Source organism: Protopterus annectens, chromosome 8.part0 (assembly GCF_019279795.1).
Source record: "Protopterus annectens isolate FY-2018-M chromosome 8.part0, PAN1.0, whole genome shotgun sequence".
Lineage (NCBI taxonomy): Eukaryota > Metazoa > Chordata > Ceratodontiformes > Protopteridae > Protopterus > Protopterus annectens.
Window position 1 is genome coordinate 47,049,879 of NC_056741.1, and position 72,089 is coordinate 47,121,967.

Here is a 72,089-nt window from a genome sequence, read left to right on the forward strand (position 1 = left end):
ATACTTGTGTGTTACATTGTAACCAGTGTACGTATGGCTACTGCTTCCTATACATCCTTGTTCTCATTATACTTGTGTGTTACATTGTAACCAGTGTACATATGGCTACTGCTTCCTATACATCCTTGTTCTCATTATACTAGTGTGTTACATTGTAACCAGTGTACGTATGGCTACTGCTTCCCATATATTCTTGTTCTCATTATACTTGTTTGTTACATTGTAACCAGTGTACATATGGCTATGCATTCCTATACATCCTTGTTCTCATTATACCTGTATGTTGCATTATAACCAGGGTACTTATGTGTTACATTGTAACCAGTGTACGTATGGCTACTGCTTCCTATACATCCTTGTTCTCATTGTACTTGTGTGTTACATTGTAACCAGTGTACGTATGGCTACTGCTTCCTATACATCCTTATTCTAGTCATACTCATGTGTTACATTGTCAGCAGTGTATGTATGGTTACTGCTTCCAATACATTCTTCTTCTCATTATACTAGTGTGTTACATTGTAACCAGTGTACATATGGCTATGCATTCCTATACATTCTTGTTCTCATTATACCTGTATGTTACATTATAACCAGTGTATCTGTGTGTTACACTGTAACCAGTGAACATATGGTTACTGCTTCCTATATATCCTTCTTTTTGTTGTACTTATGTGTTACACTGTAACCAGTGTATGTATGGTTACTGGTTCCCATACATCCTTGTTCTTGTTATACTTGTGTGTTACATTGTAACCAGTGTACATATGGCTCCTGCTTCCTTTACATCCTTGTTCTCATTATAGTTGTGTGTTACAATCTAACCAGTGTACGTATAGCTACTGCTTCGTATACATCCATGTCCTCATCATACTTGTGTGTTACATTATAACTGATGTATGTATGATTCTTGTTCTCATTACACTAGTGTGTTACATTGTAACCAGTGTACGTGTGACTACTGCTTCCTATACATCCTTGTTCTTGTTATTCTTGTGTGTTACATATTATCAGTGTATGTATGGCTACTGCTTCATATACATCCTTGTTCTCGTTATAGTTCTGTGTTACATTCTAACTAGTGTACATACGGTAACTGTGTCCCATACATCCTTGTTGTTTTTATACTTGTGTGTTACATTGTAACCGGTGTACGTATGACTACTGCTTCCTATACATCCTTGTTCTAGTCATACTCATGTGTTACATTGTCAATAGTGTATGTATGGCTACTGCTTCCCATACATTCTAGTTCTCATTATACTTGCATGTTACATTGTAACCAGTGTACATATGGCTACTGCTTCCTATACTTCCTTGCTCTCATTACACTTGTGTGTCACATTGTAACCAGTGTATCTATGGCTGCTGCTTGCTATACATCCTTTTTTTTACACTTGTGTGTTACATTCTAGCCAATGTACACATGGCTACTGCTTCCTATACATCTTTGCTCTCATTATACTTTTGTTTTACATTGTAGCCAGTGTACATATGGCTACTGGGTCCTATGCATCCTTGTTCTCATTATACTCACATGTTACAATCTAACTAGTGTACATATGGCTACTGCTTCCCATATATCCTTGTTCCCATTAAACCTGTGTGCTACATTGTAATCAGTGTAAGTATGGCTACTGCTTCCTATACATCCTTGTTCACATTATACTTGTGTGTACATTGTAACCATTTTACATATGGTTACTGCTTCCATTATATCCTTGTTCCAGTTATACTTGGGTATTACATTGTAAACAGTGTATGTATGGCTACTGGGTCCTATGCATCCTTGTTTTTATTATACTTGTGTGTTACATTGCAACCAGTGTACATATGGCTAGTACTTACCATACATCCTTGCTTAAGTTATCCTTGTGTGTTACATTGTAACCAGTGTACGTATGGGTTCTACTTCCCATACATCCTTGTTCTCATTATACTAGTGTGTTACATTGTAACCAGTGTACGTATGGCTACTGCTTCTCATACATACTTGTTCTTGTTCTACTTGTGTGTTAAATTGTAACCAGTGAACGTTTACTACTGCTTCCTATATAGCCTTCTTTTCGTTGTACTTGTGTGTTACATTGTAACCAGTGTACGTATGGCTACTGCTTCCCATACATACTTGTTCTTGGTATACTTGTGTTTTACATTGTAACCAGTGTATGTATGGCTTCTCCTTCCTAGACATCCTTGCTCTCATTACACTTGTGTGTCACATTGTAACCAGTGTATATATGGCTACTGCTTCCCATGCATTCTTTTTCTCATTATACTTGTGTGTTACATTGTAACCAGTGTACGTATGTGTTTCACTGTAACCAGTGTACGTATAGTTACTGCTTCCTATACATCCTTGATCTCAATATACTTGTGTGTCACATTGTAGCCAGTGTACGTATGGCTACTGCTTCCCATGCATTCTTTTTCTCATTATACTTGTGTGTTACATTGTAACCAGTGTACGTCTGTGTTTTACTTTAACCAGTGTATGTATAGTTACTGCTTCCTATACATCCTTGATCTCAATATACTTGTGGGTCACACTGTAACCAGTGTACGTATGGCTGCTGCTTCCTATACATCCATGTTTTTTTTTATACTTGTGCGTTATATTCTAGCCAGAGTACGTATGGCTACTGCTTCCTATACATCCTTGTTTTCATTATACTTGTGTGTTACATTGTAAACAGTGTACATATGGCTACTGCTTCCCATACATTCTTATTCTCATTATACTTTAATATTACATTGTAACCAGTGTACGTACGTGTTTCACTGTAACCAGTGTAGATATGGTTACTGATTCCTATTCATCCTTGCTCTCATTACACTTGTGAGTCAAACTGTAACCAGTGTTGCTTCCTGTACACCCTTTTTTTTATATTTGGGTTTTGCATTCTAACCAGTGCACATAGGGTTACTGCTTCTTATACATCCTTGTTCTCATTATACTTGTGTGTTACATTGAAACCAGTGTATGTATGGCTGCTGCTTCCTATACACCCTTTTTTTATACTTGGGTTTTACATTCTAACCAGTGTACATAGGGTTACTGCTTCATATACAGCCTTGCTCTCATTATACTTGTGTGTTACATTGAAACCAGTGTATGTATGGCTGTTGCTTCCCATATACCCTTTTTTTATACTTGGGTTTTACATTCTGACCAGTGCATATAGGGTTACTGCTTCTTATACATCCTTGTTCTCATTATACTTGTGTGTTACATTGTAACCAGTGTACGTATGGCTGTTGCTTCCTATACACCCTTTTTTATACTTGGGTTTTACATTCTGACCAGTGCACATAGGGTTACTGCTTCTTATACAGCCTTGTTCTCATTATTCTTGTGTGTTGCATTGTAACCAGTGTACGCATGGCTACTGTTTCCTATACATCCTTGTTCACCTTATACTTCTGTGCACATTGTAACCAGTTTATGTATTGCTACTGCTTCCCATATATTCTTTTCCTCAAGATTATACTTGTGTGCTACATTGTAATCAGTGTACATATGGCTACTGCTTCCTATACATCCTTGTTCACATTATACTTGTGTGAACATTGTAACCAGTGTATATATCATTACTGCTTCCATTATATCCTTGTTCCAGTTATACTTGTGTGTTACTTTGTAACCAGTGTACGTATGGCTACTGCTTCCCATACATACTCATTCTCATTATACTTTTGTGTTACATTGTAGCCAGCGTACATATGGCTTCTGCTTCCTATACATCCTTGTTGTCAGTATACTTGTGTGTTACATTGTAACCATTGTACATATGGCTACTGCCTCCTATACATCCTTGTTCTCATTATAGTTGTGTGTTACATTCTAACAAGTGTACGTATGGTTACTGTTCCCCATACATCCTTGTTGTCATTATACTTGTGTGTTACATTGTAACCAGTATACATATGGCTACTGCTTCCTATACATCCTTGTTCTCATTATATTTGTATATTAAATTGTAACCAGTGTACGATTGTGTTACACTGTAACCAGTGTACATATGGCTACTGCTTCCTATACATCCTTGTTCACATTATACTTGTGTGTACATTGTAACCAGTTTACGTATGGCTACTGCTTCACATATATCCATGTTCTCATTATAGTTTTTTGTTACACTGTAATCAGTGTTCGTATGGCTACTGCTTCCTATATATCCTTGTTCATATTATACTTGTGTGTACATTGTAACCAGTTTACATACGGTTACTACTTCCATTATATCCTTGTCCCAGTTATAGTTGTGTGTTACTTTGTAACCAGTCTACGTATGGCTACTGCTTCCCATACATACTTGTTTTCATTATACTTTTTTGTTACACTGTAGCCAGTGTACGTATCGCTACTGCATCTTATGCATCCTTGTTCTCATTATACTTGCGTGTTACATTGTAAGCAGTGTACGTATGGCTACTAATTCTCATACATCCTTGCTTAAGTTATCAATGTGTGTTACATTGTAACCAGCGTATGTATGGCTCCTGATTCCTAGACATCCTTGTTCTCATTATACTTGTGTGTTAGATTGTAACCAGTGTACATATGGCTACTGCTTCCTATATATCCTTGTTCTCGCTATACTTGTATGTTACATTGCAACCAGTGTACGTATGGCTACTGCTTCCTATGCATCATTGGTCTGATTATATTTGGGTGTTACATTGTAACTAGTTTATGTATGACTACTACTTACTATACATCCTTGTTTTCATTATACTTGCATGTTACATTGTAGCCATTGTACGTATGGCTACTGCTTCCTATACATCCTTGTTCTCGTTATATTTGGGTGTTACATTGTAACAAGTTTATGTATGGCTACTGCTTTCAATACGTCCTTGTTCTCGTTATACTTATGTGTTACATTGTAGCCAGTGTACATATGGCTACTGCTTCCTATACATCTTTGTTCTCGTTATATTTGGGTGTTACATTGTAACCAGTTTACGTATGGCTACTGCTTTCTATACTTCCTTGTTCTCATTATACTCAAGTGTCACACTGTAACCATTGTACGTCTGGCTACTGCTTCCAATACATCCTTGCTCTCAGTATATTTGTGTGTTACATTGTAACAAGTGGAAGTATGACTACTGCTTCCAATACATGCTTGTTCTCGTTAAACTTGTGTGTTACATTATAACGAGTGTACTTATGGCTACTGCTTCCCATACATCCTTCTTCTCATTATACTTGTGTGTTACATTGTAACCAGTGTACATATCTCTAATGCTTCCCATACATTCTTATTCTGATTACACTTGTGTGTTACATTGTAACGAGTGCAGGTATGGCTACTGCTTCCTATACATCCTTGTTCTCATTACACTTTTGTGTTACATTGTTACCAGTGTATATATGGCTACTGCTTCCTATACATCTTTGTTCCATTACACTTGTATGTTACATTGTAATCAGTGTACAAATTGCTACTGCCTGCTATAGGTTCATAGATTAGTACTAGGATTACTGCCCTTGTGAGCCATTTTAAGCCTAGCTAATTATCCCTTGTGAGACTCAAACCCTGCACCTTGTGTTTGTAAGGTAAACACCTTAACCATTAGGCCACCCTCCCAACCCTATACATCCTTGTTCTCATTATACTTGTGTGTTACATTATAACCAGGGTACGTATGGTTACTGCTTTCTATACATCCTTGTTTTTTTTCATACTTGTGTGTTACATTGTAACCAGTGTATGTATGGCTACTGCTTCCTATACGTTCTTGTTCTCATTATACTTGTGTGTTACATTGTAACCAGTGTACATCTAGTTACTGCTTCCTATATATCCTTGTTCTTATTATACTTGTGTGTTACTTTGCATACAGTGTGCATATGGCTACTGCTTCCCATACGTCCTTGTTCCCGTTATACTTGTGTGTTACATTGTAACCAGTGTCCATATGTGTTTCACTGCAACCAGTGTACGTATGGTTGCTGCTTCCTATACATCCTTTCTCTCATTGCACTTGTGTTACATTGTAACCAGTCCACATATGGCTGCTGTTTCCTATGCATTCTTGGTCTTGTTATATATGTGTGTTATATTCTAACCAGTGTATGTATGTTTTTACTGCTGCCTATACATCCTTGCTCTCATTATACTTGTGTGTTGCACTGTAACCAGCATACATATGGATGCTGCTTCCTATACATCCTTGTTCTCATTATACTTGTCTGTTATGTTGTAACCAGTGTACATATGGCTACTGCTTCCCATACATCCTTGTTTTAATTATACTTGTGTGTTACACTGTAACCGGTGTACGTATGGCTACTGCTTCCTATATATCCTTGTTCTCGCTATGCTTGTATTTTACATTGCAACATGTGTACATATTGTTACTGCTTGTCATACATGCTTGTTTTCATTATACTTGTCTGTTACATTGAAACCGGTGTACATATGTCTATGCATTCCTATACATCCTTATTCTCATTATACCTGTATGTTACATTATACCCAGTGTACGTATGTGGTACACTGCAACCAGTGTACGTATGACTACTTCTTCCTACTCATCCTTGTTCTCATTATACTTGTGTGTTGCATTGTAACCAGTGTACCTATAGCTACTGCTTCCTATACATCCATGTCCTCATCATACTTGTGTGTTACATTATAACTGATGTATGTATGATTCTTGTTCTCGTTACACTAGTGTGTTACATTGTAACCAGTGTACGTATAGCTGCTGCTTCCTATACATCCATGTCCTCAGCATACTTGTGTGTTACATTATAACTGATGTATGTATGCTACTGTTTGCCATAGATTCTTGTTCTCGTTACACTAGTGTGTTACATTGTAACCAGTGTACGTGTGACTACTGCTTCCTATACATCCTTGTTCTTGTTATTCTTGTGTGTTACATATTATCAGTGTATGTATGGCTACTGCTTCATATACATCCTTCTTCTCATTATACTTGTGTGTTACATTGTATCAGTGCATGTATGGCTACTACTTCCCATACATCCTTGTTCCTGTTTTACTTGTGTGTTACATTGATACCAGTGTCCGTATGGCTACTGCTACCTATACATCCTTGTTCTTGTTATACTGGTGTGTTACATTGTAACCAGTGTACGTATGGCTATTGCTTCCTATACATCTTTTTTTCGTTATACTTGTGTGTTACATTTTAACAAGTGTACGTATGGCTACTGCTTCCTATACATCCTTATTTTTGTTATACTTGTGTGTTACATTGTAACCAGTTTACGTATGGCTAGTGCTTCATATACATCCTTGTTCTCATTATACTTGTGTGTTACATTGTATCCAGTGTGCGTATAGTTACTCATTCCCATATAGTCTTGTTGTCAGTATACTTTTGGGTTACAATACAACCCAGTGTAGATATGGCTACTGCTTCCCATGCATCCTTGTTTTCATTATATCTGTGTGTTGCATTGTAACCAGTGTGCATATGCTGCTTCTTATACATCCTTGTTCTATTTATAGTTGTGTGTTACATTTCAAGCAGTGTACGTATGGTTACTGCTTCCCATACATCATTGTTCTCATTGTAGTTGTGTGTTACATTGTAACCAGTGTACGTATGGCTACTGCTTCCTATACACCCTTGTCTGGTTATACTCGTGTGTTACATTGTCACCATTGTACGTATGGCTACTGTTTCCTATACATCCTTGTCTTATTATACTTGTGTGTTACATTGTAACAAGAGTATGTATGGCTAATGGTTCCTATACATCCTTGTGCTTATTATACTTGTGTGTTACACTGTAACCAGTGTACATATGGCTACTGCTTCCTATAAATCCTTTTTCCCATTATAGTTGTGTGTTACATTCTAACCAGTGTTTGTATGGTTACTGCTTCCCATACATCCTTGTAGTCATTATATTTAAGTGTTACATTGTAACCGGTATACGTATGGCTACTGCTTCCTATACATCCTTGTTCTGGTTATACTTGAGTGTTACAATGTCACCAGGGTACGTATGACTACTGCTTCCTATATATCCTTGTTCTTGGTATACTTGTGTGTTATATTGTAGCCAGTGTGTACGTATGGCTACTGCTTCCTATACATCCTTGTTCTTGTTATACTTGTGTGTTACATTGTATCAGTGTATCTATGGCTACTGCTTCACATACATCCTTGTTCTTGTTATACTTGTGTGTTACATTGTAACCAGTGTACGTATGGCTACTGCTTCCTATATATCCTTGTTCACATTATACTTGTGTGTACATTGTAACCAGTTTACATATGGTTACTGCTTCCATTATATCCTTGTTCCAGTTATACTTGTGTGTTACTTTGTAACCAGTCTACGTATGGCTACTGCTTCCCATACATACTTGTTCTAATTATACTTTTTTGTTACACTGCAGACAGTCTACGTATGGCTACTGCATCTTATGCATCCTTGTTCTCATTATACTTGTGTGTTATATTGTAACCAGTGTACATATGGCTACTACTTCTCATACATCCTTGCTTAAGTTATCCCTGTGTGTTACATTGTAACCAGCGCACGTATGGCTACTGCTTCCTATACATCCTTGTTCTGGTTATACTTGTTTGTTACACTGTAACCAGTGTACGTATGGCTACTGCTTCCCATACATACTCGTTCTCATTATAATTTTTTGTTACATTGTAACCAGTGTTCGTATGGCTACTGCTTTTTATATATCCTTGTTCTCACTGTACTTGTATGTTACATTGTAACCAGTGTACGTATGGCTACTGTTTCCTATACATCATTGGTCTCATTATATTTGGGTGTTACATTGTAACAAGTTTATGTATGGCTACTGTTTTCTATACATCCTTGTTCTCATTATACTTGCATGTTATATTGTAGCTAGTGTACGTATGGCTACTGCTTCCTTGACATCCTTGTTCTCATTATATTTGGGTGTTACATTGTAACAAGTTTATGTATGGCTACTGCTTTTTATACATCCTTGTTCTCATTATACTTATGTGTTACATTGTAGCCAGTGTACGTATGGCTACTGCTTCCCATACATCCTTGTTCTCGTAATATTTGGGTGTTACATTGTAACCAGTTTACGTATGGCTACTGCTTTCTATACTTCCTTGTTCTCATTATACTTGAGTGTCACACTGTAACCATTGTACGTATGGCTACTGCTTCCAATACATCCTTGCTCTCAGCATACTTGTGTGTTACATTGTAACAAGTGGACGTATGACTACTGCTTCCAATGCATCCTTGTTCTTGTTAAACTTGTGTGTTACATTATAATGAGTGTACATATGGCTACTGCTTCCCATACATCCTTCTTCTCATTATACTTGTGTGTTACATTGTAACCAGTATACGTATCTCTAATGCTTCCCATACATCCTTATTCTGATTACACTTGTGTGTTACATTGTAATCAGTATACAAATTGCTATAGGTTCATAGATTAGTACTAGGATTACTGCCCTTGTGAGCCATTTTAAGCCTAGCTAATTATCCCTTGTGAGACTCAAACCCTGCACCTTGTGTTTGTAAGGCAAACACCTTAACCATTAGGCCACCCTTCCAACCCTATACGTCCTTGTTCTCATTATACTTGTGTTATACATTGTAACCAGTGTACGTATGGTTACTGCTTCCTATACATCCTTGTTTTTTTCATACTTGTGTGTTACATTGTAGCCAGTGTAGATATGGTTACTGCTTCCTATACATCCTTGTTCTTGTATACAGTGTGCGTATGGCTACTGCTTCCCATACATCCTTGTTCCCGTTATACTTGTGTGTAACATTGTAACCAGTGTCCATATGTGTTTCACTGCAACCAGTGTACGTATGGTTGCTGCTTCCTATACATCCTTTCTCTCATTACACTTGTGTTACATTGTAACCAGTCCACATATGGCTGCTGTTTCCTATGCATTCTTGGTCTTGCTATATATGTGTGTTATATTCTAACCAGTGTACGTATGTTTTTACTGCTTCCTATACATCCTTGCTCTCATTATACTTGTGTGTTGCACTGTAACCAGCATACATATGGATGCTGCTTTCTATACATCCTTGTTCTCATTATACTTGTCTGTTACATTGTAACCAGTGTACATATGGCTACTGCTTCCCAGGCATCCTTGTTTTCATTATACTTGTGTGTTACACTGTAACCGGTGTACGTATGGCTACTGCTTCCTATATATCCTTGTTCTCGCTATACTTGTATTTTACATTGTAACGTGTACGTATTGTTACTACTTGTCATACATGCTTGTTTTCATTATACTTGTGTGCTACATTGAAACCGGTGTACATATGTCTATGCATTCCTATACATCCTTGTTCTCATTATACCTGTATGTTACATTATACCCAGTGTACGTATGTGTTACACTGTAACCAGTGTACGTATAACTACTTCTTCCTATTCATCCTTGTTCTCATTATACTTGTGTGTTACATTGTAACCAGTGTACATATGGCTACTGCTTCCTATACATCCTTGTTCTCATTATACTTGTGTGTTGCATTGTAACCAGTGTACCTATAGCTACTGATTCCTATACATCCATGTCCTCAGCATACTTGTGTGTTACATTATAACTGATGTACGTATGCTACTGTTTGCCATAGATTCTTGTTCTCGTTACACTAGGATGTTACATTGTAACCAGTGTACGTGTGACTACTGCTTCCTATACATCCTTGTTCTCGTTATTCTTGTGTGTTACATATTATCAGTGTATGTATGGCTACTGCTTCATATACATCCTTCTTCTCATTATACTTGTGTGTTACATTGTATCAGTGCATGTATGGCTACTACTTCCCATACATCCTTGTTCCAGTTTAACTTGTGTGTTACATTGATACCAATGTCCGTATGGCTACTGCTACCTATACATCCTTGTTCTTGTTATACTGGTGTGTTACATTGTAACCAGTGTACGTATGGCTACTGCTTCCTATACATTATTCTTCTCATTATACTAGTGTGTTACATTGTAACCAGTGTATGTATGACTACTACTTCCTATACATCCTTGCTCTTGTTATACTTGTGTGTTACATTTTAACAAGTGTACGTATGGCTACTGCTTCCTATACATCTTTTTTTCATTATACTTGTGTGTTACATTTTAACAAGTGTACGTATGGCTACTGCTTCCTATACATCCTTATTCTCGTTATACTTCTGTGTTACATTGTAACCAGTGTGTGTATAGTTACTCACTCCCATATAGTATTGTCGTCAGTATACTTTTGGGTTACAATATAACCCAGTGTACATACGGCTACTGCTTCCCATGCATCCTTGTTTTCATTATATCTGTGTGTTGCATTGTAACCCGTGTACATATGCTGCTTCTTATACATCCTTGTTCTATTTATAGTTGTGTGTTACATTGCAAGCAGTGTACGTATGGTTACTGCTTCCCATACATCCTTGTTCTCATTGTACTTGTGTGTTACATTGTAACCAGTGTATGTATGGCTACTGCTTCCTATACACCCTTGTCTGGTAATACTCGTGTGTTACATTGTCACCTTTGTACATATTGCTACTGCTTCCTATACATCCTTTTTCCCATTATAGTTGTGTGTTACATTCTAACCAGTGTTTGTATGGTTACTGCTTCCTATACATCCTTGTTCTTGTTATACTTGTGTGTTACATTGTAACCAGTGTACGTATGGCTACTGCTTCCTATACATCCTTGTTCTAGTTACATTCACAACAAAGTACACGAGTGTCATACTATGCCCCATACATCATCCTTCTGGTTATACTCATGTGTTACATTGTCACCACTATACGTATGGCTACTGCTTCCTATACATCCTTGTCTTATTATACTTGTGTGTTACATTGTAGCAAAAGTAGGTATGGCTAATGGTTCCTATACATCCTTGTGCTCATTATACTTGTGTGTTACATTGTAACCAGTGTACATATGGCTACTGCTTCCTATACATCCTTTTTCTCATTATACTTGTGTGTTACATTGTAACCAGTGTACATATGGCTACTGCTTCCTATACATCCTTGTTGTCATTATACTTGTGTGTTACATTGTAACCAGTGTATGTATGGCTACTGCTTCCTATGCATCCTTGTTCTAGTCATACTCATGTGTTACATTGTCAACAGTGTACGTATGGCTACTGCTTCTTATTCATCCTTGTTCTCATTATACTTGTGTGTTACATTGTAACCAGTGTACATATGGCTACTGCTTCCTATACATCCTTGTTGTCATTATACTTGTGTATTATATTGTAACCAGTGTACGTATGGCTACTGCTTCCTATACATCCTTGTTCTAGTCATACTCATGTGTTACATTGTAACCAGTGTACGTATGGCTACTGCTTTCTATACATCCTTGTTCTAGTCATACTCATGTGTTACATTGTCAACAGTGTACGTATGGCTACTGCTTCCCATACATTCTTCTTCTCATTATACTTGTGTTTTATATTGTAACCAGTGTACATATGGCTACTGCTTCCCATACATTCTTGTTCTCATTATACTTGTGTGTTACATTGTATCCAGTGTACATATGTGTTACACTGTAACCAGTGTATGTATGGTTACTGCTTCCTATACATCCTTGCTCTCATTATACTTGTGTATTAAATTGTAACCATTGTATGCATGTGTTTCACTGTATCCAGTGTAGATATGGTTACTGCTTCCTATTCGTCCTTGGTCTCATTACACTTGTGTGTGACATTGAAACCAGTGTATGTATGGCTGTTGCTTCCTATACATCCTTTTTTTTTATACTTGGGTTTTACATTCTAACCAGTGCATATAGGGTTACTTCTTATAAATCCTTGCTCTCATTATACTTGTGTGTTACATTGTAACCGGTGTACATATGGCTACTGCTTCCTATACATCCTTGCTCCCGTCATACTCATGTGTTAGACTGTCAACAGTGTTTGTATGATGACTGTTTCTCACACATCCTTGCTCTCATTATACTTGTGTGTTACATTGTAACCAGTGTACGTATGGCTACTACTTCCTGTACATCCTTGTTCTCATTATTCTTGTGTGTTACATTGTAACCAGTGTACATATGGCTACTGCTTCCCATACATTCTTGTTCTCATTATACTTGTGTATTACACTGTAACCAGTGTACGTATGTGTTTCACTGTAACCAGTGTAGATATGGTTACTGATTCCTATTCATCCTTGCTCTCATTACACTTTTGAGTCACACTGTAACCAGTGTACGTATGGCTGTTGCTTTTTTATACTTGGGTTTTGCATTCTAGTCAGTGCACATATGGTTACTGCTTCTTATACATCCTTGTTCTCATTACACTTGTGTTTTGCATTGTAACCAGTGTACGTATGGCTACTGTTTATTTACATCCTTGTTCACATTATACTTGTGTGTACATTGTAACCAGTTTACATATGGCTACTGCTTCCTATATATCCTTGTTCTCATTATACCTGTGTGTTACATTGTAATCAGTGTACGTATGGCTACTATTTCCTAAACATCCTTTTTTACATTGTACTTGTGTGTACATTGTAACCAGGGTACTTATGGCTACTGCTTCCCATACATACTTGTTCACATTATACTTGTGTGTTATATTGTAGCCAGCGTACGTATGGCTACTGCTTCCCATACATCCTTGCTTAAGTTATCCTTGTGTGTTAGCTTGTAACCAGTGTACATATGGCTATTGCTTCCTATACATTCTTTTTCTTGTTATACTTGTGTGTTACATTGTAACCAGTGTACATATGGCTATTGCTTCCTATATATGCTTGTTCTCGTCATACTTGTGTGTTGCATTGTAACCAGTGTACATATAGTTATTGTTTCCTTAACATCCTTGTTCTCATTATAGTTGTGTATTACATTGAAGGCAGTGTACGTATGGCTACTGCTTTCTAGATATCTTTGCTCTCGTTATACTTTTTTGTTACATTGTAACCAGTGTTTGTATGGCGACTGTTTCCCAAACATCCTTGCTCTCATTATACTTGTGTGTTTCACTGTAACCTGTGTACGTATGGCTACTGCTTTCTATACATCCTTGTTCTCATTATATTTGTGTGTTAGATTGTAACCAGTGTACTTATGGCTGCTTTTTCCTATACATCCTTGTTCTCATTATACCTGTGTGTTACATTGTAACCAGTGTACATATGGCTGCTACTTCCTGTACATCCTTGTTCTCGTTATACTTGTGTGTTACATTGTAACCAGTGTACGTACGGTTACTGCTTCCCATCCATCCTTGTTATTATTATACTTGTGTGATACACTGTAACCAGTTTTCATATGACTACTGCTTTCTATACATCCTTGTTCTAGTCATACTCATGTGTTACATTGTCAGCAGTGTACGTATGGCTACTTCTTCCCATACATTCTTGTTCCCAATATACTTGTGTTTTACATTGTAACCAGTGTACGTATGGTTACTGATGCCCATACATTCTTGTTCTCATTATACTTGTGTGTTACATTGTAACCAGTGTAGGTATAGTTATTGCTTCCTTAACATCCTTGTTCTTGTTATAGTTGCGTATTACATTGAAGGCAGTGTACGTATGGCTACTGCTTCCTAGACATCCTTGTTCTCGTTATACGTTTGTGTTACATTGTAACCATTGTACATATGGCTACTCCTTCCCATACATTCTTGTTCTCATTATACTTGTGTATTACACTGTAACCATTTTACGTATGTGTTTCACTGTAACCAATGTAGATATGGTTACTGATTCCTATTCATCCTTGCTTCCATAACACTTGTGAGTCACATTGTAACCAGTGTATGTATGGCTGTTTCTTCCTATATACCCTTGTTTTTTTTTATACTTGGGTTTTGCATTCTAACCAGTGCACATGGGGTTACTGCTTCTTATACATCCTTGCTCTCACTATACTTGTGTGTTGCATTGTAACCAGTGTACGCATGGCTACTGTTTCCTTAACATCCCTGTTCATATTATACTTGTGTGTACATTGTAACCAGTTTACGTATGGTTACTGCTTCCTATGCATTCTTGTTCACATTATACTTGCGTGTTACATTGTAACCAGTGTACGTATGGCTACTAGTTTCCATACATCCTAGCTTAAGTTATCCTTGTGTGTTACATTTTAACCAGTGTACATATGGCTTCTACTTCCTATACATTGTTTTTCTTGTCATACTTGTTTGTTACTTTGTAACCAGTGTACACATGGCTACTGCTTCCCTAACATCCTTGTTCTTGTTATACTTGCATATTACATTGTAGGCAGTGTACTTATGGCTACTGCTTCCTATACATCCTTGTTCTGGTTATTCTTGAGTATTACATTGTCACCAGTGCATGTATGGCTATTGCTTCCCATACAGCCTTCCTCTCGTTATACTTGTATGTTACATTTTAACATGTGTACATATTGTTACTGCTTGCCATACATTCTTGTTCTCATTATACTTTTGTATTGTATTGTAACCAGTGTACAAATGCCTGCTGCTTCCCATACATCCTTGTTCTCATTATACTTGTGTGTTACACTGTAACAAGTGTATGTATGGCTACTGCTTTATATATGTCTTTGTTCTCCTTACAATTGTGTATTACATTGTAACCAGTGTATGTATGGCTAGTGGCTATTATACATCCTTGAGCTCATTATACTTGTTTTTTACATTGTAGGCAGTGTACGTATGCCTACTGCTTCCTATACATCCTTGATTTCATTATCCTTGTGTTTTACATTGTAAACTGTGAACATATGGCTACTGCTTCCTTTACATCCTTGTTCTCATTATACTTGTATATTACAATGCAACCAGTGTATATACATGTTACACTGTAACCAGTGTATATATGGTTACTGCTTCCTATTCATCCTTGTTCTCATTACACTTCTGTGTCACATTGTAACCAGGGTACGTATGGCTGCTGCTTCCTATACATCCTTGTTCTTGATATACTTGTGTGTTACATTCTAACCAGTGTACATAGGGTTACTGCTTCCTATACATCCTTGCTCTCATTATATTTCTGTGTTACATTGTAACCAGTGTACGTATGGCTACTGCTTCCATTATATCCTTGTTCTCGTTATACTTGTGTGTTACATTGTAATCAGTATACGTATGGCTACTGCTTCCATACATCCTTGTTTTCATTATACTTGTGTGTTACGTTGTAACCAGTGTACATATAGTTACTGCTTCCTATACATCCTTGTTCTTATTATACTTGTGTGTTACTTTGTATACAGTGTGTGTATGGCTACTGCTTCTTATACATCCTTGCTGTCGTTATACTTGTGTGTTACACTGTAACCAGTGTACGTATGGCTACTGCTTCATATATATCTTTGTTCTCCTTAGAATTGTGTGTTACATTGTAATTAGTGTGCATATGGCTATTGCTTCCTATACATTCTTTTTCTCGTTATACTTGTGTGTTAAATTGTAACCAGTGTACGGATGGCTACTGCTTCCTATACATTCTTGTTATTGTTATACTTGTGTGTTACATTGTAACCAGTATACATAGGGTTACTGCTTCATAATCATCCTTGTTCTAGTTATACTTGCATGTTACATTGCAACCATTGTACATAAGGCTACTGCTTCATATACATCCTTGTTCTCATTAGACTTGTCTGTTACATTGTAACTAGTGTGCATATGCTTACTGCTTCCTATATATCCTTGTCTTATTATACTTGTGTGTAACATTGTAACCAGACCAGGTATGGCTAATGATTGCTATACATCCTTGTGCTCATTATACTTTTGTTTTAAGTTGTAAACTATGGCTACTGCCTCCTATACATCCTTGTTCTCATTATACTTGTGTGTTACATTGTAACCAGTGTACGTATGGCTGTTACTTCCTATACATTCTTGTTCTTGTCTTACTTGTGTGTTACATTGTAACCAGTGTATGTATGGCTACTGCTTCCTATTCATCCTTGTTCTCATTATACTTGTGTGGTACATTGTAACCAGTGCACGTATGGTTACTGCTTCCTATACATTATTGTTCTTGTTATACTTGTGTGTTACATTGCAACCAGTGTATGTATGTCTACTCTTTTCTAGACATCCTTGTTCTCATTAAGCTTGTGTGTTACACTGTAACCAGTATATGTATGTCTACTGCTTCCTATAAATCCTTGTTCTCATTAAACTTGTGTGTTACACTGTAACCAGTGTATGCATGGCTACTGCTTCCTATGCATACTTGTTCTCATTATACTTGTGTTTTACATTGTAACCAGTGTACGTATGTGTTACACTGTATCCAGTGTAGATATATTTACTGCTTCCTATTCATCCTTGATCTCATTACACTTGTGGGTCACATTGTAACCAGTGTACGTATGGCTGCTGCTTCCTATACATCCATGTTTTTTTTTATACTTTTGTTTTACATTCTGACCAGTGTACATATGGCTACTGCTTCCTATACATCCTTGCTCTGATTATACTTGTGTGTTACATTCTAACAAGTGCACATAGGGTTACTGCTTCTTATACATCCTTGCTCTTATTATAATTGTGTATTGCATTGTAACCAGTGTACGTATGGCTACTGTTTCCTTTACATCCTTGTTCACATTATACTTGTGTGTACTTTGTAACCAGTTTACGTATGGCTACTGCTTCCTATATATCCTTGTTCTGATTATACTTGTGTGTTACATTGTAATCAGTGTACGTATGGCTACTGCTTCCTATACATCCTTTGTTCACTTTATACTTGGGTGTGCATTGTAACCAGTGTACATATGGTTACTGCTTCCATTATATCCTTGTTAAAGTTATACGTGTGTTTTATATTGTAACCAGTGTACATATGGCTATTGCTTCCTATATATCCTTGTTCTCATCATATTTGTGTGTTTCATTAACACCATTTTCTTGTTATAGTTGTGCATTGCATTGAAGGCAATCTACGTATGGCTACTGCTTCCTAGACATCCTTGTTCTCATTATACTTTTGTGTTACTTTGTAACCAGTGTTTGTATGGATACTGCTTCCTATACATCCTTGTTCTGGTTATACTTGAGTGTTACATTGTCATCAGTGTATGTATGGCTACTGCTTCCCACACATCCTTGCTCTCATTATACTTGTGTGTTACATTGTAACCAGTGTACGTATGGCTACTACTTCCCGTACATCCTTGCTTAAGGTAGCCTTGTGTGTTACATTGTAACCAGTGTACGTATGGCTACTGCTTCCTATAAATCCTTGTTCTCACTATACTTGTATGTTACATTGTAACATGTGCACCTACTGTTAATGCTTGCTATACATGCTTGTTCTTATTATACTTGTGTGTTACAGTGTAACCAGAGTACATATGGCTATGCATTCCTATACATTCTTGTTGTCATTATACCTGTATGTTGCATTATAACCAGGGTACTTATGTGTTACATTGTAACCAGTGTACGTATGGCTGCTGCTTCCTATACATCCTTGTTCTGGTTATACTCGAGTGTTACAATGTCACCAGGGTACGTATGGCTACTGCTTCCTATATATCCTTGTTCTTGGTATACTTGTGTGTTATATTGTAGCCAGTGTGTACGTATGGCTACTGCTTCCTATACATCCTTGTTCTTGTTATACTTGTGTGTTACATCGTATCACTGTATGCATGGCTACTGCTTCACATACATCCTTGCTCTTGTCATACTCATGTGTTACATTGTCAACAGTGTACGTATGGCTACTGCTTCCAATACATTCTTCTTCTCATTATACTAGTGTGTTACATTGTAACCAGAAACGTATGGCTAGTGCTTCATATACTTCCTTGTTCTCATTATACTTGTGTGTTTTATTGTAACCAGTGTACATATGGCTACTGCTTCCCATACATTCCTGTTCCCATTATACTTGTGTGTTCCATTGTAACCTGTGCACGTATGGCTACTGCTTCCTATACATCTTTATTCTCATTATACGTTTGTGTTACATTGTAACCAGAAACGTATGGCTAGTGCTTCATATACATCCTTGTTCTCATTATACTTGTGTGTTACATTGTAACCAGTGTGCGTATAGTTACTCATTCCCATATATTCTAGTTCTCATTATACTTTTGGGTTACATTATAACCAGCATACATATGGCAACTGCTTCCCAGGCATCCTTGTTCGGACTATATTTGTGTGTTGCATTGTAACCAGTGTATGTATGGCTACTGCTTCTTATACATCCTTGTTCTTTTTATAGTTGTGTGTTACATTGTTACCAGTGTACGTATGGCTACTACTTCCCATACATCCTTGTTCTCATTGTACTTGTGTGTTACATTGTAACCAGTGTATGTATGGCTTCTGCTTCCAATACATTCTTCTTCACATTATACTAGTTTGTTACACTGTAACCAGTGTACATATGGCTATGCATTCCTATACATCCTTGTTCTCATTATACCTGTATGTTACATTATAACCAGTGTATCTATGTGTTACACTGTAACCAATGAACATATGGTTACTGCTTCCTATATATTCTTCTTTCCGTTATACTTGTGTGTTATACTGTAACTAGTGCACGTATGGTTACTGGTTTCCATACATCCTTGTTCTTGTTATACTTGTGTGTTACATTGTAACCAGTGTACGTATGGCTCCTGCTTCCTGTACATCCTTGTTCTCATTATAGTTGTGTGTTACAGTCTAACCAGTGTACGTATGGTTACTGTTTCCCATACATTCTAGTTCTCATTATACTTGTATGTTACATTGTAACCAGTGTACATACAGCTACTGCTTCCTATACTTCCTTGCTCTCATTAGACTTGTGTGTCACATTGTAACCAGTGTATGTATGGCTGCTGCTTGCTATACATCCTTGTTTTTTATACTTGTGCGTTACATTCTAGCCAGTGTACATATGACTACTGCTTCCTATACATCTTTGCTCTCATTATACTTGCGTGTTACAATGTAACCAGTGTAATGTCTGACTACTGCTTCCCATATATACTTGTTCCCATTAAACCTGTGTGCTACATTGTAACCAGTGTATGTATGGCTACTGCTTCCCAAACATTCCTGTTCTCATTATATTTGTGTGTACATTGTAACCATTTTACATAGGGTTATTGCTTTCATTATAGCCTTGTTCCAGTCATACTTGGGTGTTACATTGTAACCAGTGTACATATGACTACTGGGTCCTATGCATCCTTGTTTTCATTATACTTGCGTGTTACATTGTAACCAGTGTACGTATGGCTAGTACGTCCCATACATCCTTGCTTAAGTTATCCTTGTGCGTTACATTGTAATCAGTGTACGTATGGCTTCTGCTTCCTATACATCCTTGTTCTCATTACACCAGTGTGTTACATTGTAACCAGTGTACATATGGCTACTGCTTCCTATACATCCTTGTTCTCATTATACTTATGTGTTACATTGTAACCAGTGTACGTATGGCTACTGCTTCCCATATATACTTGTTCTCGTTATACTTGTGTGTTAAATGGTAACCAGTGAACGTATGTCTACTGATTCCTATATAGCCTTCTTTTCGTTGTACTTGTGTGTTACATTGTAATCAGTATACTTATGGCTATTGCTTCCTCTACATCCTTGTTCTCACTATACTTGTCTGCTACATTCTAACCAGTGTTTGTATGGCTACTCCTTCCTAGACATCCTTGTTCTCATTATACTTGTGTGTTACACTGTAACCAGTGTATGTATGGCTGTTGCTTTCTATACATCCTTGTTCTCATTATACTTGTGTGTCACATTGTAACCAGTGTACGTATGTGTTTCACTGTAACCCATGCACGTATGGTTACTGCTTCCTATACATCCTTGATCTCATTATACTTGTGGGTCACACTGTAACCAGTACGTATGGCTGCTGCTTCCTATACATCCATTTTTTTTTATACTTGCGTGTTAGATTCTAGCCAGAGTACGTATGGCTACTGCTTCCTATACATCCTTGATCTCATTATACTTGTGTTACATTGTAACCAGTGTACGTATGGCTACTGTTTCCTATACATCCTTGTTCACCTTATACTTGTGTGTTACATTCTAACCATTGTACATATGGCTACTGCTTCCCATACATTCTTGTTCTCATTGTACTTTAATATTACATTGTAACCAGTGTACGTATGTGTTTCACTGTAAGCAGTGCAGATATGGTTACTGATTCCTATTCATCCTTGCTCTCATTACACTTGTGAGTCACACTGTAGCCAGTGTATGTATGGCTGTTGCTTCCTATACACCCTTTTTTTTTATACTTGGGTTTGACATTCTAACCAGTGCACATAGGGTTACTGCTTCTTATACATCCTTGTTCTCATTATACTTGTGTGTTACATTGAAACCAGTGTATGTATGGCTGCTGCTTCCTATACATCCTTGTTTTTTTTATACATTTGTGTTACATTCTAACCAGTGCACATAGGGTTACTGCTTTTTATACATCCTTGTTCTCATTATTCTTGTGTGTTGCATTGTAACCAGTGTACGCATGGCTACTGTTTCCTATACATCCTTGTTCACCTTATACTTCTGTGCACATTGTAACCAGTTTATGTATTGCTACTGCTTCCCATATATTCTTTTCCTCATTATACTTGTGTGTTACTTTGTAATCAGTGTACATATGGCTACTGCTTCCTATACATCCTTGTTCACATTATGCTTGTTTGAACATTGTAACCAGTGTACATATCGTTACTGCTTCCATTATATCCTTGTTCCAGCTATACTTGTGTGTTACTTTGTCACCAGTGTACGTATGGCTACTGCTTCCCATACATACTCATTCTCGTTATACTTTTGTGTCACATTGTAGCCAGTGTACGTATGGCTTCTGCTTCCTATACATCCTTGTTGTCAGTGTACTTGCGTGTTACATTGTAACCATTGTGCGTATGGCTACTGCCTCCTATACATCCTTGTTCTCGTTATAGTTGTGTGTTACATTCTAACAAGTGTACGTATCATTACTGTTCCCCATACATCCTTGTTGTCATTATACTTGTGTGTTACACTGTAACCATATGGCATATTGTAAATTGTAAACATATGGCTACTGCTTCCTATACATCCTTGTTCTCATTATATTTGTATATTAAATTGTAACCAGTGTATGTTTGTGTTACACTGCAACCAGTGTACGTATGGCTACTGCTTCACATATATCCATGTCCTCATTATACTTGTGTGTTACACTGTAATCAGTGTACATATGGCTACTACTTCCTATATATCCTTGTTCACATTATACTTGTGTGTACATTGTAACCAGTGTACGTATGGCTACTGCTTCCCATACATACTCATTCTCGTTATACTTTTGTGTTACATTGTAGCCAGTGTTCGTATGGCTTCTGCTTCCTATACATCCTTGTTCTTGTTATACTTGTGTGTTAAATTGTAACCAGTGTACGTATGGCTACTGCTTCCTATACATCCTTTGTTCACTTTATACTTGGGTGTACATTGTAACCAGTGTACATATGGTGACTGCTTCCATTATATCCTTGTTAAAGTTATACGTGTGTTTTATATTGTAACCAGTGTACATATGGCTATTGCTTCCTATATATCCTTGTTCTCATCATATTTGTGTGTTTCATTAACACCCTTTTCTTGTTATAGTTGTGCATTGCATTGAAGGCAATCTACGTATGGCTACTGCTTCCTAGACATCCTTGTTCTCATTATACTTTTGTGTTACTTTATAACCAGTGTTTGTATGGCTACTGCTTCCTATACATCCTTGTTCTGGTTATACTTGAGTGTTATATTGTCATCAGTGTACGTATGGCTACTGCTTGCCACACATCCTTCCTCTCATTATACTTGTGTGTTATGTTGTAACCAGAGTACGTATGGCTACTACTTCCCATACATCCTTGCTTAAGGTATCCTTGTATGTTACATTGTAACCAGTGTACGTATGGCTACTGCTTCCCATACATCCTTGTTCTTGCTATACTTGTATGTTACATTGTAACATGTGCACATACTGTTAATGCTTGCCATACATGCTTGTTCTTATTATACTTGTGTGTTACAGTGTAACCAGTGTACATATGGCTATGCATTCCTATAATTCTTGTTGTCATTATACCTGTATGTTGCATTATAACCAGGGTACTTATGTGTTACATTGTAACCAGTGTACGTATGGTTACTGCTTCCTATACATCCTTGTTCTGGTTATACTCGAGTGTTACCATGTCACCAGGGTACGTATGACTACTGCTTCCTATATATCCTTGTTCTTGGTATACTTGTGTGTTATATTGTAGCCAGTGTGTACGTATGGCTACTGCTTCCTATACATCCTTGTTCTTGTTATACTTGTGTGTTACATCGTATCAGTGTATGTATGGCTACTGCTTCACATACATCCTTGCTCTTGTTATACTTGTGTGTTTTATCGTAACCAGTGTATGTATGGCTACTGCTTCCTATACATCCTTGTTCTAGTCATACTCATGTGTTACATTGTCAACAGTGTACGTATGGTTACTGCTTCCAATACATTCTTGTTCTCATTATACTTGTGTGTTACATTGTAACCAGAAACGTATGGCTAGTGCTTCATATACTTCCTTGTTCTCATTATACTTGTGTGTTTTATTGTAACCAGTGTACATATGGCTACTGCTTCCCATACATTCTTGTTCTCATTATACTTGTGTGTTACATTGTAACCAGTGCACGTATGGCTACTGCTTCCTATACACCCTTATTCTCATTATACTTTTGTGTTACATTGTAACCAGAAAAGTATGGCTAGTGCTTCATATACATCCTTGTTCTCATTATACTTGTGTGTTACATTGTAACCAGTGTGCATATAGTTACTCATTCCCATATATTCTAGTTCTCATTATACTGTAGGGTTACATTATAACCAGCATACATATGGCAACTGCTTCCCAGGCATCCTTGTTCTGACTATATTTGTGTGTTGCATTGTAACCAGTGTACATATGGCTATTGCTTCTTATACATCCTTGTTCTCTTTATAGTTGTGTGTTACATTGTTACCAGTGTACGTATGGCTACTACTTCCCATACATCCTTGTTCTCATTGTACTTGTGTGTTACATTGTAACTAGTGTATGTATGGCTTCTGCTTCCAATACATTCTTCTTCACATTATACTAGTTTGTTACACTGTAACCAGTGTACATATGGCTATGCATTCCTATACATCCTTGTTCTCATTATACCTGTATGTTACATTATAACCAGTGTATCTATGTGTTACACTGTAACCAATGAACATATGGTTACTGCTTCCTATATATTCTTCTTTCCGTTATACTTGTGTGTTATACTGTAACTAGTGCACGTATGGTTACTGGTTTCCATACATCCTTGTTCTTGTTATACTTGTGTGTTACATTGTAACCAGTGTACGTATGGCTCCTGCTTCCTGTACATCCTTGTTCTCATTATAGTTGTGTGTTACAGTCTAACCAGTGTACGTATGGTTACTGCTTCCCATACATTCTAGTTCTCATTATACTTGTATTTTACATTGTAACCAGTGTACATACAGCTACTGCTTCCTATACTTCCTTGCTCTCATTAGACTTGTGTGTCACATTGTAACCAGTGTATGTATGGCTGCTGCTTGCTATACATCCTTGTTTTTTATACTTGTGCGTTACATTCTAGCCAGTGTACATATGGCTACTGCTTCCTATACATCTTTGCTCTCATTATACTTGCGTGTTACAATGTAACCAGTGTACGTACGGCTACTGCTTCCCATATATACTTGTTCCCATTAAACCTGTGTGCTACATTGTAATCAGTGTACGTATGGCTACTGCTTCTTATACATCCTTGTTCACATTATACTTTTGTGTACATTGTAACCATTTTACATATGGTTACTGCTTCAATTATATCCTTGTTCCAGTCATACTTGGGTGTTACATTGTAACCAGTGTACGTATGACTACTGGGTCCTATGCATCCTTGTTTTCATTATACTTGCGTGTTACATTGTAACCAGTGTACGTATGGCTAGTACGTCCCATACATACTTGCTTAAGTTATCCTTGTGTGTTACATTGTAATCAGTGTATGTATGGCTTCTGCTTCCTATACATCCTTGTTCTCATTACACCAGTGTGTTACATTGTAACCAGTGTACATATGGCTACTGCTTCCTATACATCCTTGTTCTCATTATACTTATGTGTTACATTGTAACCAGTGTACGTATGGCTACTGCTTCCCATATATACTTGTTCTCGTTATACTTGTGTGTTAAATGGTAACCAGTGAACGTATGGCTACTGATTCCTATATAGCCTTCTTTTTGTTGTACTTGTGTGTTACATTGTAATCAGTATACTTATGGCTATTGCTTCCACTACATCCTTGTTCTCACTATACTTGTCTGCTACATTCTAACCAGTGTTTGTATGGCTACTCCTTCCTAGACATCCTTGTTCTCATTATACTTGTGTGTTACACTGTAACCAGTGTATGTATGGCTGTTGCTTTCTATACATCCTTGTTCTCATTATACTTGTGTGTCACATTGTAACCAGTGTACGTATGTGTTTCACTGTAACCCGTGCACGTATGGTTACTGCTTCCTATACATCCTTGATCTCATTATACTTGTGGGTCACACTGTAACCAGTATGTATGGCTGCTGCTTCCTATACATCCATTTTTTTTTATACTTGCGTGTTAGATTCTAGCCAGTGTACGTATGGCTACTGCTTCCTATACATCCTTGTTCTCATTATACTTGTGTGTTACATTGTAACCAGTGTACATATGGCTACTGTTTCCTATACATCCTTGTTCTCGTTATACTTGTGTGTTACATTCTAACCATTGTACATATGGCTACTGCTTCCCATACATTCTTGTTCTCATTGTACTTTAATATTACATTGTAACCAGTGTACGTATGTGTTTCACTGTAAGCAGTGCAGATATGGTTACTGATTCCTATTCATCCTTGCTCTCATTACACTTGTGAGTCACACTGTAGCCAGTGTATGTATGGCTGTTGCTTCCTATACACCCTTTTTTTTTATACTTGGGTTTGACATTCTAACTAGTGCACATAGGGTTACTGCTTCTTATACATCCTTGTTCTCATTATACTTGTGTGTTACATTGAAACCAGTGTATTTATGGCTGTTGCTTACTATACACCCTTTTTTATACTTGGGTTTTACATTCTAACCAGTGCACATAGGGTTACTGCTTTTTATACATCCTTGTTCTCATTATTCTTGTGTGTTGCATTGTAACCAGTGTACGCATGGCTACTGTTTCCTATACATCCTTGTTCACCTTATACTTCTGTGCACATTGTAACCAGTTTATGTATAGCTACTGCTTCCCATATATTCTTTTCCTCATTATACTTGTGTGTTACATTGTAATCAGTGTACATATGGCTACTGCTTCCTATACATCCTTGTTCACATTATGCTTGTTAGAACATTGTAACCAGTGTACATATCGTTACTGCTTCCATTATATCTTTGTTCCAGCTATACTTGTGTGTTACTTTGTCACCAGTGTACATATGGCTACTGCTTCCCATACATACTCATTCTCGTTATACTTTTGTGTCACATTGTAGCCAGTGTACGTATGGCTTCTGCTTCCTATACATCCTTGTTGTCAGTGTACTTGCGTGTTACATTGTAACCATTGTGCGTATGGCTACTGCCTCCTATACATCCTTGTTCTCGTTATAGTTGTGTGTTACATTCTAACAAGTGTACGTATCGTTACTGTTCCCCATACATCCTTGTTGTCATTATACTTGTGTGTTACATTGTAACCATATGGCATATTGTAAACATATGGCTACTGCTTCCTATACATCCTTGTTCTCATTATATTTGTATATTAAATTGTAACCAGTGTATGTTTGTGTTACACTGCAACCAGTGTACGAATGGCTACTGCTTCACATATATCCATGTTCTCATTATACTTGTGTGTTACACTGTAATCAGCGTACATATGGCTACTGCTTCCTATATATCCTTGTTCACATTATACTTGTGTGTACATTGTAACCAGTGTACGTATGGCTACTGCTTCCCATACATACTCATTCTCGTTATACTTTTGTGTTACATTGTAGCCAGTGTTCGTATGGCTTCTGCTTCCTATACATCCTTGTTCTTGTTATACTTGTGTGTTAAATTGTAACCAGTGTACATATGGCTACTGCTTCCTATACATACTCGTTCTCATTATACTTGCATGTTACATTGTAACCAGTGTACATATGGCTACTGCTTCCTATACATCTGTGTTCACATTATACTTGTGTGTACATTGTAACCAATTTACATATGGTTACTGCTTCCATTATATGCTTGTTCCAGTTATACTTGTGTGTTACATTGTAACCAGTCTACGTATGGCTACTGCATTTTATGCATCCTTGTTCTCATTATACTTGCATGTTACATTGTAACCAGTGTACGTATGGCTATTACTTCTCATACATCCTTGCTTAAGTTATCCTTGTGTGTTACATTGAAACCAGTGTACGTATGGCTACTGCTTCCTAGACAGCCTTGTTCTCGTTATACTTGTGTGTTAGATTGTAACCAGTGTACGTATGGCTACTGCTTCCTATACATCCTTGTTCTGGTTATACTTGTTTGTTGCACTGTATCCAGTGTACGTATGGCTACTGCTTCCCATACATCCTTACTCTCTTTATACTTGTGTGTTACATTGCACCCAGTGTATGTATGGCTACTGCTTCCTATATATCCTTGTTCTCGCTATACTTGTATGTTACATTGTAATATGTGTACCTATTGTTACTGCTTGCCATACATGCTTGTTCTCATTCTACTTGTGTGTTACCTTGTAACCAGTGTACGTATGGCTACTGCTTCCCATACACCCTTGCTCTCATTATACATGTGTGTTAAATTGTAATCAGTGTACATACGGCTACTGTTTTATATATGTCTTTGTTCTCCTTACAATTGTGTGTTACATTGTAACCAGTGTACGTATGGCTAATGCTTCATATGCATCCTTGTTCTCGTTATACATGTGTTTTACATTGTAGCTAGTGTACATATGGTTACTTCTTCCTGTACATCCTTCATCTCATTATACTTGTGTGTTACATTGTAACCAGTGTACGTATGCCTACTGCTTCCTATACATCCTTGTTCTTATTATACTTGTATGTAACATTGTAACCAGAGTATGTATGGCTGCTGCTTCCTATACATCCTTGTTCTTGTTATACTTGTGTGCTACATTGTAACCAGTGTATGTATGGCTACTCCTTCCTAGACATCCTTGTTCTCATTATACTTGTGTGGTACATTGTAACCCATGTATGTATGGCTATTGCATCCTCTAAATACTTGTTCTTATTATACTTTTGTATTACATTTAAACCAGTGTATGTATGGCTACTGCTTCCTATACATCCTTGTTCTCATTATAGTTGTGTGTTACATTGTAACCAGTGTACTTATGGCTACTGCTTCCTATTCATCCTTGTTCTCATTATAGTTGTGTGTTAAATTCTAACCAGTGTACGTATGGTTACTGCTTCCTTTACATCCTTGTTCTCATTATACTTGTATATTACATTGTAACCAGTGTACGTATGGTTACTGCTTCCTATACTTCTTGCTGTCATTACACGTGTGTCACATTCTAACCAGTGTACGTATGGCTGCTGCTTTTTATACATCCTTGTTTTTTTATACTTGTGTTTTACATTCTCCCAGTGTATGTATAGTTACTGCTTCCTATACATCCTTGTTCTCATTATACTTGTGTGTTACCTTGTAAACAATGTATGTATGGCTACCGTTTCCTAGACATCCTTGTTCACATTATCCTTGTGTGTACATTGTAACCAGTTTACATCTGGTTACTACTTCCATAATATCTTTGTTCCAGTTATACTTGTGTGTTACATTGTAACCAGTGTACGTATGGCTACTGTTTCCCATACATTCTCGTTCTCATTATACTTTTGTGTTACATTGTAGCTAGTGTACATATGGCTACTACATCCTATGCATCCTTGTTCTCATTATAGTTGCGTGTTACAATGTAACCAGTGTACGTATGGCTAGTACTTCCCATACATCCTTGCTTAAGTTATCCTTGTGTGTTACATTGTAACCAGTGTACGTATGGCTTTTGTTTCCAATGCATTTTTTTCTCGTTATACTTGCGTGTTGCATTGTAACCAGTGTACATATGGCTACTGCTTCCTATACATCCTTTTTCCCATTATAGTTGTGTCTTACATTCTAACCAGTGTTTGTATGGTTACTGCTTCCCATGCATCCTTGTAGTCCTTATATTTGTGTGTTACATTGTATCAGGTATACATATGGCTACTGCTTCCTATACATCCTTGTTCTAGTTACACTCGTGTTACATTGTCAACAGTGTACATATGGTTACTGCTTCCAATACATTCTTGTTCTCATTATACTTGCATATTACATTGTAACCAGTGTTCGTTTGTGTTACACTGTAACCAGTGTATGTATGGTTACTGCTTCCTATACATCCTTGCTCTCATTACACTTGTGTGTCACATTGTAACCAGTGTACATATGGCTACTGCTTCCTATACACCCTTGTTTTTTTTATACTTGGGTTTTGCATTCTAACCAGTGCACATAGGGTTACTGTTTCTTATACATCCTTGTTCTCATTATACTTGTGTGTTACATTGAAACCAGTGTATGTATGGCTGTTGCTTCCTATACACCCCTTTTTTATACTTGGGTTTCCTATGCATCCTTGTTCACCTTATACTTCTGTGCACATTGTAACCAGTTTATGTATTGCTGCTGCTTCCCATATATTCTTTTCCTCATTATTCTTGTGTGTTACATTGTAACCAGTGTACATATGGCTACTGCTTCCTATACATCCTTGTTCACATTATACTTGTGTGAACATTGTAACCAGTGTACATATGGTTACTGCTTCCATTATATCCTTGTTCCAGTTATATTTGTGTGTTACTTTGTAACCAGTGTATGTATGGCTACTGCTTCCCATACATACTCATTCTTGTTATACTTTTGTGTTACTATGTAGCCAGAGTATGTATGGCTTCTGCTTCCTAAACATCCTTGTTGTCAGTATACTTGCGTGTTACATTGTAACCATTGTATGTATGGCTACTGCCTCCTATACATCCTTGTTCTCATTATAGTTGTGTGTTACATTCTAACAAGTGTACTTATGGTTACTGTTCCCCATACATCCTTGTGGTCATTATACTTTTGTGCTATATTGTAACCAGTGTACGTATGGCTACTGCTTCCTATGCTTCCTTGCTTTTTTTTATACTTGTGTTTTACATTCTCCCAGTGTACGTATGGTTACTGCTTCTTATACATTCCAGCTCTCGTTATACTTGCATGTTACATTGTAACCCTTGTACATATGGCTACTACTTCCTATACATCCTTGTTCTCATTATACTTGTGTGTACATTGTAACCAGTTTACATATGGTTACTGCTTCCATTATATCATTGTTCCAGTTATACTTGTGTGTTACATTGCAACCAGTGTACGTATGGCTACTGCTTCCCATACATAATCATTCTCATTATACTTTTTGTTACATTGTAGCCAGTGTACGTATGGCTACTGCATCTCATGCATCCTTGTTCTCATTATACTTGCGTGTTACATTGTAACCAATTTATGTATGGCTACTACTTCCCATACATTCCCACTGCTTCCTATATATACTTGTTCTCATTATACTTTCCTGTTACATTGTAACCAGTGTACATATGGTTACTGCTTCCTATACATCTTGTTCTTGTTATACTTGTGTGTTACATTGTAAGCAGTGTACATATGGCTACTGCTTCTTAGACATCCTTGTTCTCATTATACATTTATGTTACATTATAACCAGTGTTTCTATGGCTACTGCTACCCATACATCCTTCCTCTCTTTATACTTGTGTGTTTCATTGTAACCAGTGTTTGTATGGCTACTGCTTCATATACATCCTTGTTTTATTTATACTTGTGTGTTGCATTGTAACCATTTTGCGTATGGTTACTTCCTCCCATATATCCATGTTCTTGTTATACTTGTGTGTCACATTGTAACCAGTGAACTTATGGCTACGTCTTCCTATACATCCTTGTTCACATTATACTTGTGTGTACATTGTAACCAGTTTACATATGGTTACTGCTTCCATTATATCCTTGTTCCAGTTATACTTGTGTGTTACATTGTAACCAGTGTACGTATGACTACTACTTCCCATACATACTCGTTCTCACTATACTTTTGTGTTACATTGTAGCCAGTGTACGTATGGGTGCTGCGTTCTATACATCCTTGTTCTTATTATACTTGCGTGTTACATTGTAACCAGTGTACGTAATGCTATTACTTCTCATACATCCTTGCTTAAGGTATCCTTGTGTGTTACATTGTAACCAGTTTACATATGGCTACTGCTTCCTATATAGCCTTGTTCCCGTCATACTTGTGTGTTACATTGTGATCAGTTTACGTATAGTTAATGCTTCCGTAACATCCTTGTTCTTGTTATACTTGTGTGTTACATTTTAACTAGTGTACATATTGTTTCTGCTTGCCATACATGCTTGTTCACTTTATACTTGTGTGTTACATTGTAAGCAGTGAACGTATCGCTACTGCTGCCATACATCCTTGTTCTCATTATACTTGTATGTAACATTGTAACCAGTGTACATATGGACACTGCTTCCTATACATCCTTGTTCTTGTTATACTTGTGTGTTACATTGTAACCAGTGTACGTATGGTTACTGCTTCCCATACATCCTTGTTCTCATTATATTTGTGTGTAACATTGTAACCAGTGTACGTATGGTTCCTGCTTCCCATACATCCTTGCTCTCATTATAGTTGTGTGTTACATTGTAAGCATTGTACGTATGGCTACTGTTTCCTATACATCCCTTTTTCTCATTATACTTGTGTGTTACATTGTAACCAGTGTACATTTTTAAAATCCATGTTCACAGCCTGATATATTTTTTTATGCTCTAGTTTTCAATGTTATTGGTGTGTGTATGTGCATTTACATTGCTTTCAGGTACGTTCCATTTAGGCAACTGACAGTCATACGTATACACCTACACCTGTATTTTGACTTTGACATGTCATGTATGTCACGATATGCATTCCATTACACATTTGTTTGGGTTGTGACACCTAGCTGTATATTTAGCAGCCATTTTATGCTTTGTTGTAGTACTGCTTGTTTGCACTGTGCTTGGTAGCTTGCCTGTCACATGCATGGTCAAAGGTTTGGTTCTGTCTTCTGCTGTAATTATCTAGTATTCCTAGATCTACATTTGCTCATCTGTGATGTTGCATACTGAAATACCATAAAATATACAATAAAAATATTGTGCTGCTGACAGACTACTTGGATATGTGTTTATTTATCCTATGTGTACTGTCATCTTTATTTAATCCTCTCCAGCAGATATTTACCATTGGTCATACATATCTGGGCTCATTGAAAGTTGTTAGGCTGCTTTGAAATTTGTTTGTTAGTGTTAGTTAGCGTGGGGGTTTCTGCTAGCATTAAAATCTGCGTTGGTTACATTTCTAGTAATCATTTTAAATCAGAGTTGCTGGCTACTGAGACTTGTCTGTATATATCAACTGGACACAAGCTGATTTAAGTATGCTTTTCTCTGCACTTATTTAAGATTTGAGTGAGTAAATATTGTGTGTCTTTGATTCAGTAAATATTGCATCTCTGTCTCTCTGCAGTTAGTTCCCCACCCCTCCCTGTTTCCTGTCATGGTGTTAATCTTGGTGGCTTTGGAATTGCCCGCCTCTGCTGTAAATCTGTTTTTGCACACTCCTCCTGGACCCATCTGATTTGCTCACTCAACTGAGTACAGTGAGATCACATTTTGATTTTGTATACTCCTACCAGTCCCATCTCCTCTGCAGTGTACAGAGAGAGCACTTGGGAAGGACATTCCCCTATAGTATCTTAATCTGCACTGTTTCCTCCATCTCAAAAAAAAAAATTTGCAGTTCATCTGCCTCACCCATGCAGATGGGAACTGAATGTTCAACTGCTGAATCCTACACTATGGCACTGTACGAGCACATCCACTCATGCATGAATCATGCCATCCCAAATAGAACCAAAATGCTCTCATCCAAAAAAAGGAAGCCAATCTGGTGGTCCCCTGCCATAAACAAACTTTACAACAAAAGGAAGAAACTTTTGCAGAAAAGAGGAAAATCCCAGGATGCAAAAAACTCCCTTACTAGCCTCAGTAAGAAACTGAGATGCCTCATAAAATCCTCCAAAGCTAGTTACGAAAATAAAATTGCCAAAGATTCCAAAGACAACCACAAAGCATTCTATAATTATGTCAAGAATCTAAATGGCAATGCTCAGATCTGCTCTGAGCTAAAACAGAATGGCATTAAATATACTGATCCAAAGGATATTGCCAATATCCTGGCAGATCGATTCAGTGCCAACTTCACCCCACTCTCACCCCCTAAATGGCCCATCTCAATACCGAAGATTGCCAAATTCCAGTAATAATGGCCACACAGGTACAAAACGCACTCTCTAAAGCCAAGAATACAGCATCCATGGGACCAGATGACATCCCGGCTGTGTACTACATGAACTACAATATGAACTGGCACCTCACCTAAGTGTCATGTTTAATCATAGCCTCACCTCAGGTTTCTGTGCCCACTGAGTGGTGCAGAGCTATAGTTATCCCAATCCACAAGGGGGGATCCACCTTGGATCCCGGAAACTACCGTCCCATCAGTCTGACAAGCCTTATCTGCAAGGCCATGGAGCGTATTATCATGGAACTTATAAACAAAGACATTGGCAACCTTCAAACACTGGACCCCACCCAGTTTGGGTTTGTGAAGGGCGATCTTGTCTCCTGAACCTGATTGACTTCTTTGAATCAGTCTCCAGAGCCATGGACAAGGGTAAGGTGGTCCACACAGCCTATCTAGACCTTGCCAAGGCCTTTGACACCATCCCCCACTCTGGAATCATAGATAAACTTACTAAGTTGGGCATTAATCCCTATGTCACCCAATGGGTTGCTAAATGGCTTACTGATAGAACCCACACTGTAAAAGTAGCCGACTCCAAATCCAGCTCCAGACAAGTGACAAGTGGAGTACCTCAGGGTTCAGTCCTGGGGCCGCTCTTGTTTGGCATCTACTTCTCTGAAGTACAGGTCAACACTAAGGGACTATGGCTAACAAAGTTTGCAGATGACTGCAAACTGGGAGCCATTATTGAATCCCGAAATGATGTGGATACTCTACAAAAGGGCCTTACAGAAACAGATGCTTGGTGCCAGAGCCATGGGCTCAAGCTCAATGCCAAGAAATGTATTGTTATCCCCTTTGGGAAAAACATGTATCCATGAATTACCATATAGGTGGCAGTACACTAAACACAGAAAGTGTGATAAGAGACTTAGGGACACAGGTGGACAGTGGTCTCACCTTCGATAATCACATCGCCACAACAGTCAGGAAATCCTTCTATGTGGCACACCTCATCATGAAGGGCTTTTCATCCAGAAAAAAAGGAGGTCATTGTCCCACTGTACTCATCCCTCATTAGACCCATTATAGAATACAATGCCCCATTTGGTATGTACCTCTCAAGACATCTGCAACAATTGGAAAGGCCTCAGAAATACCTCACTAAAAGAATCACAGGCCTAAAGCAGATGCCCTATGCTGACCGCCTTAAAAAACTCCAGCTATACTCTGTCGCATATCGTCTACTCAGAGGCGATCTCTGCTTAACATACAAGGCCATGTCAAACCCAGAGCTGTTGGACATGCTACACTTAAAGAAATCCCAATCCCTCGGAGCTACACGCTCCAGGGATCTAAACCTTGTCATCACAATAAACAAAACATGCTGGAGGGATAGGTTCCTGACCCAGAGACTCCCCAGACTCTGGAATAGATTGCCCATACATGTCAAGCAGAGTGCCTCTTTGGACCTCTTCAAGAGGAACCTTGATGATTGGATGGGAGAAAGGAAATTCACCCCAGGGATCACGTCAGTCGCCCTGCTAGACAGGGGTCCAGGAAAGTAAATAATGTGGGAAGAAATATTCAGGGAATTGTTATGGCTAGGCTTGTATAGGCCCTAGGGCTGATAGCCTAGTACTAACCTATGAACCTATGAACCTATGAACCTATTACTGTATTTGTGTTTCTTCCTACTTTATTACCTTATTTTGCTTTTGCCTCTTCTTAAAAGTACTCAATTGAATTTATTCTGCTGCCTTTATTACTGCTTGTTAGTAGCCTGATTAAACTGTAACTCTTATTCTAAGGCCCTTGGTTTAAGCACTTGGGCTTCAAACCAGTTGTTTTACATTAGGAAGGTTTGTGGTCTGCACTGTTGTGGCAGGACAGGTAGCGTACATCCTTCTAAGTTGGGAACTGCTGATTGAAGGCTCAGTGTCTGCTATTCTAAAAGTGTATTAGTTCTGGGTTAAGGACTTGGGCTTCAGGCCAGTTATTTTACATTAAGAAGGTTTGTGGTCTGCACTCTTGTGGGAGGAGAGGCTAGATTCTGCCCTTCTGAGCTGGGAATTTCTGGTTAAAGGCTTATTGCGCATGCTTACTTGAACTGTTTCTTTCTGAAATCGGTACGCCTTGTTTGCTGTAGCGTAGACTAGATTCAGGCCGACTGGATCTAGCTTTCTTTGTATAACTTGTGCACCGATCCAGGCCGTCTTTTTTGGGGAAGGTTTCTCTGTACCCTAGTGGCAGGACTGTGCAGTTAGAACTTGTCTGATTGAAGACTGCTGGAACAGGGCTCAGTTTTAAGCTTTGTAACTGGTTAATTGGGTAAAGTGTTGTTTTGATTGTATCTGCTCTATTTTCTGAAAAAAAAAAAAAAAAAAAAAGCAAAAAAATATACTTGTTTCTCGCCTTTCTGAACTAGTATAGTCCAGTTTTAATGTTACTGCTGAATCCAGGGCTGTGTTACAAGTTTCTGTGTTGCCCATACCTTACTTGGATAGAAGGAAGTTTCTTTGTTCACCTGTGAGACAGGGGAGCTTTGAGCAGCCTATCTGTCCCTGGAGGAGTGGTTTTAGCCCAGAAGTTAGTAGTTTATTGGCCATTTTTGGCTAATTTCTATCGCTTTCCCTTCCCTATTATAAAAACAGCATTTGCTTAGTTTTTGTGCTTGTATTCTGCTCAGCAAGTGCCTTCCAGGTGTTCTGCAGAGTCTACAGCAGCAGAGAGACAAAAGAGTGACTTTGGACTGATTAAGCATCACTTTTCTGCTTTTCTTGCTGTCTTAACTAATTCCGCCTAAAATGCCAGTTTTGTTTAGCAAATCTGTGATTTAAAAAGTTTGTTATTGCTACATATTGTACTTATTTGCTGCCTGCACTTGAATTAAGCCATTTTTGTGTTTAAATAATCTGTTTAACTGTTGTAGACTACACACTAAAGTGCAATAGCCTTTTCTGTGCATTTAAAGTGTTGTTTTGATTGTATCTACTCTATTTTCTGAAAAAAATATATATATATACGTGTTACCCACCTTTCTGAACTAGTATAGTCCAGTTTTCAGGTTATTGCTGAATTCAGGGCTGTGTTACAAGTTTCTGCGTTTGCCCATACCTTACTTGGATAGAAGGAAGTGTCTCTGTTCACCTGTGAGAGAGGGGAGCTTTGAGCAGCCTATCTGTCCCTGGAGGAGTGGTTTCAGTCCAGAAGTTAGTAGTTTATTGGCCATTTTGGGCTAATTTTGATTGTATCTGCTCTATTTTCTGAAAAAAAAAACAAAAAAAAAATACTTGTTTCCTGCCTTTCTGAACTAGTATAGTCCAGTTTTCAGATTATTGCTGAATCCAGGGCTGTGTTACAAGTTTCTGTGTTACCCATACCTTACTTGGATAGAAGGAAGTTTCTTTGTTCACCTGTGAGACAGGGGAGCTTTGAGCAGCCTATCTGTCCCTGGAGGAGTGGTTTTAGCCCAGAAGTTAGTAGTTTATTGGCCATTTTTGGCTAATTTCTATCGCTTTCCCTTCCCTATTATAAAAACAGCATTTGCTTAGTTTTTGTGCTTGTATTCTGCTCAGCAAGTGTCTTCCAGGTGTTCTGCAGAGTCTACAGCAGCAGAGAGACAAAAGAGTGACTTTTCTGCTTTTCTTGCTGTCTTAACTAATTCCGCCTAAAATGCCAGTTTTGTTTAGCAAATCTGTGATTTAAAAAGTTTGTTATTGCTACATATTGTACTTATTTGCTGCCTGCACTTGAATTAAGCCATTTTTGTGTTTAAATAATATGTTTAACTGTTGTAGACTACACACTAAAGTGCAATAGCCTTTTCTGTGCATTTAAAGTGTTGTTTTGATTGTATCTACTCTATTTTCTGAAATATATATATATATATACGTGTTACCCGCCTTTCTGAACTAGTATAGTCCAGTTTTCAGGTTATTGCTGAATCCAGGGCTGAGTTACAAGTTTCTGTGTTGCCCATACCTTACTTGGATAGAAGGAAGTTTCTCTGTTCACCTGTGAGAGACGGGAGCTTTGAGCAGCCTATCTGTCCCTGGAGGAGTGGTTTCAATCCAGAAGTTAGTAGTTTATTGGCCATTTTGGGCTAATTTTTATTGTATCTGCTCTATTTTCTGAAAATATATATATATAGATATACTTTTTCACGCCTTTCTGAACTAGTATAGTCCAGTTTTCAGATTATTGCTGAATCCAGGGCTGTGTTACAAGTTTCTGTGTTACCCATACCTTACTTGGATAGAAGGAAGTTTCTTTGTTCACCTGTGAGAGAGGGGAGCTTTGAGCAGCCTATCTGTCCCTGGAGGAGTGGTTTCAGCTCAGAAGTTAGTAGTTTATCAGCCATTTTGGGCTAATTTATATCTCTTTCACTTCCCTGTTATAAAAGCCGCATTTGTGCAGTTTTGTATTTAGCTAGAGTTAAACTATTCTCTGCTCCACGAAGTCTACTCTTCAATTTTTCCATTGGAACTAGACAAACCTTCAACTTTATCACTCAAACCATTCATTTCACAGTCAAGCACTTGCTTAAAACTCATAGCAATCACTAATTAACCCTAGCACTAGACACCCCTATACTGTCCAGAAGGACAAGGCTCTCTACTCGTCCCCACCAGCCAATCAGAAAAACAGCTTACTCTACCTATTCAGGCATGTCCAAAGGGCAGTTTCCGGTGTACTCTCCAGTCCAACTGGTGAATCTGGGCATTTTGAGGCAATGTTACAACTGCCTTATGTACACAGACAACCCTCTCCTCCTAACACCAAACACTAATATATGTGAGAGATGCAATTATACAGCCAAACTGGAGGCAAAGATTTCCTAACCCAAGACTGGAACTGACAGTCAAGAAGAGAAGGGTAATACTTGCAACACACCACCAGTCTCACATAGACCTAATAAACCAACACCGGCAAATAACACACATGAATCCATGAAAACATACTCAGAGGCTCTAAATAAAAATCTGCAAAAGCAACAGAGACCTCCAAAGCAGACATCCAAGCAACCTCCACACCCCATCACCAACCATGAAACACATACTTCACATAATAAGTGTGCCGCACAATCACAGCCCTTAACGCAAAATAACATACCCAACACACTAGTAATAGGCGACTCTTTAGTCAGGCACACTGATGTCCCACTAACTAGGCCGGAAAAGGAGAAGGTTACAGTTAGCTGTCTGTCAGGTGCCAGGATCCGCCACATAACACAAGCACTCAGGTCACTCCAGAACAAGTACAAATACAACTCTGTCATTGCCCATGTTGGTGTGAATGACCTGAGACGTACCTCCCTGGACTACATGAAAAGGGACATGGAAGAGCTCTCTGATCATGTAGCCCAGGCCAGTATGACCTTGACCCTGAGTAGCATCCTGCAGTCACCAAGAATGATGCCACAGTATAAAGAAAAAAAATGATCAATTTCAACAATTGGCTAAGTTTCTGGTGTCATTCAAAGGGGATCCAGTATCTGTCTACCTGGGATGACATGCTCAACAAGCCACGTTGCTTCGCAAGAGATGGCTTGCAGCTGTCACCCTTAGGCTTTCGAATACTGGCCAAGGCTCTTGCCACCCCCATAGTGCCTTTTTTAGGCAAGGCTCAAAAGACAAACCCACCACCATAAATAGCACAAGTAACCAAAAACTGAAGGTAATGCTACTCAACGCCAGAAGTCTAAACCTCAAAATGCATGCACTCGAGGCACTCTTCGTTATGGAGAACATAAACATCTGTGCAGTAACAGAAACCTGGTTTAAGGCTCCTGAGAGCGCCCCAGCACTACTAGGCTATAACTCATACCATACTTTTCAGCCACAGAACCAGGACCGAAACACAAAAGGTGGGGGTGTATCCATATTCATCAAGGATATCCACACTTCCAGGTTAGTGGTGCAGCACAATGCATCAGAGATCATCCATGTTCAACTAACAATGGGCAAAACTGCAATCCAAATTCTAGCTTGCTCCAGATCACCCACCATGGCCCAGGACCCCCATTCTGCATTTCTGGAGACACTGGGAAATATGAAGGTCCTACCAAACACCTTAATACTGGGTGATTTAAATTACCCAAACATAAACTGGGAGAACTACTCAAGTACTAACTCCCTTCCCCAATGCTTCCTAGAATTTATAAACTCAAATGCCCTGGATCAACTGGTCAACACCCCCACTAGAGGGAACAACATATTGGACCTGGTCATCACCAACATGGGCGACCGGTGTTCCACACCAGAGGTCAACCCCTCGCTGGTTAGATCAGACCATAGACTAATCACTCTGGATATCCAGATTCCGCCCCCACCCCCAATCAAGGAAACCACCATGAAAATCTTTTCAAAAGAAACTTTATGTTACTTAAGACCGAGGTGGAAAGGTTCACAGCCCCCATGCTAAAAGACAATGCTGTCCAAGCTGCTGAAACCTTTACAAAGGCACTCTAAGGAGGAAACTAGTACAGAAAAGAGTAAAATCCCAAGAAGGAAAGACATCCCTGATCAGTATCAGTAAGAAACTATGATTCCTCATTAAATCATCCAAGGCTAGTTTCAAAAGAAAAATTGCCAATGACTCCAAAGATAACCACAAAGCGTTCTTTAGCTATGTCAAGAACCTAAGTGGAAACTCTCAGATCTGCTCTGAGTTAGTGCAGAATGACACAAAATAAACTGAACCGACTGATATTGTAAACATTCTGGCAGACAGGTTTAGTGCAAACTTCACCCCCTCTCACCCCCTAAAGGCCCCATAACCATACCAGAAGAATGTAGGGCCCCATCAATCACCAGCACACAGGTTAAAACAGCCCTATCCAAAGCCAGAAACACAGCATCAATGGGACAGGACGGGGTCCTAGGCTGTGTCTTACAAGAGCTCCAAAATTAACTAACCCCTCACCTAAACACACTGTTCAAACTCAGCCTCTCTACAGGCTACATACCCACAGAGTGGTGCACAGCAACAGTTATCCCACTCCACAAAGGTGGAGCCACAACGGACCCCGGGAACTATTGCTCTATAAGCCTGATTAGCCTGGTCTGCAAGGCTATGGAATGCATCATCATGGAATTCATTAACAGAGACAATGGAAACCTCCAAACCTTGGACCCTACCCAGTTTGGCTTTGTTAAGGGCAGATCATGCCACCTAAACCTGGTGGACTTCTTTGAGACTGTTACCAAGGCATTAGACAAGGGAAAGGAAGTCCACACAGCCTACCTAGACATTGCAAAGGCTTTCCACACCATTCCCCATTCTAGTATTATAGACAAGCTCACCAGCTTGATAATAAACCCCTATGTCACGAGATGGGTCGCCAACTGGCTCATGGATAGAACCCACATGGTGAGAGTTGCAGACTCTACATCTGACTCTAAACTGGTTACAAGTGGCGTCCCCCAGGGCTCAGTCCTTGGACCCCTCCTGTTCGGTATATACTTCTCAGAGGTACAGACAAGCATAAGAGGACTATGGCTGACCAAGTTCGCAGACGACTGCAAACTAGGGGCCATAATTGATTCTCTGGCTGATATAGACACCCTCCAGATGGGTCTCACTGAGACAGATACCTGGTGTCAAAATCATGGCCTCAAGCTAAATGTCAAAAAGTGCATAGTCATCCCCTTTGGAAAAAACAAAGTACCTGTGAACTACCACATAGGTGGTAGTCCCTTAAATACAGAAAATGTAATAAGGGATCTGGGGACCCAAGTAGATAGTAATCTCTCCTTTGATAATCATATTGCCATGGTGGTTAGAAAATCCTTCTATGTGGCTCACCTAATCACAGAAGGGTTCTCATCTAGAACAAAAGAGGTTATTGTGCCTCTCTACTCATCACTCATTAGACCCATCATAGAATACAATGCCCCATTTGGGATGTACCTTACAAGATACCTGCAACAGCTGGAAAGGCCACAAAAGTACCTCACCAAGAAGATTACTGGCCTCAAACAGATGCACTATGCAGCTCGACTCAAGAAACTCCAGCTGTACTCGATTGCATACCACTTACTCAGAGGTGATCTCTGCCTGACATACAAGGCCACGTCCAACCCAGAATTGATGGACATGCTCCACCTAAAAAAAACAAATCCCGGAGAGCCACACGCTCTAGAGATATAAACCTCACCACAACGATAAATAGGACATGCTGGAGAGATAGATTCCTATCCCAGAGACTCCCCATGCTTTGGAACAGGATTCCAATATACATCAGGCAGAGCCCCTCACTAACACTCTTCAAGAGAAACCTTGACGGGTGGATGGGAAACAGAAAATTTACCCCGAGGATCACTGCAGTGGCTCTGCTGGACAATGGTGCAGGGAACTAATGGCTCTGTTGAACAGTGGTGCAGGGAACTAATGGCTTTGTTGAACAGAGGCACAGGGAACTAATCTAAGAGGGTGGCAAAAGCCAACACATTCTGGCTAGGCTAATAAATGCCCTTGGGCAGATAGCCTAGTACTTACCTATGAACCTATGAACCTATGAACATATCCAGGTATGACTGCAACACAGTTTGAAAAATGTTATAACATGATAGTGTATAGTCGATATGTTTTTCTGTATTTCACCATGGCTGGTATGCACCCTTACCCTGTTTGACAACTTTCCATCACCTATGTTTTGCCATGTGCTGTCTGTGTAACTTACCTGTCCTTACTGGGTTTTTTTTTCTAACCTTTGTCTGTCGTGTGTTGTGATATTTGCTAACCTTTGTCTGTCGTGTGTTGTGATATTTGCTAACCTTTGTCTGTCGTGTGTTGTGATATTTGCTAACCTTTGTCTGTCGTGTGTTGTGATATTTGCTCTATGGGTATATCTGTTGTGATGGCTTTCTCTTCCTCTTTCTACCCCTTTCCTTCTATTTAAAAAAATAAAATAAAATATAAGGGGGCCTATTCACACCAAAAAATTGCTCATGCCCTCCTGATTTTCAATGTTTTCCTATTCCAACATACCTCTTGTGTCCCCCTCTTCTTCCCCCATACCCCAAATCTGCTTTTCTATCTCCCAGTTTCTTTAGGTGTGTGGATTATGTGTTACCCACACATGTCCAGCACCCATTTTTTGCTAATGTTAACTGTAGCAATGTGGCCATGATTGCCCTTCACGTTTATTAAATTTATAGATTCCATTGGAATCGAAAAGTGTTAGGTTGCATATTTTAATAATAACAAACTTACAGAGGAGATAGTCTGTAGTTGTCTGTAAATGAACTGGTAAGATTCTGTTATAGATGTATTTACAAAGGTCAGGCTGCTTAGCTTCTGAGATTCTTTCTGTAACTCTGTTAATGTACATCATGCTCTGACAGCAATTTTTCGTCACTTACATTTTACTTGCAAGTGACGTGCGGTGCACAGATACTACTGAGAAACTCGTTTGTGCGCAGACATATTCAGAGTTCACTGTGGTATACTTACAGATTACATTGTTATCACAATTGTGCTGCTGATATTGGTGTAATGTGCCAGAATCCATGAACTTTACGGAATCTAGCTCTATGAAATCTGAAACTCAAATGTCTATTATTATTCAATGACTGTAATCACAGCGATTTGTCAGAAAACCACTACATTTATGAAGAACAGACCAAAACTAGGAGGTAAAATCAAGAGCAGCTGAGAGCTATGCTGGCAAGTACAGGAATAAGTTTCTAAACAAAATAAATAATATTTCTTCATATAAAAAGAAGCTTCTGGATTGTTGACTATTCTAGCTACCAATTTTCTTCTTAACCTTCACTGGCTCTGCATAATAATGCATTAATTTATAGACAATAATATATTTTTTTCTGTGAGCAGTAATTCACTTATCCACATGTATTCACCATGGCTGAAATTTTCAGCTATTTGTAGGCACAGTAAATGAATTATAATGTTGTGGGTTTTAATAAATGTTTCCTAAATGGAGTATGTACAAGGATATAAAGTTGTGGTTTTGTATTTTTATTTGTATTTTTCTTGTAAAAGAGATGAAAAGTTCCAACATGATTATTAGTTAAGATAATGCTACAGCTAATGTAAACCTTCTTTATTTGATTTCTAGGCAAGATACAACTATAGCCATCACATGAAATGAGTGGTCAGTAATGGAATACTGACTATGTTTATATATTTATTTATTCACATTTGCTTACTGAAAAAAAACCCGACTGGGCAACAAGTAGCCTCTTTTCAGCAGAGGGAGAAAAGCTCTAAATAAACAATAACAAAGAATACTAGCAAAAATAATAAGCATAATTAATTTATTTATTTACTATTTATTCTTCTTTGCTTACTGGGAAATTCCAATTAGGGTTTCTCCCATTTTTAGTGGATGCCTGGAGAGAAAAGCTCCACAATTAAGAACAAATACATTAAATTACAGAAAAAAAGTCTAGCACAATATGGATAATACAGTGAGTTATATATCACATTTCTTAGGATAATACAGAGTACCTTCCATACAAATTTGAGTTACTAAAACATGAAAAATATACATTCAGGCTGGACTTCCTGTAGGCCTTTTGCCATTATAAACAATGATAGCAGAATAAGTGTATAAAGATTATTAAAAGATTCTAATTGGCTGATATTAAAACAGCAGTAACTTTTTAGAGCAATTCCCTTTCTCACAAATACCTATGGGAAAAGCTGAGTACATGACCTCAACACCCATTTCCCATTATTTAATTTCCTATAGATATAAAGGTTGCCAAATCTGGAGACCAAAGCAAACCTCTTGCATCACCCCCACAAATGATAAGCATCCTACCTCCACTACAACACATCATCAGAACACACTACCAGGCCCATAACTTATGTTGCAACTGTAATAAAAAAGTTAAAGCATTCTAAAACATACTCCAAAAGACCTGACCACCAGAACACAAGGCATAACCTACTTCCTTTCCTCTTACACATAGACATACCTATCAACTGTCCACATTATTGGCTCATATTTTTAGTCTTTTTCTCATAAAATTTGTAGTTTTCTGGCAAATCATTGAGGATTCAAGCCACTAAATAATGACAGACATCCTTCAGAAAATGCATGTTTAAGCAAAACCTGTTATTCTAGCAACTTTCTAAGTTTATAAGAGCAATGCTTAAAATGTGTCCCTATTTTGGGCCTTTATCCTCCCATTATGTTAGGCTTTTGTCCAGATTTCTTGTCCTAAGAGGTTGAGAGGTATGCGCACATACTGCAAATCCATGCAGCTCACCAGTCACCAGGATGGTACATCTAGGCTCCCAACCCAATAAGTTTGCTTTCACACAAGGAAATGTTTTAGTCACAAGTAGGTGACTCTATAGTTCACTCACCAGACTGTAAAAGAACATGGTGACTGTAAACTACTTGTTTAGTTCCACAAACTGTGATGCCACAGGGGCCCCAAGGTCCCTTAAACCAGTCAAATATGACTGCAACTTAATAGGGTCCAATGTGGGGGTGAATGACCTGAGGTGCTCCGCCCAGGGGCATATGATGGAACTTACCATGCATGTTTCAGAGGCAGGAAATACACTGGTCTTTAGTGGTACCTTGCCTTCACCCCAAACGATGCCTAGATACCATGCTAAGATTATTGGCCTTAACTGACTAAGTCATTGGTACCATTCTAAGGAGATCCAGTGTTTGTTGGTGTGGCATGAGATAGTATTTAAAAGTTCTTGTTTCATCAGGGCTGGCTTACATCTCTCATACCAAGGCTGCCACATACTGGCAGAGCCCACCCCTTCTGGATATTCTGACATAATAAATGCAAACTCAAATTGGGAAAATATCATGGTGGCAGTACTCATTGCTATGGGTCTAAAAGGAAATAATGCCAGAATTTACGCCCTCCAGCAACTCAGGCATATTCATATTTGTGTAGTTAATGGGACATGTTTTATTGCAATGAGAGCACCTCCTCTACACCAGGGCTTAATGTCTATCACACCTCAAGTCCTCTGGGAACTGGAACACCCCCTCTACACCAGGGCTTAGTGTTTATCATACCTCAAGTCATCTGGGAACTGCAGAACCTACTTTACCAGGACTTAGTGTCTATCGCACCTCAAGTCCTCTGGGAACTGGAGCACCCCCTCTACACCAGGACATAGTGTCTATCACACCTGAAGTCCTCTGGGAACTGGTACACCCCCTCTACACCAGGGCTTAGTGTCTATCACACCTTGAGTCCTCTGGTAACTGTGGGGGACTACCTGTATTTGTCAGAACCACCATCCTCTCATGTCAGTTTTACCCATGACTCTGACACCCCATCATGTCAGTTTATTTGTGACCCTAACTTGGAACTCCTAGAGATCTAAATCGCCCTTAAAAAATCCAACTATTGCTCATTGCTTTCTCTAGATCCCCATCAATACCCCACAAAGACAAGATATTACCTTAATACCACTGAAGGGTGTAATATCAAACTAAATCCCTTTTTGCTAGGGGACCTAGTTCAGAAGCATAGCAAGGGTGGGATGAAGAGAGCATTCACCCCAGGTGCAAGGTATTAGGGGATGCAATTGGAAAATATCAATCATTCAGGAATTGCAGTTTCTGCTTTCGTTTCTGTATCATCATTTCTGAATGCTGGTACAGAAATGCACTTTTGTGCTTCATGTGTGGTAAGCTGTACTTGCAATGAGCTCTTTGTTATAGTTTAAAAGAAGGAGTCCTTTTTTTGCTCTTCAACTGAAGACCTGAGGGGACAAAGGTGAAAATAGCTCTGGAATGGAGACACAGAGTAGAATAGCAATTTTTTTAAATTGGTTCTGCAACTAAAGAGCTGAAGGAGTGCGCCATATCAGAGACTTCATTTCAGAAGCATAGCTGACTTAACCAGCACTATTGCAGATCCACACCTCTCCCAGCATTGTCCACCAAAGAGAAAAAAAATGGGCATTCCTTCTACTGGCATACAGATGGTCAGATGCACAATATGTCCTCCCTCCTGTCTAACCATTCAGGTCCATTTTTTGTGCCCTTCCCCAACCAGCCTCCATTTTATGAAAAAAAAATAATAATCATAATGTCTTAAGCTACAGCAAACAGTTGTTACAGTTTATACCCTGCCTCATTCAGCACTAGATGTTCATGTTTTATTTTAAAAAAATTCTAATAAACTGCAGCAAACTATTTATAGCCTGCTGTACCCTGCTGTACAGAGTGCTAGGTGCTCATGTTTTACTTACAAAAATTATTCTACTAAATTGTGCTACAATTTATTCCCTGCCTGCACAGAGAGCTACATTGCTCAGTTTTAGTTAAATAAGGTGATTTTTTTTAAACTGCTACAGTTTAGGCCACACATAGACTGATACACCACTCAGGTTTGATCAGAAATGCAATAAAGATCAGGATCGTCTGATCATGCCCTTCCAACACTTTGCACCTGGGGCAGTTGCCCCCCTTGTCCTAGCTATGTTACTGCCTCAATTACCCAAACATAGATTGGAATAATTACACCTTTAAATATTGATGTGATCAGTGTTTTCTAAACATTTCTAATATTACTGTACTGAAGCACATTGTAAAATTACCCATGAGAGGCTCTAATATCCTTGATCTGGTCCTTACCACCCTAGCTGCCACTTATAACCCATCCACATTTCCTTATTTCTGGTTAAATAAGACCATAGATCAGTCATCTTCTCCATTAAGCCTAGTGGTACTACCCCCCACCCCACAAGATACCCCCCCCCCAAATATGTCTCTATATTTAGGGAATTCAAAGAGAAACCTATTTCATCTTATAGAAGTCCGATGTAAAATTCTCAATAGTCACCCACAAATGTATCCAGCTATGACTGCTGCATTCGTATTCAACTTTTGTCAGCATCTAAACAGTTTCATAGAAAAATCAGTACCTGTCTGGCCTAAATAAAATGATAAATTCTGAAATACAGTAGAGTCGATTATCTGAATGTCGATTATCCGAAATGTCAATTATCCGAATGGAGCCTTCCAAACTTTTTGGGTAGAAAAAATCATAAAGTCTGAATATGTAAAGGTTATACATACTTGCTTGTGTGTGTTTTTTGAGCTTGTAGCCCACTCCTGCATGAAAACTATTCTTTATTGTCCACTAGAATCACTGAATGGTTAAAAGGTATATTCCCTGTGTGCAGAAAAAAACAAGATTATAGAAGTTTTTTATCCGGTTCAGTTATATGTTTGATTATCTGAACAGTTTGATTATCCGAACTACCCTAGGTCTCAATTAGTTTGGATAATTGACTCTCTGCTGTAAACCTTCCTGGTCGAACCGCCATATTAATGAAGCATATAACAAAAGAAGAAAAGTCATGAAAAGTATGAAATTCCTATCCGCTACCTCAAGACTGCCGTGAAAGAAGTAAGAAAGTCAAAGGCATTATTCGGAAATGTAAAGTGGCACACAAGATTAACACCGTTACAGATATCAATGTAAATTGCAAACCTTTTGCCAGTTACATAAGGGATTAAGGATTAATGTCCAATAAAGCACTGAGCTGAAGTGTAATAACATCACACATTCTGATTTCAAGGATATAGCCAATAGATTAGCTGTCTAATTTAGTGCTAACTTTATCCCACTTGACCAAATTGCTGCCCTGACTTCCCACTTTATGTTCCTCTATAATTACTCTGGTGAAAGTCTTGGCATCTCTCTCAAATGCTAAAATTAATACCCCCATTGGACTAGGCTACATACCAAACTGCATTCTTATCGCCACCAAGTATGCATTATCCAAGCCTCTGCTTAAATTGTTCAGCCTCTGCCTAGCTACAGAGTTTGCCTGATGTTTGGAGAAGAGCCACTGTGATTCAACTACACAGAAATAGGCCTTCTACAGGCCTGAGTAACTTGAAGCTTATCACCCTCACCGGCCTTATAGGATAGGTCCTAAATAGGCCTTTTACAGATCTGAGTAACTTGAAGCTTATCACCATCACTAGGCTTATAGGATAGGTCCTAAACAGGCCTTCTACAGACCTGAGTAACTTGAAGCTTATCACCATCACTAGGCTTATAGGATAGGTCCTAAACAGGCCTTCTACAGATCTGAGTAACTTGAAGCTTGTCACCCTCCCTGGCCTTATAGTATAGGTCCTAAATAGGCCTTCTACAGGCCTGAGTAACTTGAATCTTATCACCCTCACCGGCCTTAAAGGATGGGTCCTAAATAGGCCTTCTACAGACCTGAGAAACTTGAAGCTTATCACCATCACTAGGCTTATAGGATAGGTCCTAAACAGGCCTTCTACAGGCCTGAGTAACTTGAAGCTTATCACCATCACTGGGCTTATAGGATAGGTCCTAAATAGGCCTTCTACAGGCCTGAGTAACTTGAAGCTTATCACCCTCACTAGGCTTATAGGATAGGTCCTACATAGGCCTTCTACAGGCCTGAGTAACCTGAAGCTTATCACCATCACCAGCCTTATAGGATAGGTCCTAAACAGGCCTTCTACAGGTCTGAGTAACTTGAAGCTTATCACCATCACTAAGCTTATAGGATAGGTCCTAAATAGGCCTTCTACAGACCTGAGTAACTTGAAGCTTATCACCCTCACCGGCCTTATAGGATAGGTCCTAAATAGGTCTTCTACAGATCTGAGTAACTTGAAGCTTATCACCCTCCCCAGCCTTATAGTATAGGTCCTAAATAGGCCTTCTACAGACCTGAGTAACTTGAAGCTTATCACCATCACTAGGCTTATAGGATAGGTCCTAAACAGGCCTTCTACAGACCTGAGTAACTTGAAGCTTATCACCATCACTAGGCTTATAGGATAGGTCCTAAACAGGCCCTCTACAGACCTGAGTAACTTGAAGCTTATCACCCTCACCGGCCTTATAGGATAGGTCCTAAATAGGCCTTCTACAGGCCTGAGTAACTTGAAGCTTATCACCATCACTGGGCTTATAGGATAGGTCCTAAATAGGCCTTCTACAGACCTGAGTAACTTGAAGCTTATCACACTCACCGGCCTTATAGGATAGGTCCTAAATAGGTCTTCTACAGATCTGAGTAACTTGAAGCTTATCACCATCACTAGGCTTATAGGACAGGTCCTAAACAGGCCTTCTACAGACCTGAGTAACTTGAAGCTTATCACCATCACTGGGATTATAGGATAGGTCCTAAATAGGCCTTCTACAGACCTGAGTAACTTGAAGCTCATCGCCATCACTAGGCTTATAGGATAGGTCCTAAACAGGCCTTCTACAGACCTGAGTAACTTGAAGCTCATCGCCATCACTAGGCTTATAGGATAGGTCCTAAACAGGCCTTCTACAGACCTGAGTAACCTGAAGCTTATCACCCTCACCGGCCTTATAGGTTAGGTCCTAAATAGGCCTTCTACAGATATGAGTAACTTGAAGCTTATCACCCTCTCCAGCCTTATAGTATAGGTCCTAAATAGGCCTTCTACAGGCCTGAGTAACTTGAAGCTTATCACCCTCACTGGCCTTATAGGATAGGTCCTAAATAGGCCTTCAACAGACCTAAGTAACTTGAAGCTTATCACCATCACTGGGCTTATAGGATAGGTCCTAAATAGGCCTTCTACAGACATGAGTAACTTGAAGCGTATCACCCTCACTGGCCTTTTAGGATAGGTTCTAAATAGGCCTTCTACAGACCTGAGTAACTTGAAGCTTATCACCCTCATTGGCCTGATAGACTAGGTCCTAAATAAGCCTTCTACAGACCTGAGTAACTTGAAGCTTATCACCCTCACCGGCCTTATAGGACAGGTCCTAAATAGGCCTTCTACAGACCTGAGTAACTTAAAGCTTATCACCCTCCCTGGCCTTATAGCACAGGTCCTAAATAGGCCTTATACAGGCCTGGGTAACTTGAAGCTTATCACCCTCACTGGCCTTATAGGATAGGTCCTAAATAGACCTTCTACAGACCTGAGTAACTTGAAGCTTATCACCCTCACCAGCCTTATAGAATAGGTCCTAAATAGGCCTTCTACAGACCTGTGTAACTTGAAGCTTATCACCCTCACCGGCCTTATAGGATGGGTCCTAAATAGGCCTTCTACAGACCTGAGTAACTTGAAGCTTATCACCCTCACCGGCCTTATAGAACAGGTCCTAAATAGGCCTTCTACAGACCTGAGTAACTTGAAGCTTATCACCCTCACTGGCCTTATAGGATAGGTCCTAAATAGGCCTTCTACAGACCTGAGTAACTTGAAGCTTATCACCCTCACTGGCCTTATAGGATAGATCCTAAATAGGCCTTCTACAGACCTGAGTAACTTGAAGCTTATAACCCTCACCAGCCTTTTAGGATTGGTCCTATCTTTTGAACCCAATGAGCTTTCAGTGGTCCCTCAGTGCCAGCTGCTTGCATTAACCTGTCCAAAGCTTTTGGCACTATCGCCCACACAGGTATTACAGAAAAATTAGACAAACTTAACACAAGCCAATATGTTGTTCATTGGGTTGTAAAATGGCTACTGAACAAATCCCAAGTTGTGAAAGTTGCAGAGTACAAAGGATTAGTGTAGATAAAATCACTTTAGCTAGCAGATCTAGGAGACTCTCTCTCTCTCTCACTCTCTCTCTATCTTTATCTCTCTCAGTGATATCCTCCCTGTAGGAGGAATAAAGATGCCTTGTTGAAGTTTCTAGTGGTTTATTCAGTTATGTAGATAAATGGAAGTTGCTGGTACCTTCTCTGCTGAAAAATTGTAACTAGTTGGGCACCAAATGGATCAGTGCTGGAACCTCTCTAGTTTAGTATTTATTTTGCAAACATTTCATTCAATATCCCAGAAATGTGGTTGACCATGTTTACTGACTACTGTAATCTGGGCACTATTATCTGCTCATCCACTGATATTAAATAGTTCCCACATGGACTGGAATATGCGTCTACTTGTGTATCAGAAATTATCTCAATCCAAATACAAGCAAAGTGCAACACAGCAGTGTACTGCAAAAAGCTGCTGCCACCTTGAATTTTATAAATGGTGCTTCTCTACAGACACACATGACACACATAGCTGGCCTTAGGCAAAGGCCAACTAGGCGGCCGCCTAGGGTAACGTTCTAGCAGAGGTGCTTTTCCAGTAATCTGGATGGTGTAGGTAGAACAGGATGGGAGCACTGAGTGGTGTGGGGGGGGGGGGCACTGTGGAGCCACTTGCTAAGCTCCACAAAAAACAAAAACACGAAGCAAATCAAACCCACCCATGTGGGGGCTTCACGCTCCACACCCCCACACCCCCCCTAGCTAAATATACCAACTACTGGGAAAGGGGGAAAGTTCACCATGGTAGCCCGGAGTTCCTGTTCGGTGATCTGAGCATTCATTGAATAGATGTTTTGGCAATGTTGTCTCAACATTTAGTGATTCGAGTAAGTAGGTTTTTGTTTATATCACTTAGACGCATATATATATATATATATATATATATATATATATATATATATATAGATATGTACATATATATATGGGATCTGTGCAGATGTTTGAAGTTTCACTACTTCGAATCCACTTCACTGATTCCACTTGTTCGAAGTAGTGAAACTTCAAACATTGACTTCGGCAGTCACACTACAGTGTGGAATGGGAATATTCTCTTTTCCCCACTGTAGTGCGATCTTGAAGTTGGTATATTTAAGTAGAGAGGGTGTGAGGGGCACAGCTCTCCACATGGGGGGTGCAGGGGGGCTTGCCCCCCTGCAAAAACATGTTTTAGTGTTTTTTGGGGGGTTGCCCAGGGAACTAGACTTTAGCGAAAGTGCACTTTTGTTGAAGTGAACTTTCACTGAAGTGCGGGTCTCCTGCTCTATTTCGAAGAAGTGTTCTTTCAATGTAGAGCAGTAGACCTATATATATATATATATATATATATATATATATATATATATATATATATAAATCATTGTCTAATAGTCTAATACCTATGACACCATTTTGTGGTTATAGAGCAAAACTGAGTAAACAGTGAAAGTAAAAACGATCCAACAACCGCTATACTCTTCATTTTTTTGTAAATTCTCTTGCAGCTTTACACAAGGACAACAGCTGGAAATGAAACTATCTGAACAACAAAGACACTTCAGGAAGTAAACATTAGACTTTAAGCAGATAATGTGTTAGTTATTAGATATGTGCCTTTCGTTTTCAGTTGGGTGTCTGTGATATAACTGACCAGTCAATATCTGATCCCTTGCCATAAATCACAGAATTCCATCCCATAGTATATCTACATGGGTCTATATTAGGTTCATAGGTTGGTACTAGGCTATCAGCCCTAGGGCCTATACAAGCCTAGACATAACAATTCCCTGGCTATTTCTGCCCTCACTATTTACTTCCCCGGACCCCTGTCTAGCAGGGCGACTGACGTGATCCCCAGGGTGAATTTCCTTTCTCCCATCCAGTCGTCAAGGTTCCTTTTGAAGAGGGCCAAAGAGGCACTCTGCTTGACATGTATGGGCAGTCTACTCCAGAGTCTAGGGAATGTCTGGGTCAGGAACCTATCCCTCTAGATAGATAAACAAACGTTTGAAAGTTCGACTATCATATGGTCAATACCATATGATCAAACTTTCAAATGTTTGAATATCTAATAAAAATAAATAAACTACACCAAATACCTACCTTAGCAGTTTAAGCAGGGGGGCAAGCTACCCTGCACCCCCCCCCCGCTGTTTAAATATACCAACACCGAGATCGCACTACAGTGCAGAAAAGGGAAATCTTCCCATTACATGCAGAATGGAGATCTCCGTTACAACATTCGAATGTTCAAAAATCCAGTCATATGGTATCAACCATATTACACTCGAATTTTTGAATGTTTGAACCTTCAATATAGACCCTATCTAGACACCCTTATTGAAAGTCACGATGATTGAGCAACTATGTGCGAAAAAAATATCTTTGCCCAAAAAAGTTTATATGAGCTCATACTTGCGTGTCCTAATCCACTGCGTGACCTAAACAAGAAACATGAACTGCTGTGAACAATATTCCTGCTTCACAAACAACTTTTTCATGGTGAGTGTTATGACATGTTCTAGGATAATCTACTATCCTACTCAGAGAAGTTAATTTGGGAGGCTTAACAAATCCAAGTTTTGTAAAAAAGAGATAAATATTTCCTAAGTAGTCCATGTAAAGGTGCCCATCACTTCAGGGCACTCCCTAACCATAATGATCCTTCCCATCTTAGCAGTTCTACCTCGTAACTCTATGTGACACTCAAGGATGCTTGAATCTAAGCACCTCCTGTAAAAACGCTCAGAAATAGCACTCCACGTTAAGGTTAAACACCACATTCTATGACTGTGTGAAGGTACAGTCCTGCCATCTGTATACATGCATTTACAGTGCATCTGTTTACTGCTGTCTGTCCACCTGTCTTCCTAATTTAAATGTAACTAAACCTGCTTCTTTCTGGTTTATCCTGATCTCCTCTGCTCAGAAAGCAATGTAAATCAGAGATCACAGTGACAGCCTTTACTATAACTTATCTCCTTCTGTCAAGTTTCCCTCACCTTCCAGCATACCTGCAGAGAAATGTACTCTCCTGATTTACCTAGATGCAAATGCAAAATTCAGGTTTTCCTGATGTGTGATGAAATAGAGACTCTTATTTCCTCCAACCTGACCTTTTGTTGCAAATGTCTATGTGCACAGTTGTTCTCATGGCATAAAATTTTTTGTATCTCATGTATATACACACACATATATATATATATATTCACACGCACACACACACACACACACACACACACACACACACACACACACACACACACACACACACACACACACACACGTGTATATATGTATGTATGCATGTATGTATATATAAATTGCTTAACATATCCTTGATAATCATACCTTAACAGTTGTGTCCTTGATCTGCCTAGATATTTTACTTCCTGCCAGCTAAGTTTAGTTATACTGATTTTGATCTTGTGACTTTCTCTATAGCAAATGTTTTCTGATTTTGAGAACATCATCCTGGTTTTCCCAGGACTCAGCTTATTACATCTTCTGCTACCACATTCAGGACATTTTTCTTCTCATGGCACCTGCCCTCCAGCAGGTATGCAGGTAATAGCCCTGGTATAGATACACACACACACACACACACACACACACACACACACACACACACACACACACACATGCACAGACACAAAGACACACATGAACACATGCACACACACACATGCACACACACACACAGACACACGCACACATACATACACACACACACACACACACACACACACACACACACACACACACACACACACACACATACACACACACACACAGACACACATGTGCACACACACAGACGCACAGACACAAAGACACACACATGCACACATACACACGCACACACACACAGACACACACATGCACACATACACACACGCACACATACACACACACACACACACACACACACACACACACACACACACACACACACACACACACACACACACACACACACACACACACACACACACACACACACACACACACACAAGCACATAGACACACACACACACACACAGACACACACACGCACACACACACACATGCACACACACAACATTGAGCATTTGAAAAGGTGTATTAGTAAATTTGTCAGATAGATAATAGATTATGTGATTAGTGCTTAGAAATTCAAAGAAATTAAGATAATGGAAGAAGCTAAGTAGGAGAGAAAATACTGTAGTTAAGAGGTAGATTACAAAGCAGGTTCAGAGACAATTACATATGTGGGTATGATACAGTTTATATTAGAGGTATAGAGGTGGGTTGAGCAGTGTCACAAAACAATCTATGTAGCTTGGAGGAGCTAGTAAAACTATTTAAGTCTTGGTGAAGGCTGCCTGTAAAAACAGGATTTTAAATTAAAGAATTGGATTGACAATATGGCAAGCTGAAGACAACAGTGGCATTTATTCGGGAGCGGTACAGGAGCAGATCTATTGATTTGATAGGTGAAGTTTTAGTTGTGTTTTAAATGAGTTTGCATTCTGAATGGATTTCAGTGGCAGTGGGATGTGGTTCCATAGCTTACTTATACTATGTGGTTATAGATAGTCTTGTGCAGTATTAGATGATTTTGTTGTAGTGATTAGTGATTTTGTTATAGTGATTAGTGATTTTGTTATAGTGATTTCATTATAGTGATTAGTGATTAGATGATTTTGTTATAGTGATTAGTGATTTTGTTATAGTGATTAGTGATTTCGTTATGGTGATTAGTGATTTTGTTATAGTGATTAGTGATTTTGTTATAGTGATTAGTGATTTTTCTCTAAAGCAGAAAATTCTGTTAAGGGAATGGTGTTGTTTTAAGTTGTTACTAGCTGGGCGGTTTTCTGGCTTATGGTTGGCATAATGAATAAAGTCTTGACCTCACATATCTAATGTGGGGTTGGCATGATAATTACAGTCTTTATCTCAAAGATGCAAGGTACAGAGCTTGATACTGACCTCTGGTTATTGACCAGGCTTGTAATAGCCTGCAGATTGATGGCTTAAAGATTTGTACTTACCTATGTGTTGCAATCATCAGTTGTACAGTTGAAACTTTCCCATCCAATTTTTAGTCTGTCCTGAAGTCCTCCATGCACTCAGTAAACAGCATTATACTGGAGTCTTTGGCAATGTATTGCCTACTCCAGTTGCTACACAAGACCGCTTTTCCCCGTGTTGCCCATCTTTTTTGGACTGTCTGTCCAACCTGCCTCCAGTAATGCATTGCGTCAATGTTATGTCATCCTTGCTAAATTGTGTCTGTGTTATATGTCATCTCAGCTACATTGTGTCAATGTTACATGTCATCTTTGCTACATTCTGTCAATGTTATATGTCATTCTTGTCAGCTTTGCTACATTGTGTTATTATATCATCTTTGCTATGCATTGTGTCTATATTATATGCCATCTTTGCTACATTGTGTTGATGCTGTATGTCATCTTTGCTACATTATGTTTATATTATATGTAATCTTTTCTACAGTGTTTCTATACTATATGTCATCTTTTTACGTTGTATCTATGTGGCATGTCATGTTTGATACATTGTGTCTATATTACGTTATCTTTCTTACCTTATGTTGATGTTATATGTCATCCTTGGTAAATTGTGTCTGGTATATGTCATCCTTGCTAAACTGTGTCAATGTTATGCCATCTTTACTACATTGAGTCTATGTTATATGTCATCTTTCACTATATTTTGTCTATGTTATATGTCACACTTGTTACATTGTGTCAATGTCATCTTTGCTACATTGTGTAAGTGTTATTTCATGTATGCTACATTGTGTCTAAGTTATATGTAATTTTTGTTACATTGTGTCTATGTTATATGTCATCTTTGCTACATTGTGTCTATGTGACATGTCATATTTGGTACATTGTTTTAAGCCACCTTTATTACATTGTGTCTATCCTATACATCATCTTTGCTACATTGTTTCGATGTTCTACATCATTGTTGCTACATTGTGGCTATGTTATATGTCATCTTTGCTATATTGTGTTTATGATATATGTCATTTTTGCTACATTGTGATGATGTTATAGGTCATCTTTGCTACATTGTGTCTATGTTATACGTCATCTTTGCTACATTGTGTTTGTGTTATAGGTCATCTTTGCTACATTGTGTCTATGTTATATGTCATCTTTGCTACATTGTGATGATGTTATAGGTCATCTTTGCTACATTGTTTCTATGCTATATGTCATCTTTGCTCTTTTCATTTCCAACATTTACAACCTTAGTCTAAACTTTTCTCATAATTCCACCCTCTGTCCCCCAACCATCTCAGTAATTTTGTGGTGCCTAATCATTCTTAAGAATGGCTACCAAAGTGGGACACAGTACTCCTGATATGGCCTCACTAGTTTTGCCCATTTCAAAGCTCAATGACCTCAACACCTTCTAGGTCTGTTTTTTTTTTTCAGTTAGGCATCTCAGCAAATTGCTGACTTTCACCACAGTCTCCTCATTCATACTGCGGGGGTCAATGAGATATAACTGTAACCCCACTTTTTGCATGTTTTTCTAATGCTGCCTGCCTCTAAGTATGGATGTTCTTCTTGTTTTCACACTTACATTTAGGTGACACATTTTAGGCCATTCCTGTATATCTGATAAGTTCTTCTTCATGCTGTAGCAGGAACTGATATTACTAATAATTTTCTAATGACCCAGATCACATTCACAGCTGCACTGCTTGGCTATAATAGACCACTGTAACACAACCCAGAAGACATTAGGTTGATAACATTGGCTAGAAATTCTCAGAACATTTCTGTGGAAGTAGAAGTCTTTGCATTAAAATAGCCAGACCTTGCATGAAGAAGAGTATGCACCTCACTGTAGTTAATGATGCACCTTCATACTAGAAACTGTTTACCTGCAAGTGTGTCTTCTAACAAAGCATGCTGTCGCACCGTGGCTATAGACACCTACAGCATGACGTGTCTTTCCAAAATGAATGTTAAGGCTTAATACTCTCCAAATTAAACCAGCTACACTAGAAAATATTACTTTAATCTATGGTTATAACTGAGCACAGTTATATTTTTTTATTTTACACTGCCAGTGAGCTTGAGGAAGATTTGTTTATATTTTATTGATTTATTAATCAGGTAAACCAGCTAGGCACAAGCTTTTTTCAGGGGTAAAATAAGACTAATAGCTGTTTATGTGACTTCCTCAGTGTCACACAGTAGGCAAATGGAGACAGAGAGAATCAAACATTGATCATAGGTGAATCTCATAAGCAGCTCATAGACTTATGCATTTGCACTAAACTGCCAGACAAGATAACAAAAGGGAAAGATTCTGTGTCAAGAGTTCCCATCAAACTTCATGGATCCTTCACATAAAGTAAGTTTTATTCTTGCAAAAGCATCCGTTTGGGATGAATGCCAAAGGAGAGCATGAGTAAGTATATTATTTATATAAGTTGATGATGAGGATGATGATTCACAGTTCACACCATCAATGATCTGCACTGCCTGGATATATTCTGTAAGCACTATGGCAAGTAAGGATAGGCCCGTTTACTCTGCAGAGTCGTATTCTGCATAATCTCACTATAATACTTCACCCACAGGACATTTACCTGAAATTGCTCCCTGTCAACAGCTACTCTCTGAAACTTAGAAAACTCACAGAGCTTTTTTGTCTACTCATTTACACTAAAAGTACCACAAATTGCTAAAATGCAGCTAACTGGAATTAAACATAAACTAAAAGCACAAATTCTGTTGAAGTGTTTCTGCAGTTTTACAGAAAGATGAGTCCCTCTTTAACCAGCACCCCTGCAACTTAAACATACAAAATCTGGGGTCACAAAATACTTGGCATAATTGAAAACTTGATTATTAACTTCACACGTAAGGTTGTGTGACCTCAGAGTTTATATATTTAAGTCCAGTCTTCATCCATTCATATTGGATTAGTGTCACAGACAGCAAATTGGATTTTTGTAGGATTGTTGTAGGGAAGTGGTCAGTCAGGACCTGGTGGGACACCATGTTCCCATATGCAAGAACATTCCTGAAGAAAGTTAATCACTAATTTGTCTTGTTAGCGAGAGGAAGGTTATTCCATGATGTTGGAAGGCATTGTGTTTGTATTTGCCACTTATTACTGATACATATTTATTTTGAGTATTAGGTTCCCTGATCTGGTATTACCTTTCCTATGGGTTCATTCTAGACATCGACTTTCAAACAGAATTGATCAGACATTGCATTATAGACAAGCAGAGGTCTCTAACTAATATGTAAGCTGCAGAATATAATGACCGTTCCTGAAACGATTCTGAATAGCTTGAGTTTTCAAACCAACATGCAAATGGAGAGATTTTGCCAATAAGGATATGTTTGAGTTGGGATATACAAGATAAGCAAGAGGTGACTGGAATTTACTGGAGAAAATTCGCAAAGGAACTAATATATTGGAAACAAATAATTTGACAGGCAAAGGTATTAGAGTGGTATGACACCAAGCAGATGTTTGGACTGCAAGTTAAAGACTGCCTTCCCTATCAGGGACTGATATCAGAGTATAGGCAAAAAAAAAAAATGGATGAGGGAGTGCTAAGTGAAAGTCCAGCTCTGGGAGAGTTTTTAGCTGAATTTAGAATACAAGCTGCTATTAAAAAGGGATAAATAGGATGACATAAAATGTTACATTATAACTATAAAAATCAAACAGAAGGGGTTAGAAAATATTGAGAAAAGAGACTGGAAATACAATTTTCAAAGGAACAATGGGAGGATGTCTGCATGGCTTCCAAGTCTGCAACACAGTACAGAAGGTTTAGGATTTTTGCATGGAAATTTTAGCATATATATTTTTACACCTTAAGCAGACTTCAGTGAATTTTTCATCAGGTAGACAGCATATGCCAGAGAACTGATAGGAAAAGAGAGGTAACTGAAAATATAATTTTTTGGAGTGTAACAATGTGGCACAATTTTCTGTGTGTGGAAGATTTTCAATTCATATATATCTAGTTAATTACTGTATATTAATAAGATCAGATAATGGCAGTAGTAGATGTAGTGAACTTAAACTCGTCCTAAGTCAAAAAAAATAATAAAAATATAATTTGAAATATTATACAGAATTACTAAGTATTCAAAAGTAATCCAAGAAGAGTAGACAGTCTGTTTCCAGTCGAAAATCATACAGAATAATCTATTAGAAATGCTGGAGGACAAAATGAGTGTAACTAAGGAAATTATTCTTTTGAGCTGGGACACAGGATCAGAATTGTATATACATACTAAGATCTTAGTAACGTTAGTACTATTCTCTTCCAAAAAAAGAGTTACTATAATATGGAAATCAAATCTAACCCAAGTATAACTGAAGCACTGAGCATTGTAATGGAGATAAAAGAACTAGAGAAGGGATATTTAGAAAAGGGAAGGAGCAAATTACACAGAAATAAATAGAGTTTGTGGGAAAATATATACACATAAAAATGTTCTGGAAGAGTGAGGTTTAAGGGAAGCCAGGATCCAAATCATTTATATAATACTGGAGTAAATAATAATTGTTAAAAACAAAAACAACAAATGTAATGGATAATGTATGAATATGAAAAATGTTAATATGATTTTTCTTTTCTATTAATGTTTGTAAGAGACTATGTCTCAAGTGATAAATTAATAAAAGTATTTACAAACAAAAAGTTGTCTAACCCTATAATGTTTCTGTTAAGCACTTGTAAGGAATTATGGTACCTTATCAAGTTCTTGGTCAAAGGTTGCATCATTTAGTATTGTATTCAACAATGAGTCAGATCAGTGAAGTATACAGTGATGCCTTTGGAGTAACTAGACATGCCCTTTAGTATTAAATGGGCTGCAAAATATATTTTCCTAGTTTTGGTAGATATACACTGGTCAGATCTTAAACTGCTGTCTGCCATTTAATCTAGACTAAATGTTTTTGTGTCACCCTATTCCTCTGTAGAACAGCAGGAATAGCAGGACAGAAAACTGGAGGCATAACTTAGTTGTACAACATCCCACAGAAGACCAGTGTCCCTTTACAGTTACTTAGGTTACAAAACCTCCATGCATTCTCCAAAATCTACACTACCTCTATTCTAAGAGTTTGCAGTACTGACCACTACCCTATATTCCATGGCTTTGCAGTACTGACCACTACCCTCTATGCTAAGAATTTGCAGTACTGACAACTACCCTCTGTTCCACCAGTTTGCAGTACTGGCCACTACCCTCTACTCCAAGACTTTGTATTACTGACCACTGCCCTGTATTCCATGAGTCTGCAATACCGACCACTATCCTCTATTCCACAAGTTTGCAGTATTGACCACTGCCCTCTATTTCATGTTTGCAGTACTGACCACTGCCCTGTATTCCATGAGTCTACAGTACTGATGACTACCCTCTATTCCACAAGTTTGCAGTACTGACCACTGCCCTCTATTCCAAGAGTTTGCAGTACTGATCACTGCCCTCTATTCCATAAGTTTGCAGTATTGACCACTGCCCTCTATTCCATAAGTTTGCAGTACTGACCACTGCCCTCTATTCCACAAGTTTACAGTACTGACCACTGCCCTCTATTCCAATAGTTTGCAGTACTGACCACTGCCCTCTATTCCATACATTTGCAGTATTGACCACTGCCCTGTATTCCATGAGTCTGCAATACTGCCCACTGCGCTCTATTCCACAAGTTTGCAGTACTGACCACTGCCCTCTATTCCAAGAGTTTGGAGTACTGACCACTACCCTCTATTTCACCAGTTTGCAGTATTGACCACTGCCCTCTATTCCAAGAGTCTGGAGTACTGACCACTACCCCTCTATTCCACCAGTTTGCAGTACTGACCACTGCCCTGTATTCCATGCATTTGCAATACTGATCACTGCCCTCTATTCCACAAGTTTGCAGTACTGACCACTGCCCTCTATTCCAAGAGTTTGGAGTACTGACCACTACCCTCTATTCCACCAGTTTGCAGTACTGACCACTGCCCTGTATTCCATGAGTTTGCAGTACTGACCACTGCCCTATATTCCACAAGTTTGCAGTACTGACCACTGCCCTCTATTCCAAGAGTTTGGAGTACTGACCACTACCCTCTATTCCATCAGTTTGGTGTACTGACCACTACCCTCTATTCCACCAGTTTGCAATACTGACCGCTGCCCTCTATTCCACAAGTTTGCAGTACTGACCACTACCCTCTATTCCATGCATTTACAGTACTGACCACTGCCCTCTATTCCATAAGTTTGCAGTACTGACCGCTGCCCTGTATCTATGAATTTGCAGTACTGACCACTGCCCTCTATTCCATAAGTTTGCAATATTGACTACTGCCCTGTATTCCATGAGTTTGCAGTACTGACCACTGCCCTCTATTCCACGAGTTTGCAGTACTGACCACTCTCCTGTGTTCCATGAGTTTGCAGTACTGACCACTGCCCTGTATTCCATAAGTTTGCAGTATTGACCACTGCCCTATATTCCATGAGTTTGCAGTACTGGCCACTGCCCTGTATTCCATGAGTTTGCAGTACTGACCACTGCCCTCTATTCCATAAGTTTGCAATATTGACCACTGCCCTCTATTCCACCAGTCTGCAGTACTGACTGGAAACCTACAGCAACTTCTATTAATCACAGTCCAGCCATTGAATATTTCTGGATAAAATGGCATAATGGTTAAGGTGCTTGTCTTACAGACACAAGATGCAGGGTTTAATTCTCACACAAGGTAACTGGCTAGGCTTAAAATGGTCCATAAGGACAGTTAACCTATTACTAACCCATGAATCTAATGTACAACCTCTGCAAAACAAAATACTATACCAGGCAACTAAGAGAAATGGGTGGGGGGCATCTTCTTCTTCATCACCATAGCCTTATGCAAACCATGGAAGGCTAAGGGAGTCAAATTAATGCCTGAACAGTGGCTGTACCAGTTGCCTTCACAACCTATCACTCCACTTCTAGCCTATACTTTCAGCAGAAGTCAGGAAAATGGAAAGCTTGCTTTGCTTTACAGGTTGGGTGCATTTTAGCTGCCTGATGAATGAAACCTAAGGCATGAAATCCCAAACCCATATTTCTAGAAAAGTGTAAAATAATAATGTCATTGCAACAACACTCTAAATAAATTTTATTTATTTATGATTTGTTGACCAGATCTGTTGCACTTGGTCAGTGGCCCCTTTTCAGGGGAGACACAATGTGCTATTCCTATGAACTAGGGGAAACTAGGCCATCTAACAGGGGAATTTCCCTTACTCTTTTTTGATAAGTGCCATGGGATCTTTCACATGCACCTTAGCCACCACCAACTCAGATAAATGGATCCTTGGTTTAATGTCTCATCTGAAGGAGGGTACACACAAGACTATGGCACCCCCCCATGCTATACTGCACTGTCAGTATTGGAAAATTAATCCATGCACCTCAGTGGGCATAGAACCCACAGCCTTCTAATCTTCCAGCACTAAAGATGAGCATTCTACTTGTTGTAGGCTCAGGTTTCAGTGAGGATTGGAATGTTACAATAGACTGCAAATGTGACGTGTCTTAAATTAAAATGATGCGATGCAGGGAAACAGTTAATAAGAATTATTATTACACTTCTATAAACACATTTTTGTCACCATGTACATTTGTTTTACTTTTTATCTGTTTTTTGGGTGACAGTAGCATTCTTTATTATACTAAATGTAGTTATCATTAGGCAAGAAACATAATATTTATTTTATATTAGGTGTGGTTTTGCATATTTATAGGTTTATAGGTTCATAGGAGGTTACTAGGCTAGCGTCCCTAGAGCCTTTACAAGCCTGGCCATGTTAATCCCATGTGTCCCCATTTGTTCTTTTTGGGTAGTTCGCAGAATGAATTTATGAAGAGAGCGGGTCTGTGATCAACACTGGCTACCCTTGCTCATGAGCAACATGAGTGCCACCCCAGGGATGAATCTGCAGTCTCCCATCCAATTATCTAGGTTGTGTTTGAATAGGGTCACTGCGGAGCTCTGTTTTATGTGAATAGGAAGTTTACTCCAGAGAAGAGGCAGTCTCTGGGAGACATATCTTTCTCTCCAGAATGTTCTGTTAATGTCACAGGCTAGGTTGAGATTCATAGACTGAGTGACTCTTGTACCATTTGACTTGTGAATGTGCAGCATTTCTATTAAGACAGGGTCGGACATTGCCCTGTGGGCCAGGCACAAGCTGCCTCTCAGCAGCCTATAAGACACAGAGTAAAGTGAGAGGGCTTTCACCTTGTCCACGTAAGTCATGGTTAGGAGGCCATGAATTTTCTTAGTGAGAAACATCCAAGGTCTCTCCAGCTTCTGCAGGTATCTGGTGAAGTACATGTAAAAGGGTACATTATACTCTATTAGTGGGCTGATGAGGGTTGAGCACAGTTGAGTTATAGCATCCCTTGACATGGATACTATGCCCTTGCTTATGAGCTATGCTACATAGAAAGCTTTCTTTACCACTGTGGAAACCTGGTGGTAAAAGTTCAGATTGCTATCAACCTGTGTTCCCAAGTCTCACACCACTGGGTTAGAACTCAAAGGGGTACTGCCAATATTGTAATTTGTGGGGAATTCCATTTTGCCAAAGGGAATAATAATGCATTTTTTTTAATTTAGTTTTAGACCATGGCTTTGGCACTGATCATTTGTTTGTGTTATCCCTTATTGTAATATGTTGACATCACTGGAGGCTCAATGATTGCTCCCAGTTTGCAATCATCAGCAAACTTGGTGAGCGAGAGGCCATCTACTTTGGTCTGGACTTCTGAGAAATAGATGCTAAATAGTAAGGAGCCCAGCACAGACCCCTGTAGTACTTCACTGGTGATGGGTCTACTGGTGGATGTGGAGTCACCAATTTTGATTGATTATGTTCTGTTGGTGAGACAATTGGCTACCCATCTAGTAACTTAAGGGTTAATCCCCAGCTGAGAGAGTTTCTCAATGATGCCAGAATGGGGGATTGTGTCAGAAGCTTTGGCAGGGTTGAGATAGACTGTGCACTATCTTACCTTCGTCCATGGCTTTGGTGACATTATCAAAGAAGTCTACTGGGTTTAATAAGCATGATATACCCTTAACAAAGCCAACTGGGTTTTATAAGCATGATGTACCCTTAACAAATCCAAACAGGGTTGGGTCTAGCATTTGGAGGTCGCCTATGTCCTTGTTGATAAGGTCCATGACAATTCTTTCCATGGCCTTGCAGATGAGGCTGGTTAGACTTATGTGTGTATAGCACCCAGGGTCAGTTGATGGCCCCCCTTTGTGCAGGGGGATTACTGTCACTTTCTTTGTTCTGCAGGAACATAGCCAGTTCCCAAACTATGATTAGAAAGAATGCCAAGTGGGTCCACTAGGTCTTATTTTAGACTGTTTAGTAAACAACCTGGGATATTATCCCATTCAGGCCATGTTTTTGGCCATGGTAAGTGCAGAGATGACCTGTTCTCTAGAGATATTAGGCAGAGATCTGGTGTCAGGTACGTTTTGGGATATGGTAGGTGGGGACAGGCAGGTGAAGTTTGCACTGAATCTGTCAACTAGTAGGTTGTTGATATCGTCTAATGTAGTAAGAATGATCACATCTACAACCAGTTCAGCACATAGCTGGGTGGGTCTACTTGATATAGTGACATTTCAGAATGTCGAAAACCATATGGTTGAGACCATATGATCGACAATTGAAATGGCGACCATACAAAAAAAAAAAAAATCTTACCTTCACGCCTGCACCTCCCATGGGAGGCTTACACCCCCCCCCCCGGAACTTATATACCAACTCCAAGATGGCACTACAGTGCAGAATGGAAATCTTTCCATTCCACACTGTTTGGAGATGCCGGTTCCGCATGGTTGACATTTCGAATATCGGTCATATGGTCTCAGCCATGTGGTTTTCTACATTCTGAAATGTCGACCATGTGAAGGGGGCACAGCTGGGTATCCCTTTTTAGACTTTAGACATAGTTAAAGAATGCCTTATGATTATCCTTGGCAAAGGATATGATTTTATTTTCATGATTTGCTTTAGAAGACTTTATAAGATTTCTGATTTTCTTGTTTAGGCTTAGGAGGGAACCCTTCCTCTGCAGAGTGATATTCCTCTTGCTTTTGGATAACAGTTTCTTCATCTTTTAATAGCTGAAGTCCACCACGGTGGCTTGCTTTTATGGGAAGACCTGGTTTTGACCTGGTCAGGTACAGTAGAGTCTACACAGTCACTTAAGTGTTTGTACAGGGTATTTGCATACACTTCTGCATAGTGATCATTGATGTCTGTGATTGCAGGTGGTATGAAGCTTTTTATACCATCACTTAGTAGGCTGTAGTTAGCTTTGGTAAAGTTCTATTTATAATTCTTGCTCCTGTGATGGTGTCAGTTCCAGTAGTTACTTCAAATGAGACTGATTTGTGGTCTGACCTGACCAGGGAAGGCATCATGCATGGGGAGGTACAGGGACCCCCCCCCATGTTGTTGAATACTATGTTCAGAATACTGGTGCCCCTAGTGAGGGTGCAGACTATCTGCTTCAGAGCATTTGTGTTCACAAAGTCCAGAAACCTCTGGTCAAGCATGTTTTTGCTCATGTATGTCCCCCAATCTATGGAAGGATAGTTGAAATCTCCCATGACTAAGGTGTTGGGCTGTATGACGAGCGATTCCAATAAATCAAGGTAGGCAGTGTGTTTATCCTGGTCAATGATGGGGATCTATAGCTAGCAATAATGTGATATGGTACTTTCCCACTAGTTAACTGGACATGGAGTAGTTCGAGAGAGTCGTGCTGTTTGACAAGTCTCGAAGAGTATTTGGTTTTAATGAAGTTTATTGTTTCTGTACAGAATTTAAATCCACATTCTGACTCAGTTTAGGTTGAATTAAGTACAAGTGCATTTCTATACACTATTACTTCAAAGTGAACAGCTTGATCATTCATTTCTGCTGCTTGCTTAATTGTTTTATCAGGGGTGTTGTTTAATTAATAAATTAATAGGTTTATCTGATTAATTAGCATATTTAATTGAAATGTATCTGAACGAAGCTTTCAGTACTCTGAAGATGCCCATATTTTTGACGGGTGAAAGTTTCCTGATTGTGGAGTTATTTTAATAAACACAGTCCTGCATGGCAACTGTACAGCCTTCTTTTGTTCAAACATTTTTTTGTTGATATTCTGGAATCATCCTGGGTGAGGGTAGGATACTACTTAGGGTTAGGGACATACCAGTCTGGGATACATAATTAGAGATATCTGTCATGTCTCTCTTTATATAGTCCAGACAGGTACACCTCAAACCTTTCACTCCAACATGGACTATGACAGAGTCATAATGGTACTTGTTGTTGAGTGACTTGAGTGATCTGTCAGATCCTGGCACTTGATAGGCAGGTGACTGTGACCTTCTCCTTTTCCAGTCTGGTGGTGGGGGGTATCTGTGTGTCTCACTATGGAGTTGCCTATACCAAGACATTTGATGTGTTTTGCCTTACTTATGGACTTATTTGTTGAGACATGGATGTGTGTGTTGATATGTGTAGTGGTTTCTTTTTGCTTAGTGGTGAGTGTAAGTGGTATGCTTTTGGGAACTCTCTGTTCTTTTGGTAGGCTTTTAGTGAGTATCTCCACATATGTGGATTTACATGTCATGACCTTATTTTGTGTGAGAGGTGAGGTTTGTGTGATAGGTGAAGCATGTGTGCTGATAACCTGTTTGATGTGTAGTTTGTTTTTATGTGAGAGAATTGACTCCAGTTCCACAGTGTATTTGCATCTCTCACACAGGGTGTTAGCTTGCTTTAGGAGTAAATGGTTGTTAGTATACAGGAAGCAATTGTTACATTGCCTCAAGATGCCCATATCAATCAATCTGGCAGGACAAATGATTGGAAACTGCCTGTCCATTGTGCAAGATTTTTCTGAATGTATTATTTGGGAAGGAAGAGGGCTAACTAGACTTAGGACTTAGGCTTAACTAATTGGCTAGTTTGCCTTGGAGTAGCTAAGGTAGTAGGTGTATAGTAGGTTGTGGATGATAAGTGTGAAAACGCTGCCAGAGCACAACTGAGTTGTCCTTTGCTCAGCATGGAAGCTGTGGGGGGGGGGGGGTTCTACTGGAAGGTCTCTAGGGAAAAATAATATTCCCATGCGTTTGCACCTATACATGGCACTGCTAAGCCCCATTGCACGGGTTACAGCAATGTGCAAATGTGAGGCTTATATACAGGTGAATTTAAACAGTTTTAACACAACCACCAATGGGAAAGCCCCAAACTGAGCCTTTCTCCAGGAATCTCCAACTCAGATGGTTCCTGAGCTACACACTTCTGCCACAAGGGTGCAGGGAGGCCCTTTTAAAGTAAGATGACTGTTTTAAGAACACAGTGATACCAAACAGTCTAGATTCAGCAGGTCTGAATGTAAAGCAAGGAAACACAATTTCAAAGTGCAGGGTAAAACACAATCACAAACAACAAAGATGAAGCAGCATTCCAATTAAATACAGTTAACAAAGTGCAGTGCTGGCTAAAATTATACTTATTTTTCAGTTTGTATTAATGTTTCTGTGGATCATCTGTGTTTCATAATGGAGGGGACTATGTGTGACTCATGCATCCAGTGCAGAGACCTAGTGACCTAGACCCACTTCTGTAGTTAGCATGTCATGTTATCTTTTTGGTTTATCTGAGCATGACTTCTGACATCATACTCAAACAAGTCACTGCTTAGTGTTATGTGGATGGCCTGAGAATCAGTGTCTCTGAATCTAAAGTGACTGCACTATTCCAGAAAAGATTAGTTTGCTCTCTTTAGGCAGGCAGACACAGCCTGTCTTAATGAAGGAGTTCATGTGGTTCTGGTCTTGTTTGTTCTATTAATGTCACAGACCAGGTTAAGGCCTTGCATGTGGGTTGCATGAGTGGAGTTTGACTTACGGATATGCAGCAATTCCATCAAGGCTCGGTCTGAAATGGCCTTGTATGCCAGACACAGGTCACCTCTGAGCACTCTGTATGAGACTGAGTAGAGGGACAGGCTTTTAGCCTATCTGTATAGGATAGGTGTTTGAGACCCTGGATTTTCCTGGTCTGAAACCTCTGTTGTCTCTGCAACTGCTGCATGTGCTTGGCAAGGTACATGCTAAACGGGGCATTGTACTCGATAATGGCCCATTTTCCAAGATCTAAGACTACATTATCATTTTGGATTGGGGTATTGGCTATACTGTCCATTGAGGAAAAGCATTATTACCAAATGTGGCAATACTACATTTTTTGGAATTTAAATTTTAGCCCTTTTTCCTCTGTAACACTTGTTTATGAGACTTAGTTTCTGCTGTAATGTATGGGTATTAGATGGGGATTTAACAACGGCACCAGTTTGCAGTTTTCTGCGAACTTAGTTAAAGAATATTAGTGACATTCTATGGCAAACTGAGTAAAACTGTTTGCCTCTGAACTTTTTCTTAGACCTGAAAAACCCTTCCATGACATCATGAAAGACTGAACCTTCAATGCCTCACTGCCTAAACTAATGTATAGTCTACCTTATTTCTATGTTAAACCCATCAGTAATGATTTCTTAGTTCTAAAAAGACAAGTCAGCAAATAGGTATTACAGGTGGAACTGTAAGAAATAACATGTGGTGATGTAGTAGTGACACCAGACTGTAAGTAAGAAGCTGTTCATCTAAAGAACGCATCTCACAGAAACGGATAACTGGTGCCAGAGCCATGGCCTAAAGTTAAATGCCAAAAAATGCATAGTCATACCCTTCGGGAAAAACAAGGTTACCCCTAGCTACCAAATAGGTGGCAATCCACTGAGCACAGAAGAAGTTATCAGGGACCTGGGGACCCAGGTTGATAGTAGTCTGTCATTCGACACCCATGTAGCTAAAGTAGTTAGGAAGACCTTCTACATTGCCCACCTTATCATGAAGGGATTCTCATCTAGATCAAGGGAGGTCATAGTCTCCCTATACTCATCACTCATCAGACCAATGATTGAGTACAATGCCCCATTCGGAATGTATCTGACCCGACACTTGCAGCAGCTGGAGAGGCCACAAAAGTTCCTCACCAAAAGGATAAAGGGTCTCAAACATCTGTCCTATGCTGCCCGACTGAAAGAACTCCAGCTCTATTCAGTCGCACCGCTTGCTCAGAGGTGACCTTTGCCTAACATACAAGGCCATGTCAAACCCAGATTTGATGAATATGCTTCACCTCAAAAATCTAGATCCGTCAGAGCCACAAGGGCGGGAGACTTAAACCTCGACACGGCTATTAATAGGACGTGCTGGAGGGATAGATTCATCACCCAAAGACTCCCTATGCTGTGGAATAAAATCCCGGTATATGTGAGGCAGAGCACCTCGCTGGCCTTGTTCAAGAGAAATCTTGACCAATGGATGGGAGATCACAGATATACCCCAGGGATTACCTCAGTGTCACTGCTCGACAGAGGCACAGCAAAATAATGGGTATAGTTCCCCATACTAAAGGGGTGGCGTAAGCCACAAAACTATGGGCTAGGCTTGTAAATGCCCTCGGGCAGATAGCCTAGTATGAACCTATGAACCTATGAACCTATAAAGATGGAAGTTACTTTACCCATAATGCACTGCAGTTTATGTAAATCATAGTCTAATACTTACCATGGCATCATTTTGTGAGAGTAGCGACTGTGACAAACTGAGTAAACAGTAAAAAAAAAAAAACAACACACTATAATCTTCATTTTTTTTCAAAATCATTTGCAAAATTAACATGAGGAATATAAATGGAAATGAAATAAATTGTAAATCAACTATACTTCTGAACAAAACCACTTTAACCAAAGATCCTGATTCTGATTTCTGATTTGTGGGTTGGATAAGTAGATGCCAAAAAGGAGAGGTCCCAGTACTGAGGTGCCTGCTGCCTTGACAATGTGGGTTCTATCTTTCATCCAGTTGGATGTCTTCCTCACCAAGTATGGAGCTACTTTTAAGGCACTTACCTTATTTACAATGCCAGTGTGGGATATTGTGTCAAAAGCTTTTGTCAGACCTAAAAAAGCTGTGTGACTGGAATGACCACTATCTACAGTCTATGTAACCTTCTCAAAGAAGTTAACTAAGTTGAGCAGGCAGGATCTGCCTTTGACAAAACCAAGCTGATGTGAGTATAGCTTGATAAGATTTTCTATATCATAGTTCATGAGGTGAGAATATGATGCATTCTACAGCTTTGCAAATCAGACTAAGGCTAAATGCCTGTAGCTTCCTGGCTCAGTGTGGCAGGAACACCCTTGTGTGAGTGCATTACTACTGTAATTGGCCATACTCCAGGAACAAATGCTGTAGCTAAGCTCAGGTTAAACAATTTAAGAAGAAGTTCTACAATGGCATTTTGCCCCTATTTAATAGGCATCTAAATAAATTATCAAGCCTCGTGGAAGTATTATTTGTGGTTTCACAGAAAACATTTACATGTTTCTTTGTTGATATTAGGAGGTATAAGTAATTTAGGAATCTGTGGAATTATATTTTTTCAGGGGTAAAATTTGCAAAATATTTGTCTGCCAGTATGTTTGCTATGTTAGCTGGGTCATAGTCGGTGTAGTGCCATTTTTGGATTAAGTTCAGAACACTGTTGTGTGTTATTTCTTAGTCTGCTAATGTAACTGAAGAAGGACTTAAGAGTTATTCTTGGCTTCAGAAGCAGTTTAAGTTCATGATTTGCCTTTCTAGAACTGATCATAGGATCATAGGAGTTATAAGGTAAATGAGCCTCGAATTTATTTCCACTTTGCCAGCTCCCACCCTTAGGCCTTACCTCTCATTTCAGGGATGGCTAGGCCGGTCATAACAGGTGAATTTATG